Genomic DNA, 60948 nt, shown 5'->3' on the forward strand with positions numbered 1-60948 from the left:
GTTCCAGACTCTGCAAAAAAGTTAAGAGACTTCCTTACACAACATCAATTTAAACCTAACCCAAAACTTTTAACATCCACAAATCTCAAACGTCCATGGAACAGCTTATCATAAATTATAAAATTATAACCTGTACTGTAATTGTTGAACACATATCAATGGTCCAGCCCAGTATCCCAGGAATTACATTCATTTTAGATGATTCTGCACCTCACAATTTATGTCAGTCGCCAATGTGTACTGGTGTCGAGGTTACAGCGTGTGTAGTGGGAAAGCCCATGGGGATATGTGCAAATAAAGGTGTTATGAAAGGGTTAAAAGTGTTTAAAGGCACTTTGGGTTTTTCATACAATTCTGACTATCATGTGCGAAACTAGATTTGATTCTCTGTCACATTTTCAGTGTTCACCTCTGATCTTTTCTGAACCTTGAAAACTGTTTCAGTGGCCTAAGCTTAACCAAAATATATGCTTCATAACCACAATCTTTGCCTAACCATAAGCTCCCCATAGTTGCTTTGTGGTATTATTTGTACACACAAAAAACCCAAACTAAAAAACTTCGACTTTCAATATAATTGAGCATTTTGCAAAATCGTCCAGCATTGACATTGTGATTGGCTTACAGCACAACAGTCAAATGTTTTCCTCCGAGCAACTGAAAAAAGAAGTGTTTTTCACATTTTAATTTGTGTGCATTGATGTCTTACAGTGCAGTGTCTTGTTAGACTGTTTTCCAATTAGTTTTTCAGTAAATTATCTGTGTCTTTGATCTGTCTTGTTTGCATGTGAAGGTTTTTCCCTCTGAAGTGCGGCTGTGACCTTTTGAGTCTCATTATAAGGAAAAGTTTGTGCATTGGCACTCCCATCATCTGAAAAGGCTGTATTGGTGTGGTCTGACTTAGTATAATGCAGAAATCATTGATTTTATTCAAAAATATTAATACTCCTGTGAAAGCTATTTCTCAGAGTATCTCAGAAAGCAAATTTCTTTCTGGTTATTGTTCCCATTTCGCTATATGATATAGGCACAGCCAAGTCAATATAAATGATTTTCTCCCCAAATTACAAGGGTGATAAAAATTAGACTCCCTTTGAAGCCTGTTTTTGTGGACATGAAGTATCCACATCACCAGCAGATGTGCATAAACATTAGTTTTCTTCTAGTGTTGTACATACAATGCACATGCACAAATCATTCAACATATTAGAGAAACCATTTGTATCAGAAGTGAATATGGTGTGCAAATCAAAGATTGCAAAGACTGTTTTCTGCACCACAAGCAGGAACACAAATGTAACTTTGTTGTTATGCACGAGAACAAGTAGTTGCTCTTACTAGGTCCTATTTAAACACTGAGAATTTTATAGCTCAAATCCACCTTTTTCCCTTGGTCTGCCTTTAAACAGGAAATAGAATTTTATAAAGTATGTGTGCACCTTAAAGTGTTTCGCAGCAGTGAAAATGAAGGCAGAGCTGTTCCAAAATAGCACCTCTAACAAGTCCCGCAGAGAGAGGGAGAGAGACACCTTTGTGGGCCCATTGCTCCTGGGCTACAACATGTAGTGTGACGACTCAGTAACTCCAACAGGTCGACTTTAGACTATTTGGAGAGTTTTGAGAGACAGCCTGGCCAACTGTGAGGATGTGCTCTGACGCGCTGGGTGATTCTCTGTCTGCCATGCGTCTCAATCAAGCCTAATGCCCATTTCTTGGCTTCTCCATCTTTACCCTCCTCTCTCCTTCCTCGTGGTTTTTCTTTCCATCTCTCCTCTCATCAGGTGGAAGAAGGAAATTATGATGAGTCAGCCAAGCGATGTGCTTCCCACCTTTTTCAGAAATAACTGTCTGACTCAACCTACAAGCTGTACTTTTTCTTGACAATCCAGAGGGAGAATGCAGAGACAACCTCTTTGTTCACAGACTTGTAGCTGCACAGGACTGGTTGTGACTGAGTTTACAGTGTCCACAGGCTGTCAGGCTAACTGGGACTTTACGATGGTCAAGGCTCTTGGTTTCCCATTCACTGCAATATTTTGCAAGGGTTCCAAATTTCTGTTTTTGTGCCCTTTACTGGTGACATTTACCCACTTAAAATTACCTCAGCAGCAAAATACATAGATTTCAATGTAAAATGTAAAGATAAAGGATATATAATCTATAAATTCCAGTTCCAAATTAATTCTGCAAACTATGTGTCAGATGCTTATTTGGGGCTTTCATCTGCAAATACTTTTTGTATGTGTTAAATGTTGTTTTGTGACTATGTAGCACACATCACACAATGATCGTTAAGTGCTAAATGGAACAAGAGCTCAAGAGTCTAACTTTCTTGCATGAAAATCTCAATTCTAGAAATAGCACCATAAAAGAACATCCTTACCAGAAATTAAAACATTTCAAATAAAACCAGAGTTTACCACTTTGCCCTTTTTTGATTGGTATAAGATCCTTGAACACACATCATAATTTATTCTAAAAATATATGTGTGTATGACTTTTAATTGGTTTCATATGACAATTGGAAAAATACCCAACATCCCAGCAAGCCCAAGGAAAAGAAAAAAAAAATGTAAAATGTAACTTGGGAGACAGCAGCAGAAGTCAGTTTTTTCCTAGGTCTGGTCGAGGGGTGTTCAGGTTCGCCCCTGCATAAGTAGCGTGTGGGACTAGTACAGTGGCTGCGGCTGACTGACCTGCCTGCTCATTAAGGCACTAGCGAGCCCATTTGGCCTGCTCCTGTAATGGGAGCCTGTACTGTGTCAGAAACACTTATTTGCTCCACAGCCATCACAGAGCATTAACATTCACGACAGCCCGTCACATGGGGGAAGGTAAAGGGGGGGTCAGAAGGGTGTCTGAGAGGGTTTGCTCAACGCCCCAGCCCAGTCACACACACACACACACACACACACACCTCCATAAGGCTTCACAGTAGATATGCATTTTATTCTTGCACAGACACAAACATAAGTAAAGACACACATGTGCAGCATATGCTGAATCTTAGATAATAAGTATGAACACTTTCATTCACACACACATGAACTTATATATTTTCATTCTCTTAACATACACTTTCGGAGATCACATACACTCACACGTATACACACACACACACACAGATTTCAAAACCTTGCATTCTCACACACACTCTAGGAAACATGCAATCAGCCCTCTAAGTAAAGGTCACATTTGCAATGCAGGTGACTCAAGCAGAAGGCAGCAGGTAATTGGCTGACGGGACGCGGAGCGCTAATACCTCGTCTCGGAAAGATAATGTGATGGATGGGAAATGCTTGGCATTGGGGTAATTAGATGTGTTTTGAGGAGACTAGATCAGGCCAGGGCCTCCACTTATGGTGAGTGGAAGTAAAGAGGGGGGGTGCAGTCAAAGAGAGAGTCATAAGGTTGAGGACCGAGGGTCACACAAGGCCTCCACTACATTTAAGAGATCAGGAGACAGAGACAGAAATAGAGGCAGGACGATGAAGTTAGCTTAAACATCATGAAAATTTTAAGCGATAGTGATAGTGATAGTGATATTTAAGAGAATAAAGTGAACTGGATATTCATACGCTAACTAACCTTGGAACCAAGGATCTTCTGGGAATGAAATTAAGCACGGGGGACATGACACATATTTAATATTTTGCACAGCTGATCAAACAGGGATAAACCTGAAAATTCAGAGGGAGAGAGGAAAGGAAGGAGAGGAGGGGATGGGTCTTTGACAGAATGTTATTAGATGCGTGCATGTTCATGGATAGCTCATGCAGAGGAAATAAACTTTGTTTTGTTTGAAATTTTCTGTGCAAATGTTAGAAAAGCACACACTAGATGGAGAGGAAGAAAAGAAGAGAAAGAGGTGTGCAAAGCATTCTAATTGAAGTGGGCCAACTATGTTGGGTGAAACCCTTTAAGACACATGCATTATTTACACAGTGTGTTTAACTATGTAGGCCTGTGTATGTGTGTGTCTGTGTGAGACACCCTGTCTGTATCGCACCTCCTTTGGCGAAGGCATATATTCTATCACGGGGCATCCAAGTGGAAACAAAGACTCACCATTCTCCATACAGACTATGGAGACTGAGAGAGGTGGGCAGAAATGGAAATACTGTCACTGAAACTGTTCATGACCAGAGCTGGAGAGAAAGGAATTACAAATATTCCAATATTCTAAGAGGGAACTGCATGAGCAAACAGATACAAAAATAATACAGCTGAACTACATTATGGATTACAAATATAACCTCTCTATTATAAAGCTACATAAAGTAAGGATGTTTATATTCACAATTTTTTATTCTGGTATAAGCAATAAAATTAAAATATGAAAAGTATATAAATTCTAATGAAATAATGTTTATCAACTCAGTCTCTCCTGTAATTTCTCCTCTCCTCTCCTCTCCTCTCCTCTCCTCTCCTCTCACCCAGCAAGTTATTGCAGCTGATGTGTGCAAATAAGATTAGTAGGTTGTATTTTCTCAGGTCTCTGCATTGAAATAGTAAGCTTGGCTGTGTATATAATTAGAGAGAGATTATGGCAAGGCCACTGCCAGCAACCACGGCCAACTGAAATTTTGTGTGTGTGTGTGTGTGTGTGTGAGAACTGGCTGCTGTTGTTGTACTGTGGCCTCTGCGTAATCTCTGTGTAATTGTGAGCATGTGTGTGTGTGTGTGTGTGTGTGTGTACAGGACCACAGGTGATGTTTGAAATGCAGTACAGCCAGGAAAACTATAGTGCTGACAATTCTGTTGTCTCTGAAAATGTGTAAAATGTAAAAATTGATAAAAGCAGAAAGACTGATGCACTGTAAACACACTTTATTACAAAAATTAAAGGCTTATTAAGGGTTCCTTTCCATGGTATAAATTAGTTCATTTGCCTGTCAGTTGTCCTTTGGTACTCCAGGCTTCAACTCTCAGTGTAAACATGCACCTCTGTGAACTTGGCTGATGTCTGTAGCCAGTATCTATCCTCCTGATGGCCCCAGTGTTTGACTTTGACTCCATTGATAGCCTGTTTATTCAGTCTGCATAGGAATAATCACTTCAGTAAATGTGGGATATTTTGCAGGATTTATAGGTGTAGGTCAGAACTGTTTTCAAACACTGACCAGTGGGGTTTTGAATTTTAAACCACGTGATCCTGTGTCAAAAGTGTGCTGGAAAGGTAGAAAGCAGAAAGATGGAGAAGCTGAATCAGTAAAGAACCAAAGGCAAAGAAATGAATAGTTAATTTTACATTTTAAAAGTATTTTACCGCATTTTGTTGTCATTTATAATAGATGTGCTGGAGTTAATTTTTTATTATTTTATTTTTTTCTATTATTTTTATTTTTGTATGTTCTGAAAACTCAAAGACTGTATTATTTTGATTACAGCTCCATCTACATTGTGTTTTCATGAGTCATGGGTCACTCGCATGTCAACGCATGCAGGCAAAACAATAATGCAATTGAGGGTTACATTCCAAAAATAATGAGAAAAGTTAAAACCTTCTTTATTTCATCAAACACTCTGCAAAACCACCAACAGCAAAAATTCAGAGACAATGCCTTTCTCGTCCTACTTGCTTTCTATCTGCTTCCCATCACTCCATGTTGCCTGAAAGTTCCTAAATAATAGAAGAATTATGAGTATTTTATTCAGCCATTTTTCACGCACAGTTTCACACAAATTTGTGCTCAGAGCGCTTTTCTAACCGACTGAAGAATCTTCGTAGTGTTTTGCTGTTGCCTCCCCTAATAGACGCCTAACAGCTCTCCACTCTCACCTCTTGCAATTAGTTTTCATTGAATGCTATTGATTTCTACCCCCTTTCAATTACATACACAAAAGTCAACCACATAGATGTTTGTAGTCATTAGGAGCTACTCTTTGTGTCTTCTCCAATACTAATTATGTCTGGCTGCTGGTGTTTGTTATCCTCCCTGGATGAATGAAAAAAATAAAAACTCCAAGAGGAAAAAAAAAAAAAAAACACAGAATCACTACATGCACCAGTGGACATCTGGGGTCCTGTCACGTGTGTGCATGTGTGTGTGTGTGTGACTGAGTGTCTGAGCGCATGGCTATCCCGCCACCGTGAAGCCTATGGAGAATACACCTAATAAAATAAATATGACTCGGATAAAGAAAAAAGTAGAAAGTGTTTGTCCCTTGGCACGTCTCTCTCAGAGTGTGTAATGTATTGTGTTTTCTATGTGGCCTGGCATTTCTTCCGCATTGTTAAAGAAATGCTCCCAGAAAATGTTTTTGTTGTATTTAATTTTAAGTAAATCCTGACAATAAATTGCTTTTTCCTTTGAACACAATTGAGGATTTATATTGAAATCTGTCTGAAGATGAAACAGACAGGAAAGGAAAGCAAATCATTTTGACACTGAAATATAGAGAGCATTTATTCTGGTGGCATGATAGACAAATCTGTACCAATGTTTCTTTAGTGAATAAATAGTAGATGATGTTTTATTTTGTTATTTTTTATGGGCCTTAAATTATTGTTCTAATTGTGGAGTTTTCCGGTGCCCATGTAGTGCAAATGTTGCACAGTAGAGAGTAAAAGGTTGCACAGGTCTCTGTGTTTGAACTAACCTCTGTCCTATATTTGCACATCCTCTAAACAGGAATGCCATGTGTATGTACAGAACAGATTTGGCTAGCATCTCTGAGTTGAATCATCATGCCCTTTCCTCTGCATGGCAGCAGTTCAATGATAGACCTGAACCGTAAGAGGGAACGGACATATTATGGCGTCGAGATTTAGCATTTGATTCTGCAAAAATAATCTTTACTAGGTCATCATAGAAATGTTGTCTGGTCAGACCAGCTTTGGTCAGATTTTGGCATAAAATCACTTAATTTCTGTGAAAGGCTTGTATGACTAATTCTGTCTGTTTAACTGTTTTTGTCCTGTTCAACTTTAGTGAACTTGACATGGAAATTTGCACCATTTGACCAAAACAAACCTTCTTTCCTGACAGTGCTGACCTTTGAGGGACTAGAGTGCACTATTATGTTAAGCTTTAATGGTGTTATTTCATGTCTCATTATTTCATAAGAAAACACTCTTGTCCTTGGATTAATATTATCTAGAGAAACTTTCCTAACAGGACTGGTGTGAAAGTGTATTTCATATTCAAAAGCTCTTTTTTTTAATCATTCTGTCACTATATACACGAAAATAAATGTTTAACCACTTCTGGAGGATCAACTGTTGTACAAAAGAAGAATCCTTTGACAAAAAAGACAAGGGACACGGGTCAGCCAAACACCTTTTGAACAGACTGTATCAGCGGCAAAACAAACAAGTTTGCTAATTTGACTGTAAGCTTGCTCACTCAAAAAGATTTTTCCCACTTTAAAAATACATAACTGTGTCTTAAATTAAATGATGTACAATAATGAAAACAAAGCTCAGAGCACTTTTGTGACTGATCAGCACTAACTTGTTCTGGGCTGGCTATCGTGTTGATCTTTAGCTCCCTGACCAGCTAACCACAGACATTTGGATGAATGTACCTGACTGTCTAACAACGTGATGTGCTCGTGTTCCATACAAAGTGTTCACAAGTTTTCTTGCAAATAAAGCCAGTGAATGATGTACTGCAGAATACAAATCCCTGTGTGATAGACTATTTTTTAAACAATTTTGTACTAACTTGGAAGATTTTCTCTGATGGATTATCCCTCTCAAAACTTCATCTCTTTTTGATGGCTCCTGCATATCTGCTGTTGTTTGTGTGGAGATTATTGCAACACCTGATATAAATGAAACAGGGGTTGCAGATCATGACCCCACATACAGTGAGCAAACATTCACGATAGCTTAATCAATAAGTCTGACAACATTCGTATTTAAGGAGCTGCTTAAAGCCTGGACTTGGTTAATAGGCTCAAGACCGGTATTGCATGTAACTGTAATGAATTAATGGATTATGGATTGCCACCACTAAAACAATATATAGCCATACACAAAGCATTATTTATGCCGTTTTTTTTGTGCACACACTTTGACTTTGACACTTTGTTATCAGTAGCATTCAGTAGCTTCAGTAGCGAGGTTGGCATTTGGTACGTTCTCCCTTTGACAGCTAATTAGATTAGCTTGTTTGACAGGTGCATGGATGAGTCTCAGGTAGCCTATAAGTCTAAAACATCAACTTTAAAAAGGATTCATGAGAAAACTCTAATCTGCTGGATCAAAGTCAGAAAAATCCTCTAATTATGATGAGGTTCAGTCTGGGTGTCTCAGTCTTTCTTTTCCTCCCACTCCCTTGATCTCTCTGTCGTTGACTCTGCCATCTATCACAAAGTGTTCCTTTGATAATTACATGCCAAAATGACTTAAAACTCTCCTACTAGGTGTAAGGCATTACAGCCTGAATGACATGCCAGCTCACCTTAAGGACTTTTTAACAAGTAAGGAGTATGCCATGCAGTCACTCACTCTTTTGCACTATCATTCGGCAACACCTAATTGCGGCCTTTCATAATCCTTCGACTCGTTATTTTGACTAAACAAGTCCACAATGAAAGCCACTGTGGCAGTCTGCCATCTCTCTCCTACTAGCTCCCTCTCTATCACTCTGCTTCTCTTTGTGTGTGTGTGAGTGTGTGCGCATACGTGTGTGTAAACATGCGGGCAGAAAGTAAGGCAGAGACAGTCTGCCACTCAGTGAAACAGATAATTAACTGATGTACAGTGAAGTGGAGATTTATTTATTTATTTTAACAGATTCAGTAGGCAGGGAGGATCCCGCCTTTGTGTTTGTCAGGCAATGGAAATGAGACTTCAGGAGAGAGGGGCAGAGAGGAAATAGAATGTTGATGGGCCAAATACCAAGCCACAAAATCTCTTGTGAGTTGTTCCGTGTGTGTGTGTGTGTGTGTGTGTGTGTGTGTGTGAGCAAACCCCCAGAAAGAGCCAACAGAGCCTGAACAGCTGGCACTCGCAGTTCATGTGTTAAATGTGGGCATGGTTGTCAGCGTGTATAGAGGTGTGTTGAACTTGCTTAGCATGTCCCATGGACACTTGCACACTTTGTATACTTTTACACAGCATGTCTGGGTTACAGAGACCTCGCACACAGACACACAGTTGACTGTCTGTTGGTTTTAGTGTGCAAGGATATACTGTATGCAAACTGACTGGGTTGGAGATGGTTTTGTGGGATTTGTGTGTGTGTGTGTTTTAGACAAAAAAAGACAAGACAAGACAAAAAAAATCACATCATTGTTACATAGGATAGATTCAAATCAATGAAATCAATCAATGCAACTGAAATGTAAAAACTGTCGTAAAAAAATACAAATATGTACATGATCAGATTATTAATTATGTTTCATTCATGGTGAGTGCAAACATGCTCTTTTTCAAGAAGTACTCAGATTTGACAGGAGTCAAATCACAGTCTAAACTGAGCTGCTGTCAAGACATTAATAGCAAATTGTTTTTGGTCTTTAAATCACACGGATTATCTGGTTACAAGGCCGCTTTTGTACGCCTTGCTCTAAGATCTTCATACCTGTCGTCACATTTCAGGAACAGCTTGTTCACTTTCACTCAGATTAGATTGGATTTCTTTGCAGATTGATGTCTGATCCTGCTATCTTTGGTGCTAATTTTACATACAAAATAAACCATTGTTACTAATTTCAACTCTGTGGTGGAGGTAAACAGCTGTGACATCTGCAAAAGAAATGAGACTTTGGCTTTGACTTTGGGGATTCAGGGGTGCTTATGGATATATCACAAAGACCTTTGAATCTTTATGCACCCATACTAAGCATCAAAGGTCAGAACAATGGTGAACTAAGCCGTTTTATTTTGTTAGCCTGCTGTGGTAAGGCCTGTTAGTACTTAACTGCATTTAAAGATGCGATGCATTGTGATTGCATTTTTGCTTTAGACTTGTTTGAAAATTACCACTGATCTCTCTAAATTGTGTTAGAGTTTAAACTAGACAGAAGTAGGTGTTTATGGAGTGGTATGGTGGAAAAGATTTGTTTGTCATTTTACCTTCAATACTTTTATCTACTTATTTACTGCTAATACGCATGTACTTCATTGAAATACAATTAATTTTAGGATACTGAGTGGGGAGTGTAAGATGTTTTCCACCTTAACTTATGGGCACATACTTTTTAACAGTCACTTGTATGAGGCACTGACCTTAAATGTTGGGTTTTGTTAGACGAAACAGGTGTTGAACTTCAGGTTTCTATAATGTCAGCTAAAAACTTGAGGTATGTTCCTTGTAGTATGTTTAACCACATGAAGAGAGTCTTAAGTGCTCTGCAAAGTGTTTGAGGTTAGTTTGAGGTCAACTTTTAAGTGCTTATGCTCCCTTACAATTTAGATACTCTCATGAGTGCACCAGCCGGAATCAGAAAACCACATGTTGAAATCTACCTCTCTATACATCACAATGGCAGTTTGAACAACATTATTAATATATCATTATTAGGATATTAATCCTATCAATTGCTATCAGTTCTATATTAAACAAACAGTCTAATTTGAACTGAACTGGTACAGATTATCTGGTTAACTTTAAGGAAGGGAAAAACATTATATTATTTTCTAAATATTTTTAGAAAATAATATAATGTACACCATTTAATGAGAAAATAAGAAGAGTCTGTATAAGAAAAGTGCCTCAAAATAATCAAAATACATTAAGGATGAAGGGAGGTTTACGTCTAGCCAAACTGTTTTAAGTAGTATGTAAAGCAACAGTGACCTCTATGGTTTAAAAGGGGAACTACAGAAGTGCAGGATAACATGAAGTTTGATGACTTTAATTTAAGGCCAGCAAGCAATTCCAGTCCTGGTAAAAGTGTCAGAATTGTCATACATTTTTTTAGGGAGCTACTTTAATCAGATAACGTGAAAACCTTGTGTGTGGTGTGTATCAACACCCAAAACATGTGGGCAAACTAACTAGTGTAAAATTGGTATCACTTTAACGGTGGCAAGTAATCCTATGGAGCAGAACAAATATTTCTATCAAAATCTGTGCATTAAAAGTTCAAATGAAGGACTTTATTTCAGAGAGGGAATATTCAATGTATGATTGGGGAAATGTTTTTTGTGGCTCTGCATACGTTCAATGTACAGAATGTGTCTTTTTGTCTGTCCACCTCTCTGTCGATCATCATGCAAGTCTGTGTGTGTGTGTGTGAGTGAGAAAGAGAGACAGAGAAGAGAGAGAGAGAGGGAGTCTGACTGTCAGACTGTCTGTCTGTCACCACTGATACTAGCAGTTTGCTGGAGGGGAAACATTCAGATATTTCTGCTTGACCGTACAGCTTGCCCAGCCAGAGACAGCCTCTTTTCCTGCTTGGCCCCTCTGTGGACTGCTGGGTGTGTTTGTGTGTCTGTTTCTGTGTGTGTGTGTGCACGCGCGTGCGTGTGTTTGTGTGCAAGACAATGTGTGGCCGCTTGGACAGTGATTTTGGAATCTGTTTCACCCTCAGGTGACTGTCAAGCTGTCAGAAAAGCAGGTTTGTTCCAGCTCGAGATGTACCTCACCATGTTTATATTTGCAGTTATTTTCCCCTTTGAGTGCTAACATCTTGTTGACAACGCTGTACACAGAGAGGCTGGACAGGTAAATAAGTCGCACAAAGAGTTGTGCCAAACTGCAGGAATATTTCAAGAAGCAGGTTTAGCAAGAAGTCCAAATAAAAGGAATTATATGTCATTTTTTTTTTGGGGGGGGGGGGGGGGGGGGGGTTATTAATGTCTGAAGAAGAATGCACTGCTTATTTGTAATTGTCATCCAACAAACAATGAATCATCCAACCATGTTAATTCTTAAGAAGACTGGTTTTCAAGTGGCAAAGTGGCTGCTTGATGTGCTCTGAATTTAAGAAACAATCTGAAATAACTAAACAACAAACAGAAAAAGTAGTTTAATGGGATAACAAGAATTAAAACAATTTTTACTTCTGCCTCAACAGCAAAGTCAAAAGCAATCTGAAGCTGTAAGGATACCAACTGGCTGGACAAAATAGTTACACAGTGCCTCTGAAAACAGTGATTTCACCAAAAGTTCATGCTTTGATCCATGAAGCATGAGACCAAACCACACAGCAGCTGTATAAGCATTATATCTGAACCATCCATGTGGTTTATCACTGTACAGATAATAATGAGCCTCATAGTTTATCGTTGTACACAAGACAATCTACTCCGCTCATTGGCTCCTCCGCCTGGGTGAGTGCGCCCTGCTAATCATTCCCCTGGTCCCACCAGCAACAAGGACAAAGTGAGAAAAGGCCCCCTCTCACGACACCTGATTACCTATTATGCAGTCATAACTATGCAGTAGCTTTCATCTAACAAAACAGCAAATAACAATGACCGGACACACAATCTTGGCATGAAAAAAAGCAACAAAGAGTTTGGCTGGAGAACAATCCACAAATGTCCATTTTTATGATCCAGGATTGTAATGAATGAAAGCATGTGAGATTAGTTTTGGGTTTTGTTCAAGCCTGTTATCAAAGAGGAACAACAATGGTGGTGAAAGATGGAACAGGCTTGTGTGAAACAGAAAGTTTTTATTTTTCAAAGCCTTCCCTGAGAGTCGCTGGGGAAAACAATCACCCTGACACAGGTCCATTGTTTCTGGGAGGGTTTAAATACAAGAGTCCTAATGTGTCTGTTGTTTGCGGTATCTGGCTCTCAGGGCTCATCACTTCCCAGAAGATAAGTGATCAAAGATAGAGACAACAGGATGCCAAAGAGATATCACAGAGAATGTGAGGATTTACATCTGCACTCTTCACAAAACCAGAAGCTTTTACAATGGAGCTCTGAGGGCCCACAAGGACTGAGTATAACTGTGTGTGTGTGTGTGTTGGCTTACAATGAATTTCCAGCTCCAAATCAGTCTCATGTTATTATCTGCAGTGTGAGAAACACCTATGGGAACCTCAGAATTAAGGCAATATCAACAATTTCACTAAGGATCAGAATTATGCTTTCAAAAACCTCTGTCTCTGATGGTAACAGATGCACGTGCAAAATCCTCCATAAACACACATACACAAACTTAAACAAACACACAGCCAGACACAGGCATATGCACACATGCAATCACAGAGCACGGAAGGGATTACAATATTTCCCCCCTCAGCCAGATTAGACAAGATCAAATTATTTCCCTTCTCCAATGCCAGTTTTCTGCTGTCTAATGCCGGCTTTTCAAACAACACAAGGTTTATTGTGGGCAGCGCATAATGCAGCAGATTTCAAATTCCTGTCAAATGCGGTGTGACAGAATACAGTAGCTCTTCTTGCATTCAGCAGGAGGAGGCCCACGCTGGCCACTTACACTGGCTGCAGCTAAGCTGTTTATGTCCCCCATTCAGCACTTACACAGGCCAGCGAGTGTAAACACAACAGTATCTTTTTAATTGTGCTGTTTCAGCCTCGCTTCTCTGTTGAATTAGAGAATGGACCACTCTCTGTCTTTTCCCCCAGTCTGGCAGATTAGGGGCCTCGCTGTAAGGAAATGCCGGGGTGGCTTGGTTTGGGTTGTCACTGAATCAGCTTAAACTTTGCTCAGCAAGCATGGCAAAGAGCGATAACAACCAGATGCTTGTTTGCGGTGCAGAGATGCTGCAGCAGGGGCAGCTAGCTGGGCGAAGACGTGTGCGTGAGCGTCTGTGTATGTCCAGCAGACTTTTTCTGCTCCTTGCCGTCTTATTTGTTAGAAAGCCCGAGATAAGGAGCGACAGAGTGAGCAAAAGAGGCTGAGATAGGTCCTGCATATTCCTCCCTTTGTGATAGAAAGAGAGACACTGAATGGTGTACAATACGGTGTATACACATCGTATAAAGTGAGTTTAGTGATCATGTTAGAAATGGTGGTGACTACTTCTGATGAAACCCTTTGATTATTTTGATGGCACTTAATCTTTTTGAGTCTGGTGACAGTGAATAGGTGAATGGGAATGGAAATGGTGGCCATCTCATACAACAAAGTCTTAGACCTGACTCAGACAGAACATTGTAATACATACACTATAGACAAAAGTACCCAGACACACATCTGTGCTGTATTTTTTAGGAGTTGGGCTCAGCCCCATACTTCCAGTGAAGGGAAATGTTAATGCTTCAGCATACAAAGACATATTGGACAATACTGTGCCTCTAACTTTGTGCAACAAGTGGAAGCTGTTATAGCTGCAAAGCTGTCTATGTATTTAGAATGTGATGTCATTAAAGTCCCTGTTGATGTAATGGTCAGGTGCCTCAATACTTTTGTCGATATAGTGTAATTACTGCTCCAAAAGGATGTCTCAGAGTTCGGTGAATCAGTGTTGCTAACCATCAACTTGAAGCAGCGGCTTGACTACTTCACTCATAGTTTTTGAGTTGCTTGGTAAAATTGTTAAGATTGTTACCAGTTAAGGCCAATGAAAAAGGGATGAAGGTCAAATGGCAAAAGTCAATTTCATCCTTTTCTGCACTTCCAAAAGTCATAAAAGATGCCATTAATTGTCATATGAAAAGGAGCCATGTTGTTTTATGAACAATCCATATTTTTTGTAAGAAATACCATAATCTGTAATCGTAGATCATATAATACTCATTTGTGAGCATTTTGGGACTAATTTCTTTCAATACAATTTAACCTCCTCTCTCAAAGTGACTGCATATTAAGGAGTATTAGTATTATATATATGTCTCTCCCCATTCCTCCCACAAATGAATGGAAAGCTAAATCTGGGACACATAGGCAACATCTCTGTTTGAATCGAATCTCATGCTACTTTAAATTTGTTTGGACAGCCCTACCCATTCATGAAGACAACCCAGGTATATTACTTGACATCTTGGTTAAATCTGAAGTTTCCTCAGACCCCAAATTTGTAAGTCCACCTCATTATGAAAATGAGATGCATTTGTTTCTGTTTCTCCATCCCAGCCATTAAAAACTTTTCCAAGATTGGTTGTGATACATTTTTTATTGCACCATGTGCTTTTGTAGAATGATCAGCTGGAGTTAAATTGGTTAGGACGTGTAGGGTTTAAAAATTTAAATATTGTCTTTAAAAGGCGGGGGCACGGATGTAACCCTGGCAGTTGAAATGAGGTCTGCACACACAGAAGGAATTAACCTTTTCTGTATTTAAGAGCTGTGGAGAAGAGACAGGAAAGTCTCTGTCTGTCACCTCTGGCATTCAGGAGAGAAGACAGGGAGAAGGGCAGTTAAAGAGGAAAAGGAATGAGGAAAGGAGAGAATCAGAGAACAGAAAGGGGGGTGGGGGACATGAGTGCTCATGAATATTATAATGACAGGGGTTTTAGTTTTTATACCATATAGGCACTTCACAATACGGCCAGGCCTTGATAAGTTTCTTGGCATCAGAGTGGCATGATACTGTATTGTTCATCACATTTCTGCCTGCAAAGCAGAAAAAGAAGAAATCTTTCTGGGGCCCACGTACTAGGGGGTGCTCCTTGAAAGCCACAATAATCATGTTCATCCTTGATATAAGCAACAATTATTAAATATCATTTTGAAAGACTCACTTATTACTTGTTAAAACAACAAGGACCTGATCTGGGGAGGGCCCGTTCACTGGACTTTTTCTTTGTCTCGAAATGGTAACAAATGAATCTGGATTCACAGTGGCACATATGCGTCAATAAATAATAATTCTAAATAAAAAGTGTCCTAGTCCTCTCGCTGTAGTCAGCTGGGATGGCAAAAGTCAATTTGGGCCCTCCTGTGACCCTGATGGATAAGCTGTACAGAAAATGGATGGATGGATGGAAGGATGGATGGATTGGATGGATAAAAAGTGTACAAATGAACTTGAAGGTAAGTAGGCTATCCATGCTTTTGTGGATGATAGTTGACAAAGTGGTGAAGAAATAAACCTTCTTTAAATTCATATCAATTTTCAAATTGAGGCAGTTCAAATTACCTGGTTATGTTGATCTATGTTGGGGAAAGGACTTTCAGTTTTGGCTTCAGGGCCATTTGGGCCCAGAATGAAAACAAGATGAATAGTAAAAGAAAAACAATAGCTTCCTCTTGAACTCTGTATTCTGTGGGAGAAGTCTTTAGTTCTCACTCTGTTATTGTTTTACTTTTGTTCTGTATTTTACAAGACAACCATTTCAGCTATGTTGTATGTTCAGAAAAATTCTGGGAAACTCCAAACATTTTTTGTGACTCAAACTGGAAGGATAAACTGAAAACAGAGTTCTACTCAAAGAATCACTGCTTAGATTGAAAAAAAAAAAAAAAACATTTTCGTGAACATCTCCTGTGTAGCTCTTAGACAACGCCTTTCATGGCCTTGATTGTTAAATGTCACTGATATGCTCTCGGCCAGGAAAGATGTTTTAAAATACAAAATTCAGCAAAAAAGAAAAAAAGAATTGATATTAATATTTTCAAAGGAAAAGAAAAAATCAAGTCTGAAGAGCACTGAGGTGATGCCTATTAATCCCCTTCTATTCGACAGGAGTGTTGGAAAAGGTAGAATCGTGAAATGACAAGCCCCTAAAAAAAGTGAACGAGCACACTTGAACGATTTCGACTACAGCTCCCCTCAACCATGCCTGTGGTTTTGAAAAGGAGGCGAATATAGTGGATTCTGTCTGTAGAGTGACGCAAAGCCAAGTGGACAGGCAGGTAATAGGAGGGTGAGGCGGGGAAAGAGAGAGACAGGCATGGAGCAATCATGAAAATGAATGCAAATGGAGGCAAGGGCAGCCATGGGAGGTCCAGGAGCATGAAGAAGGATGTGCTGAAGAACTATGTGTTCAAAGAGCACAGGAGTCCTAACCCTTACTAAAATGAAAGGGGCTAAAATACTGGAGAACTTGGAGGAAGTAGAAAATCATAACAATTTCAAAGAGGGTGTTTTTGAAAATCTTGCTTGCTGATTTTGTTGCTTCACGTAGTGTGTGCCTGATCTTGACCTTTGAATAGTGATGCATAAAAAATCCTTTTATGTTTCTAAAAATCTCTGTCATATTTTATTTGTCCATTGTTATTTCCTTCTTTTCTTTGTATCTCTCTTCAAAATTAGCACAAATAAACTGTCAGAGAAACCCAAATTTTCATTTTTTTCCCAACCAAGCCCTGATCACCATTGTGAGCACAGGCACATATTTTTAAATAATGCTGTGATACACCTCTTACAGTTCTGTGGAACACACATCTGCTTTCTGCTAAGAACTAACTGTGAGAGCTTAACGACACCCGTTTTTAGAATGACTAAATTATTTGTCAGGATCAATTCATGTCAGTGGAGTCACTGCATACTGACTTTTGAGCCAAGAGTCCAAAATCATATTAGCTGTGTAAGACCACGAGCAAATAGTAGCGTGTTACACCAAGTTTCCTACAAAAAATATTTTGTTATCCCATTTTCTGATGGGATGGGGCAAACATACCTGAAACTTATCTCTACATTTGCCTCCTTTTCACCCTCAGGTTTGCCTTCCCTGGTTAGCCGTTTTTTCCTTCCCTTCTTCCATCTTTGCTCTCTTCCTTTTACTCGCTTTGCTCTCTGCACTCCCTTCGCCTACGTCCCACCATACAGTAACTGCAGGTTTTCCATTCTGTCTCCATCATTCCATCTCCGTTTTCCCTCTTGACTCTTCAGTTTCTTCTACCTCCTCCTACTTTCGTCTTTTGCATAGTGTGGATAAAGAAATCCTGTCAGTTTGAAATCAAGAGGCCCCTGTGACCTTGAGATGGCATCCCACTGCCAAACCATATAAATGAATGGAAATATACATCAAAGCTGTGAGTCTGTGTATGTATGAATGTATGTATGTATGTGGGTGAAAGGGTTGGTTTTCACTCATGTGAAAAAAAATGAACTGCATGAATGTATATGAATTGTGGACATTTCCATTGTGATGAAGCTGGATCCTGAAAATTCAAATCAATGGAAGTGCTATGCAGTATATTATGACAGATCCTTCACACTCTCTCTTCCTTTCATACACACACAAACACACACACCACATCCAGACTGCTAATAATGAGTTTGAACAGTGAATAAATAATTATCTGTCGTCCTGAGTTGCACTGCAGAGAGACAGAAAGGTACTCACAAATACATATTTGGACGAACAAAGCGCCTTATTCAGTTTTCGTGTCAAAACATTTGCCTTTGACTCTGACTGCTCTTGTGCTGAGTTGGCAGCTTTAATCGCCTTCTCTTATACCTTTGAAGATGAATCCAGTACTGATATTTGATACCGGTCCAATGGTGACTCAAAAAACTGGATTGGCTACAGGCATTTTAGAACTTAACACAGCTAACTTCACAAATTACTCAGTCCAGCGTGAGGCATGATGGATATTGAGGACCATCTCTATAAAACAATAATGCAAAACAAGGTATACACGCCTTTCCAGGGGATGCTGACCATGTCTCTGTGTAAATAACAATAATGGCCTACTGTAGTTTAACCTTTCCAACCTGCATGTTTCAATGGAAATGCAAATGAAAGGCAGCTTTTTCATGGTACAGTGCAATGAAGTTTGGTGACTTTCTGAATAACTTTGAAGATAGCCATGGCAGGGGCTCCTGATGAAGTGTTGGCAAACATGCATACATAATTCCTCTGTCTCTTCCCTCTCACTTATTTGCCCTCTTTCACTGCACCACAGGTTCTGGCTTTCCTGCAGCTTTGAACATCTCAGCTTGTGGTTCCAGATTAATAAAACAGGAAATTAATGAATTTTGGATGAAATCTTCCCTGTTGGGGGCAGGTTGCGCCTCATTAAGGCCTGTATTATTGATCAGATTGAAAACCTCCAGTTCCTCTGGAACCAAACTGTTAACCAGAGACCCACCTCCCCTCTCCTCCATAAAGAATGCTAATTGCACGGAGGCAAAGGATTAATAGCTAATTGAGCATATTTTCAGACAAATCATCGTCATCATGGGTTGACACGAAAACGAATGTCTTTAATATGCATGGGGCTTGTCACACACAGTTAGCATGGTAATATTAATGGCAAGATTGAGAGAGTTCAAGAAACGTAAAAGGGCTTTAACAATGGGCCTACATTCCACCTATTTCTATAATCTGCTGACTGATGGAAGACACTTTGACTGGGATGAGACATATCCTGCAACATTTTGAAATGTTAAATTAGGTGAAGAGTCATTCTTCACAAATTTGACATTCAAATCTTTGGATTCAGATTTTGGATGGTACAGTTTTCTATCAGATATTTTCATTTTTATCTCTAACATCTCATTTAAGGCACAGCTGCTTTGAGAATCAGTCATCCAAAATGAACTGTTTAAAAATGAATACAGTAAACTTGAATTGTGAAAATGTTAAATTTTATAATATGGTTCGGTAAAAATCGAATATGAATAAAATCAGCTGATTTAAAACTCAGAGTAAATACAGAATTCTTGTATTTTGTTGCCATTATGATACTAGGTTACAACTGTCTGTGACAACTATATGTCACTGAGGTTCCATTTTGTTGTTTTCTCTTTGGTGACTATGTTTTGTTTTTTTTTTCTCCAAAGCAGCTTGCCATGAAAATTTAAATGGATGCTAAGTGACTAATGCATTTTCTCAGTCGTGTGTTGAGACAATAAAAAATTAACAATAGAAATAATTAATTTTGATTGGTGCCTACAGAACTAAAAAAAACTTGTGTTGTGACCTTATAAGTAATTCATATCTCATGCAAATTCTCCTCCTCATGTACATGCAAAATAATGTTTCCTCCATGTTCTATAAATTCTAAAAGACTTTTAACTTATGTTCCAGCATGTTGTGATTACATTATGCCCCTGTGCACCTCAACCTGGCTTTGAAATTTTATTTGTTTTTATTTTGAAGTTCCACCAAGTCATCTAATATGAATATAACCAGAGGTAAACATGCATCCCAAGCAATTCCATTTTGTAACTATTAATTCTTACCTTTCTCCCTGGCATTGGCTCATTGTCACACCATTGTAAACATCTTTTCTTTTGTTTTGCTGTCTACTACTTGGCATATCGCTACCAGCACTGCATGCCTTAGATTTAACTGTCATTTGGCCTAATGCAGCATCCAGTTCTCCTTGTTTACATGATGTTAGCCTTACTACTACCACTGTGGTTACATTAGTATGTCTGTTTCCTAAAGTGATTCAACAAATTGATTCAGCGCTACCAGAATACCTACTGTACAAGTGTGAGTCAGCATTTTTACAAGAGGAACAATAGATATGTAAGAAGAAGTGATTGTTTTGTTATCAAGGTTGACTAAGTAATATGGTCATTTTTTAGGGATGTGGCATACAGTTAGTTGGTGTGCTCTTTCACAACTATAAGATTTACTATTTGTGCATTTATGACTTGTGTTTAATACACTGGATACTTTATCAAAACTAAATACTCAAATGTATTCGAAGGAGTCATTTGCTAAAACGGATATGTCTGCTTTTATTTATTTTTCTAAATTTTGGTGTGCAATCCTGAGTATATGACTCAAACTGGTATTTTGTGCATTGTAAGAATGTCATTTATTTGTTTGCACATAAATTCATTTCTTTTGTCTTCTGTGGCTCTGAGGAGTTCCCCAATGGAACAACAGGGTGTCAATTAGCACTTTGTGTTCTTTTATGCTGTGCATTCTGCTTTATTCAGACTGCACGATGCCGTTATTTGATGTGTGCACCCTGGATCCCAGGTCTTTCATCAGTCTGCCCTGATTTAAATGGTCTTCAGAACCATCGCAGTAGTTTGACTGCATTTATTTATGTGGATTTGTACAGGAATGATAAATACCAAACCTATATAAATAATGATGAACACATAAAAAGTATGAATAAAAGATTATTTGGTGCACCCTAGCAAATAGCCATACCAGAGAAGTGGGCATGAAAAAATATAACACAGTCAATCATATTTCATACATTTTCCCTCCACCCTGCTTCCAATTGGAAACATTCACACACTCACATGAAGTTCTCTTCACAAACCCTGGTGAGTACACACATACACACACAGACACACACACACACACTCCTCAGCCCCTTACGATCCCCTTGTTATCCCCGTATGGCATCTTGCTGAATGAGTGAATCCATCCTGACAATAAAAGGAATATAAGACAAAGAATATGTTTCCCTTCACTCCCCCGTATTACTAATAGATAGACTGTTGGGTTGCATGGCATAAATACTTTAACCACGTCGCCTCCATTTGTAACTGTGTGCCCCAAACAGATCCAAACAGGAACATATGAAATATAAATTGGCATTTTATAATGGCCCTTTGTGTGTGTGTGTGTGTGTGTGTGTGTGTCTATGTGTGTGTGCATGTGTATGTGTGTACTGCGTTGTAGTGATGTTCTGCAGGGACTTCCCAGCCCTTGTAGGCAAAGTGAACTGAGGAGGAAGAGATACTAAGCTTTTCTGAGGGGATTTGAGTTGTGATGGCAGGCAGCTGTTGCAAATTAGTAAAGGGAAAATATATGTAATCAAGCAACATTTCTGCCCCAATTGCCCACCAAATACACACACCTGCTTACATAAAAATCACAAATAAACTCAAGAAAGCACCTTTAAACTGTTTGTATGTATTTAAAGTACAGTGTTGTGCACTCCTTATATTAATTTAGGCATGGCACTAAAAACTGCATATTATCAGGAAACATGGCAGGAGTTAAATGTTGAAACTAAAGCGAAGCAATAAATAATGAAGGAAGGAAGGAAGGAAGGAAGGAAGGAAGGAAGTGGAAAGTGCTGGTTGCCTACCACAAGAGGAAATCTAGTTAGCTGAGCAAATGCACGGAACATGTTGACCAGAAGCAACATGGTTTCTTGGCGCTTGTACGACATTCCTGTTGGACATCATGTCAACCTAGGGCTGATCCATCACACTCAGGAACACACACACACACACACACTAATTGTGCATTTCCAACCGCAGATCTGTCATTGTAAAAGCAGTAGAACATCTTGTCTGTCTAGAGCTAAACTGCTGTACTACATCTTAAATCAAGGCTCCATCATTTTACTGGGTAAAGAACGTCTAGGCTGTCTTGTTGCAAACATAAGACTGCAAATTGAGGCAATTATGGTTTCATGGATTTTACACATAAACACACACACACACAGACACACATTCTCTCTCTCTCTCTCTCTCTCTCTCTCTCTCTCTCGCTCTCTCAGAAAATGTTATGTTGACTTAATTATATGGGCCTAACACATCTACACACATCATTACACTGTGACTTAATTACCAAGAAATCAATAACACAAATAAATAGATGCATATGCATATGTACTGCCTTTAAAGTACCTCACCATCTGTTTTCTGACCATATTAATAAGTCTGACTGACCAAAGTCCCTCGCTTGACCCTCATACAGAGAACCACATAAAAGAACTCTTCTTAATACAACATCATACACATAATTGCAAGCATACTCACAAGCAAGGTGATAGTCGGTCAAATTACAATACACTGAGCATGTTTTGCTCTAAAATGCAGTCCAGTAGGCTAATTAAAATATCACTCACTGTCTGTTAATTTAATACTGTCAGTGCCAGACTAGCAAATGTTTGTCAGAACACACTTCTAAAAAGTCTTAAAATATGAGCAAAAACCAAAGTCATCTATTACAACTAACTAAAGTCAAATTCATCAACCTGTGGCTTGACTTTGTTCAGTGCTTATAGTTGGTGGCTCGGAGGGAAATGTGTGTAGTTTGGTTAGGTTAAGACAGCAAAAATAAGACAGCAAAAATACTTGGTTATGATTTGAGTTATTATAACCAAATTGTACATGTCATACATGTTTTGGGCTACCTACATTACATAACTTAAGTAACTTATGGAAGTTAAAATTATTCACCAATAACTTTTGGTTCCGTACAGAACACAAACAGAGGTCTCCTGGGTGAATTGTTTGACCCCTCCAGGGGTTCCTCCAAGTTCCTCCCCCTGCAAATTTTGTTGCCCTTATACTGTGTGACCAGACTTCTTCTTTTCCGACAGTCATAATTACTTTGGTCACTAGAAGTCAACACCTGACAATAAATGTAAATATGAACTATTTTTCTGGTGGATGGGCTGTTAAATTTCATTTATTTGACAGAAAAGAAGAAGAAACCAACACTGACTCTCAGTCTGTACGTCCATTCTGCCCAGCCAGTGAATTGCACATAAATTATGTCCAGAATTAAAGTGTTGTCATTGTTCCTGTTGTACACAACTTTGATCATATAACTGATTTCCAATTAGCTTTGAAAAAAATATATATTTTTTTGTCTGGAGGTGAAATCAGAAAAACACAGAAAAAACATTCTTAAAAATGAATAACCCAACACCACTTTGAGTGATATTCCCTTGAGTGCACAATTAAGCATGATGATTTTGGAAAATAACTCAAAGCAGAGATATCTGTTTTGCAAATGAATGCTTGAAGTGTCTCAATGTTTTCAGCAGATTGCATTTTCTTTGTAAGAATGTAGTAGTTTATGAATTTATCAGCCCTAAGGCCTTCATACCATCTTAATCCTAAACTTTTCACCATCTTCCAGGTGGAACAACTTTGAACTTGACACATGCAAAACTGTGAAGGAGGAAACAGTCAACTCAGGATGAGACATCTGAACTGCAGCTCATTCCAAACACCCCAGAAAACACCCTGGAAAAGATTAGTGTTTAAAGATACAGACAGAAGGATAAAAAGAGAGAGACAAAAGTAATAAAGTGAGAGGAAGAGATAAAGAGACAAGGAGACAGAAAGACGTGAGCTAGGAGTAAAGAGAAAATTTGGCAGTGAGGAAGAGATAGAAAGGAAAAAACAAGAGACAGTTGAGTCAAGAAGACAAGCCTGTCCATCCAGCTCAGAGAAGTACCAGTTCAGATAGCCCTGGCAACCTTTGATTTAGAGATAATCTCCTTATCCTCTCCTTTGTGATAAGTGGACACTGGATCTATCTGGACTGACTCACTGGGGCTCCCCGTCTGTCTGCCTGATTGCCTTGTCTGACACACACACACACACACACACACACACACACACACACACACACACACACACACACACACGTTTCCATCACTCTAGGTTAACACATTGACTTACACTCATTTCCTAGAGGCTTACTCCAACCTGAACTACTACTTACTTTATCCTAACCTTAACTCCAGCCTAAACCCAACCTTGACCCAAGTCGTCACTCTAAAATTTAATGATTTACATGATGGAGACTTGAATTTTGTTCAGCACATAGTGTAAAGAGATTTCTGTCCTTAGATCATGACAAATACACACACACACACACACAGGCACACACAAATTAATGTGCCTCACCCCAAAAGACATGTTTTTGTATATTTGTTTTAGTAGAATTTATGTTTTGTAAACTATGACATTCCTGCCCATGCACTAAAAAAGACATATATATGAACTATATACAATAAAAAAAATAATAAAATGTCCCGGGAAAGACTGGGAGATATTGAAAAAAGTAATGATTCAGTACTCAGTAACTCATGTAGCATGATGCACCTCTTGGAAATTATTGCTACATATTCAAGCCAAATGCAAAGCAGCAATAGAAGATTAAATGTTGGATCTTTACTAGTCATCCTGCGATCCACCGCTGATGCAGGAGGTGAAGGGCTCCCTCACCATTCAGGCCACAGAGACACATAGGCCTACATATTCAGAAACATTGTCAGGGTCATTATCAGATCACACATACTATTTTTTAAGCACAGACACACACTTACACACGTTCTGTCTCTTGCTCTCTCACCACAGACACACACACAGTCTGAGGGTCTGCTGAGCACCCAGGGAACGGATAGCATCACATTTAAACACTTAACAGATCCACTGGCTGTCTTAATGTATCACAGAGCCCTCCTCTCCATCCTACAGCTGCTGTGAGAGATAGACAGATACTGCAGATGTTTCTGCTAATGGATCAAAAGACAAATGGGGCTTTAAAAGGGGATAGCTACCCCACAGCGGTGGTGTGTCTTCAGGAGATAATTATATAACATATTCTTTGGTCTGGTGATTTTATCATCTGCTATTCTTTATTAGCTCAGCTGAGAATGTATTCTGCAATGGCAACAATGTATCACATTGTATGCTACATGTTTTATGATTTTCTGTACCCAGTGATTTTGTCAAAGGCGACTGTCATCATGAACAGCTAAGAAAAATGACATCAATTATACAATGTTGCCAGTTTTTACATTAGTTCACAGACAAATACAAGTGCTTTGTAAAGGTTCATTTGTTAACTGAAGTGGGTTCACTTTGACAAAAAGTTGCATCTTTCTTTTCTCTTGGTCGAGATTTTAATTTTAGGAAGCAGCAAGTCTCTTGTTCCTGTCCCGTCACGGTGCTCACAAATGCACACACCAGTATGAATGATCATATTTACTGATATTATGGCCTGTTTTTACAAATTTTGCTGTCCTACACTGTACCAGAAACTTATTCAAAAGGATTTTAAAAAATGATGGTGATTCAGCCCCCAAAAATCAGATTAACAAAATATTGTTTTGTTGGATTCACACTCTAAAATGTTTTTTTAAAAAACAAGCACTCAAATTAAGTGCGCTTATTGAACTGACATCTGATTAAATGAATTAGCATTTACTGTATTCTGTGAATGAATTAGAATAGCCAATTAAAATGCAGTATAACAATGCTGGGGTTTTTTGTTTGTTTAGTTTTCTTTAGTCATTATACAAATATACGTAAGAAGTAATGTTGTTTCATCTGTTTTAGAGTGGGGAAATGAGGAAGAAGAAGAAGAAGAGAAAGAGAGAAAATTAAACCATTAGTCAAATGTTATTAATGACTCGCCCATATGCATGTGCTGGACAATTAACCATTCACAGGTGAATGTAACCGATAGGCGCCTTGTTTTCTCCGCACCAAATCGAATGAACTTCGATAACATCGATGGCATCCCTCTTTTTTCCTGCACTCATTCATTTTGCTTTTTTTTTTTTTGCGTTGTCCGCAGGATGCTGGTGTCCCTTTGGTTATCAAACTATCACCAAAATTTGCTCAGGAGGGCAGAAGAGAAGGACAGAGGGAAGAGCCTAATTACTTTAGCCTGTTCCACTGTCAGGTCATTAATAAAACCTAGTTATCTTCCAGTGACGCTGAGCCAGGATCCCCCCTCAGCCATATCTTTGCCTTATCTACTATAAAAAATTTGAGCTTTTTTTTCTTCTGAAAATAATTCAAGATTTTTGTCAGGCTTGGATATTTAGAAAAAAAAAAAAAAACATGCCAGCCATGCCAGAGATATTCATGGCTTAATGGAAAAGTGTGTGTGCGCTTGTGTCTGTGTGTTTCCATGTGCATGTCTACATGCATGTGTGTGTTCCAGCTGGATAAATGTGCTAGAATTACACCAGCCTTGGCTTCATAAACATTGATGGATCTGGGCAACCTGCAAATGCAGATAAGGACTGTGGAAAAATCAGGGGGGCAGCTTTTTACCTCTTGGCCAATGTATATTTAAAAGGGAGTATATATGCTATAGGTTACATATGCAATACTTATTCTTTTGCCGTCAGACAGTACATCAGTGATGAGCAGGGAAAAATTAATAGTCAATAATACTGTGGTGGCGTTTGCCTATGGAATCCAACCGCACATTTTTTACACCCGCTCCTATCAAATAGAAATAGTTGCATGATATTGACTTCATTTCCTGTAGTGTAACCTCTTGGCTTGTTTGCTCGGAAGCCTGATAGATAGAAAACATACCTCAGAGTTTGTAAATCAGGTTGGGAACATGGGACAACGCTGATTTTTTTTTTTTAGCTTTCGACTAAGTTTCTATTTTTTGTTTAGCCACAGCCAGCTGTATTGAATCAGACAAACAGGTCACTGCAGTTGCAATGTCTGACCATGGGCACTGTAGGAACAGTCAGTTATTCATTATTCACAGATATTATGTTCAATTCACCTTGGTGATTTGTCAATGCCTCTGTGTTAACAAAGTAAGACTTCACCAGGTCAGCTGTCTGGTTTTAGTTTCCAAACCCTTTTCTTCAGGTATTACACAGAATATGCATGCACATGTGTCAAGTGTGTATGATGCCCATAAGCTTTCAAATACAACCCATAATACCCATCCATTACCTTCACCCCCACCCCCGATGACAGGTGATTTCCAGCTGCGTTGAAACAGTAGCACTCTCAGCTGTGTACAGGCCTCTGATCACACAAGGGCTGCATTCAGCAGGAAACTGAGTCACTGGATAACTGAATATGGATTATAAATGATGTTGTTCACTCAGAATACCCCATCCAAAGCATTCCAGTGTAACTCAACTCAGCAGAGGAGGGAGGAGCTGTGGAGAGTTCAAACAAAATGTCAGGAGAAAACATGAACAGGTGTCTGCTCCTGTTCACTGGGACAAAGATAAAGAAAAACTGTATTCAGTCTGCTTCAAGCTGTTTATGTAATGTTTAGAGGTGGCAAAACGTTCAATTTATAGCAAAGTTGACTCGATGAAGAACTCAGTGTCATACCCAGCAGCAATGTCTTAATAATAGGGTTTCAGTAATATTATTACATTTACTATGTCAACTCACTAATAGGATTTCAGTGCTATTATTACATTTACTATGTCATCCAACAATCCCTTGACCCCTTGACCTCATCGTCTGGTGTCAACTATGTTGGATCCAGCATCAACATATGTTGTATTTGACATACTGAATATAGATGAATGTTAGTAAGAGGGAAATCCTTGTGTCAGTGAGGGCTCATACAACATGCTAGAAAGTTAGTGAACTGGTCTCTAAATATCTTTAGACGATTAACAGTTAACTAACGGTTAACAGTATTTCTGCTATTTTTGTATTTAGAATTTAAATCTGGGTCACATAGTAAAACAACTTTATTCTAAAGCAGGGTTTGGAACTGGTTCAACAAGAATGTATCATGATATGTGTACATTGGTACCCCACCACATGCAGCTGCTTCCCTTTTAGTTTTTTTTGTCCCTGCCCTTCAGACAGCCACAGACCCCAGCATTATAATAATAAAGTATCTTGATCACCAATCAAAGTTGAATATATCTTTAACAAAATCCAGAGGCAACATACATTCAATACTCCCCTCGACTGCCCTCTTACCCCTCTGTCAAAAACCTTTCAGTGTTGAGTGTCTGGGCATGACCAAAAAACATGTTTTATAAATAAAGATTGAATATATGCTCTTTGTTTGTCTTCAATAGCCAGATAAAGTTAACGTCACAGCTGGCGCACTGAGTTTGATTCAATCACACTGCTTTCATCTAATATCCCCCATCCCTAACCCAGCCCCCAATGATTCAGGGTCAGCCATGCCCATCTCCTCTGCTCTGCATTTAGGACTCATGAATAAGTAATGACATCTCTCATCACCTCAGAGCACTGACAGTCAGGCCGAGAGCTTTCATCTGCTCCAGCCCATGTTCAATGTTAATGTTTTTCTTCCTTCCTGATCATGTGACAGACAAGCAGCTGACCCGAAACCACCATAAACAGTAGCAACCTGTAAGTGCATGACGGTGAGGAAATGGGAATATCGTGCTCGATTATTTGATTTAAAATAAATTTAGAGACATTACAAAGACAGGGTCAACGTTTAAGTCAGCAAAGTTTCTCAAACCTCAACACTAAAATGTAAGTAAATTAATTTTTGAAATATCTTGGAACAAAGAACGTGGATTGCTGTTTTAGCTCAACTTGTTTAAAGTGACACATAGTTTGGGTACGTAAATAGAGATTGTTTTTGCTGTAGGAAGTAGAATGAAAAGACGGTCAGTAAAGAAAAATGTCTTTAAGTGAGATCTCACAAAAACGGGGCTGCTCGCAAGGTTGCTCTCAGGCCAGCGAAAACAAAGAGACTCGGTTCATTCAATGAAAACACAAAAAGCAATGACACTTTACTTCAGTGTTCATTGACTTTTTCAAGACAGCAGTAGTTTGTTTTGGGTTTTTTTTTTCTGGGTCCCGGTAAGGTGGATTTGATAATCAGATTGTCAAATCCACTGAAGTGTCTACAGAGAATGAAAAAAAAGTCCTTGAAGTAACTAAAATATTTATTTCATTATAAACATGATTAATCTGATTTAACAGTTTCAGAATGATGCAGGAAGTATGAAATAAAATTATTTATCGATTATGAATAATTGCCAGCTTAGACTTTGTGGTAAAGCGGAGGTCCTAAAGGTTATGTGGAAAGATTTGTGATTTGTGTTTGTTCAAAGATGCTATTGTGCTAATTTCACAAACTGATTGATGCTTTTTGTTCAAGGATAAATCTTGAAGTCTCTCTCTCTCTCTCTCTCTCTCTCTCTCTCTCTATCCCTTTCTGTGACACACATACAGCATAAAAACACATCAAAGCACCTTCAATATACCACAACAGTTTCTAAACAGGATTTTATTGGGCTAATCAGACAGCTCTGAATAATTAAGATTGTAATCAATATTCTTTCCTCTCAGCTCACAACCAGAAATATCACTGTCGATCAATGTAGCTGTGACTTATTTATAACATTATAACCACAAATCTCTGACAATTGTTATTCTACAACCTGGTGTCAGGGTGGTCTTTTACAAAGTCTTCTGCATTTCAGTGCTGCAGTGGTTTCTTTGGAATACATCATCAGTTTTATTTAACTTTTACAGAAAGCAATGACCATCACCCAACCAAACAGTGGGGCAATATAGCTCAGCATAACATAACAGTTTTGTGATAAAGGCACCAATATCGAGCCATCACAAATTTATACCCTGGTGAATATAGCAGCCACTTTTTAAAATGTCTCACATTCAATAACAGACAGACAGACATAATGCAGATCGTAATAACCTTAGGAACCAAAATGAAATATTCACTCACAACTCTATGATCATATGCCTCGTTCTCATGAACATGATGTCCCAAGAAAGCCTTGAGGGAATTTCTTCAAATCTGGCACATAAGTCTACTTGGACTCAAAGATGAATTGGTTAAATTTTAGTGGTCAAAGGCCAAGGTCACTGTGACTTCACATTCTCATGTCCAAAGGTTTAGTTGTGTTTTTAGACATTTTATTGAGGAAATTCTACAATCTTTTACCAACATATCTACCAACAGACCCTGAGGCAGCAGACCCTGAGGTAATCCTACGTATACATACAAGGCAATGAGGGTGCTGATTCTTCTTAAACGACGTTATGATGGTGATGTATTTTCATCACTACATTTATTTGTGTGTGCAACAATGAATTATGATTGTGATTTGGCTCTGGTGCATCTTATTTATCATTTTGAAATATGGTGAAACCCAAAACATGTCATCTTTGTCTTGAAGATGAGAGTATGGTTTCTGGAGGTGGTAACAAATAATATCAATCCCATCCCCATTCGTTATGTCTCTCCTTCTACACCACCCCTCTCTCTCTTTCTCTGTCCTTTTCATTCATTTGTCCTCCTATTTTGCCATTGTTGAAGAGGTTGGCTGTTGTCCCCCCTTGTCCCCCCTCACTTTTGCATATTCATTTCATGTTAAATTGATGGATTAAGTTATCCCTGGCTCAAAATCAATTGTGGCTTGCTTTTCCTTATTCCTTTACACTGGACCACAATCCCAGAGAGAGAGAGAGAGAGAGGAGGAAAGAGAGGGACTGGGAGAGAGAGAGAATGCATTGAGACACTGATAAGGCTCGGTCCCATTATATGTCATTTTAAACAAAGCAGCAAAGCAGTCTGTGGAGACTCCCTATCAGCTATTAAACAGAGACGTAGCAAGCAGCCTGAGATTGATGATTAGCATTTTCTCCTGGTAGAATAAAGATGCCGGCCTGGACTAGCGATAACCGGGGAGCGTTAAAAGAAATGCTTCCCTTTGTCTCTGTTCTTTTGCTCCTTTTTCTTTTTCTAGTATTTTTTCTGTCTCTGTTCTCAAGTCAATAAATATCCATATCCATAAATAATTATTTCTTCTCTTTTTTTCTTCCACTTTCTCTTTTGTTGCCCTTTACTCTCCTTTTTGTTCTCCCTCTCCTGTCACCCCGTTGATGCCCCTACACTCATCCCTCTCTCTTTACCAAGGCAAATAAATGCACAGGCCACGACGCTCTTCTTTTGTCTTGTGTTCTTGTGTAATCTGTTAGGAGTGGACAACATGGAATCCCTTATGTCACAGCCGGAGACTTGTAAGTCCTGGCCAGATACAAGGCAGAATGACACAAAATGAAAGTGGGGTAAAAGAGGGGATTTAAGTAAGAGTTTGATAGGAGCTTGTAGGGCCATTGTTTTCTTTGCTGCAAGACCAATGTCAACCATTGTGCTGGGACAGTTTTAACACCACTGCAAGACAGCTGGCTTTTAGATGTAGAGAAAGGATGTTTCTGCTTGATAATCTGTCTGCTGTTGAATAACATTGTATGAAGGGGAAAATTATATTTACAACCCAAAGCTACATAGAAATCCCCCATAAATTGTGTTTTCAGTTACAAAACATTTGTAAAATGTTTGCAAGATATTTCTTTTTCTTTGGCAGAATATCATCCCAAATCACCAGGGTTTAATGCACTTTGATCAGCATGTCTTTAATTTAATCTGTTCTCTCTAAGGATTAACATTAAAATTACAGTCTAATGTTGGTAGTGTTTTATGGTTTATTTGTACAGATTAGATCAGGTTTGGTATGCTTGTGATGTCTCTCCAATTCTAAATGTCCCTGATGTTCTTCTTCATCTTCATTATTATCAAGATACTCTCATGCAAAAAGACCAACATGTCATACTTGTGAATATCTCTACTTCTCAAGCAATATAAATGACGTTCAGTGGTGATTCCATCACAACCACTCTTACTAACTAACCAATACCTTAACTATTTTTTCGATCCCAGTGTGATCGCTATTAAAAAGATTTCTTGTGTAAATTTTGGAAAGTTCCCCAATCTGTCAAGCTACCTCCACATTTGGTGTGCATGCTTGCTTGATGACCCATTTTACTAAACACTCCATGTTTCAAATCTGACACTTCACACAATGTTGTTTCTGTGTATTTCTTTTTCTTTTTTTCCTTCCTTACTTTTTGTGAACTCAGCACCAAATGCAAGTTCTTTAAGTCATGAGACAAATTTTACCAATATATTTTACCACAGTTCTCAAAGAATCCAGGATCCCCATGGTTCTTTAAATGTGGCTATTTATGTATGTCATTTTTACCTGTAAGTGATCATTTCTTGCCCTACAGAAAACAACTTCAATTAAAGGCAGTCAATCACACAGAACAGTCAGTGGGAATAGTTTATCATATAATTCTGCAAAAGTAACCAAATTGCATGGCATATTGTTTTTAGCTGATGTACCAGAATACACATACTAAAACAACACCAAAATGTATACAAATTCATGTATATATTGTGCAGGGATATACATGCACATAGTACAAACACTACACATACAGTAGGGAGGCTTACACACACTCATTCAGATGTAGGTGTTCACACACACAGACGACACACACAATGTTTGTCTTATGGTCCTCCCAGTGGTCTTCCCAAGTGGTCAAAAGAGCATCACTAGAGCTCCTCCAGTTGCTCACAGGTAGTACTGCAACAAAAAAAAATCCTGTATGATATATGCAGCTACCAACAATACACATTTGCACCTGTGAGAAATATGTAAATATAAAATATATAATCACACATCACGACAAATGAGCAGTTGGATTATGGAAATTATTATATTTTTTGCTGATATCCTATAACATTTTAGTTCTTTATTTTCTTATGGTATATAATAGTCTTGTAACATACACCTAGATGTGTACCATGTGTTGACTGTGTGTGTTGCCTATTTTGTACTACTATGTACATATTGTGTAGTTTACAAAAATAAACTATCTTTAGATGACGCCTTAAATCAATTAAAGCTGAAGTTGAGCATTAAAATCAACATGTAAAGATTAGAGGTCTTCATATGCTGGCTGATTTTTCAGTATCATAATGAAGGTCAGTGCTGTAACACTGTAATACTTCCCAAAATCTTATGCTTTTTCAAGGCCATATTGCCAGTTATATTATACTGAGCAGCTCCGTTGAGTTAATTGGTGGCTATTTGTCAGTGACATTACGCCAGTCAGCAGTAAGGGAGAGGGGATTCCTCTAACTTGTTCACATTCTGCAGTCTGAGGATTAAAACTGGCAACCCTTCCATCATAATCTCCAACCTCTGGGCTGTTGCCAGTGCCGTAGAGATTTGAACTGGATGCCCTGGAGAAGGAACCGAGGGAAAGAGACAGGAAAAAGTCCAAAAGAAAAAAGAGAGCGTGAAATCAAAATCTCATTGCTTTGTCATCACCATAGATGGTCAATTAGACTAAACATTATCTGCTTTACAGAAAAGGGCAAAACATGACACAGCTGGAGCAAAAGGAAGAGAGGGAAAGGGATGCATTTGTTGCAGCACTGACAGATGTGCAGACATGGGAGGTGAGTCCCCCCCCTGCCACCCAGAAAGTTTCACCCTTTCACCAATAAGGCTGTGAATTCATTCTTCCATACCCCCCATGTTTCTTCCATTCCTGTCTTCCCTGACCACTTGTTGGGTGGGTTGTTGTTTTTTTTTTCCTTGTCAAGAAAAGAATTCACCCTCTGTTTCTCTCTCTCCCTCTCTGCCCAGCCTTGTCTACTTAACATTTGCCCTTATCTGCTCATATAATGTTTGTGTTGATCCTCCACTTTGTCAGGAAATGGATCCAAAGCTCTCTTTTGATAGGCTGATTATGTTGCCTGTGTTGCTGCTTTTGAATGAGGAGTGATGTATGTGACTCTCAAAGAGTCCCGCACAGAAGGAGAGAGCAGCTCAAGTGTCCTTGAGAAAGACGCTGTTTGCTCAAGGACACGTTGGTAAGACATTGAACCCAAAATTGCTCCCGACGGATAAGCCAGCGCCTTGCATGGCAACTCCACCATCAGCAGAGTGTGAGTGTTTGTGTGAATGGGTAAATGACAACAAAGTGCGAAGCGCTTTGTCCACTAAAGCCGGTGATATACATGCTTTTTATCATGCATTTGTGTAGACAACTGGCTGTGTTGTGAATGTAATTGTTCATATACTTGCCTATGTACCACATGTGTTACTGGATAATATCACTATAGAGGGCACAGCCGAAAACTCAGCCTGCATATAATTTCCAAATGTGCACAATGTAAGAAATAAACAAGGCAACGCTCAAAGAAGTCACTATTTTATTCATTCTGAGAACACAGCAGAAAAAGGGACAATGACGCCATCATAGATGTTTGAGTGTGTTTCTCTTGTTCTGCCAGTGTAAGAAATTTATCAGTAAATATTGTCCAGTGCCCAGTGTTTTCCGCATAGAGAAATTTTTGGTGGCCTCAAAGAGGTTTTAACCAGCTGTAAAGGAAAATAACTCTTAGGTTATCAGTAGGTCATTCAAAGTTATCAATAATTTTCAGTATCAACATAAATGAAACCATTTATTATGATTCATTTTTCTTCTATAGCCATCACCTTGTCTTAATGTAGACCAGTTGTGCTTACTGTCGTGGGTTGTCTGCTTCAGATTTATCTTGAGCATGGTATCAGTTTACTCACCTAACTCTTGGCAAGAAAGCAAACCTTTTTCATACATTTCATCAACATTTCAGACATTTCAAACTCTTCTTTATCTCTGTGCATGTGACACCACGGCTTCACCGACCATGAATTAAAGAAGTGACTTTGTGGACACATAAAATAAACCTGTGTTTTAGCCTTCAAAATCTTCTTCTGTGCACCGCAGCACATCTGTCTGCTTCAGTTTACCAAAAATATCAAGTCAGTTTTCCATCTTAAACACTGGGGCTTCTACTCTTCTATGTTTTCACTGGCAAATGAGAGAGAAATTTATATTTGGCCAAAACAAGCAAAATATGAGTCATATTATGACAAATTTCAAAGTGAAATTTCATGTTCATCTCCAAGTACCTCTTGCAGAACAGATGTAGACCACTGAAGTGATGGGTGTGCCTTTTAGTGGCATCATTTAGGCCAAATCATATACATAATGAATTATTCCTCCTAAATTATGAAGCATAACACCTGCCACACTGTGGTGTTAGTGGTGTTGATTTATACTTTGAATAACAAAATGATGCTTATTGGAGGATCTGCTTTTGATCAGTGTATCATCATAAAAATAATAATAATTATTAGTAATAGTAGAACATTGCAATCAAAGTAGAAATCACCAATGAGATGAAAAAAAATAATGAAAGAAAAATCTGAGTGATATCATATCACTTTGCATTGCATCTGTCTTTCACTCTCTCTCTCTCTCTCTCTCTCTCACACACACACACACACACACACACACACACACACACACACAGACAAATGCGTGCACAGACAGGGGTCACCGATGTCCTCATGCCTTATCACGATTTTAGCACTGTGACAGATCAGTGGTTTCTGTCAACTGACACTTGACCCTTGATGATAGCACAAGTGTGTGTGTGTGTGTGTGTGTGTGTTTGCATGTGTGTGGGAGGAAAGCATGCAAAACTTTATCTGTTTCCCCTTTCCTGCTCTCTATCATTCAGTCACATTCCAAAGCCATGGCCTCCATCTTCATTTCTTTTGCTGCCTTTCAAGGATCTTCAGAAACACCACTGAAAGTGAAACTTGGATGAAGAAGATGTTGAAAATTCCAAACACTCAGTCATTCAGCAACTCTGTGCTTGCACAGGTCAGAGCCAAGCTTTCTCTCAAGGTCAAAGACCATCTCTTGAATATTCAGGGAACATTTTTCCAAGTGTCAAATGTCACATTCATGTGTTCAGTGCATCAGTCTCACCTCCTGAAGGGCTGACTGTTTTGAGATGGAGGGTGATGATTTTCCCCATCAAACATTACCCTTCAGAAGAGGGCACTCAACACCACTTACTGAATTCTTCACAAAGAAAACACACACACATACACACGCCTGAATAATCCCTCTTTACATGCCCCCTTGTAGCATGTCTTTGTTTTTGCCTGTGTAAAATTACAGTTGTACAGGTGTCCAGCCGGCAAAGCGATACTGACAGACAGGCATGCAAGAGGACAGCCAAGCACTTGTGTTCGCCTCAAAGATCTTTCTTGTCTTACAACTGGCTGTCCTGCCCAGCATGTGGCTTTGGTTACAAAACCCGCTCTTCTAGCAGGAGCCGCCTTCATCTCCCTCAGGAACACAGAGAACGATGGAAGGTGCTTTCCAAGATGAGCGGCAAAGTGGCTTCCTCTTTCAAAGGGCCGTGGATGTACATGGCTCATGGATTCCTGTGTTAGCTGTGAGATAGCATGGCACCTGGAGAGGCCAGACAGGAAGAAAGGACAAGAGACCAGAGGAGAGAGATGAGAAGACAAAAAGAAACCAGAGAGAAGCTGCTTAGATTTGATGCCAGAGAAGAGACCGACTTCTCTCTCAGATTTCAAATGTCCGTTGTGTGAAATTGGGGTTTCAAACACGGACAATCTGACAGCCTACCCTTGTCTAACTCCCTCATCCTGCACTCATCAGCATATCATGAAATGTGTAGATTAGCGCTTTCACAAAGGCATGCTTCACAGAGCTGAGTGTTGTGAATTCCACCTTTACCTGTTGGACATAAATCCCCTCTGTAGGATACACCTATAGTATTTTGTTTTTTTATCTCTGAAAAAAAATGTTTTTCCAATAGCCAAATGTAAAAAAGAAAATGAATGTGTTTATGGCACATACAAAGACAAATCAAACAAAAAGAAACGTCTTTGTTCTCAAAGTCTGGGATGGGGCAAAACAAAAGGCTTTTAGTGACTGACACATCCAGAGAGTCCCCTGCCAATCTTGTGCAGAATCCATTTCCTCAAGCCAAAGTGTTCTCTTTGTGTGTTGAATATGTTTTGGAACATGCCGGCCATTGATTGACATGGGCGCAGGGGCTGGTAAAACATTACTGTGGTGTGAAGCAAACAAAGGTCCGTCTGTCACTCTGCCTCAGATGTTTGGCCTGAGGGGTTATACTGATATAATAATGGTACAAAAGCCTGTACACTCTCTCTCTTGTTCTCATTCTGTCCCCCTCATTCTCTTTCATTTGGTTTTGCTGCACTAAAACATTCTTATTTGTTTTTGTTTTTTTTCTCTTAAATTATCTTTTAACTCTCTGGTGGATGCTCTGCACTAATCTACTGTATGTCTTTCTTTGATGCTCTGCCTCTACTTTTGCTAGCTTCAGCAAGATACATTTAGTCCTCAAAATTCCTTTATTGCCAGGTTTTCATGAGATGATTTTGCCAAGTGCAAAATCACTTTTGGTTACAAAATTAAAGGGACATTGATAGCAATGATGCCCCCCAAGACCTCCATAATACACGTCATGTGAGAGGTGGAAGTACAACAGATTGTCGTCTGAATTTTCCCAACACAATAAACCTAGGCCTCTTCCAGTGATGATCACCACAGTAATGTTGACAAAGTCACATAATAATTGTCCCATTTTAGGCTTTACGTTGCACTGTTCATGTGACTTTTGAGAAAACACTGTTTACAGCAATGATAGTGAGATGTTTAGGTCTATAGATGTGTAGGATGTTGAAACGTACCTTTTTTTCCTCTTCAAACAGTTTGAAGGCATAGCAGTGACACCCAGTGCGAGTCACCACCTTGTACCTTTCTGTTTCCAAATGAAAACAACTGAAAAAATGCTGTATATATAAAATGTCCCAATACTTGTGTATTTCCAAAATGTCATATGGATTGATTCAATACTGGCATTACAATTTTAATCAGCGGTGTAGAACCAGGTGTTAAAACGCATGCGGCAGCCCTCCAGGCCATAAGAAATTGGACAAGGCACCAGGAAATTGTGTCTCCTCCAGAAACAAGTGTTTTGTGATTGTTTACCCCTTGTCTTTAAATTGCATTTCTTCCTTTTTAATTTAAGTACCTCAGCTATGGGATTGAAGGAGGGAAAGAGAGAGGGAAGGGGATGTGGGAGGAATGGGGGAACCTTTTCAACTATTTTTTTTTCTTTTTCTATCCCTCCATCTTCTCCAGTATTAACCCTGTCTGATTTGATTCCTGTCAAATGCAAATGTCACGACCTGGAATGGTCAGCCCACAGGGCACTTTGACTACATGTTCACCACCCAAATTACAATATGAAGTTGAACGGTGTGTGTGTGTGTGTGTGTGTGTGTGTGTGTGTGTGTATGTGTGTGTGTGTGTGCATGCCACATATTTTAGCACATGTATATGTTTGACTGGCTGATCTTGACATACTTGCAATTACAAAAAAATGCAAGCAAAAACTGAGAAAAAAAGGAGAAATCAAGTGTGATAAATACAGCACAGTTTCCAAAATACAGCAGGTTTGTTCACACCACATGCCTGAGTACCTTTAGGAACATGTTGTCCAATAAATAGGTTTGCGAGTTGGGGACTCCATCTCACAAGAGACTTCAGAAACAACTGTACATGCGCAATTCAGCTTAGAAATAGTTTAAAGCACTGTTGTAAATGTGAGTGCTTCTTTTAGTTTTCTATACAGTACCTCTCATTCGTATCAATTTTATCGGATTTCTGAAAAGTTAGGCTAAGCTTTTCTATTTCATCAGATAATGGACAAATTTAAGTGAAATAAAATGAGATATACTCCTCTGGTGACAACTTTCGTGGTCTGTTTGAAATTGACCTATATACGACTTTACATATTGCCATCAGTTTCAATGGCATCGTATGTAAACACAGAACATTTCATTCTTTCTTACTTAAACCTTGTGACAGTTACACCTAAAAAACTTCTTTCACTTTCACTGTCACACTAGAATTGGTATTCAAGCGCTGCATGTAATAGGTAAAAATGTCCACAAGGGTTTCTGTAAGTCTGCCTGTGTGTTAGTGAGAGCACACAGTATATGAATCAGTGCGTGTTGTGTCCCAGTACTTTTTCCCCTGAAATACAGGCCCCTGAGTGCACTGTGAGATTTTCACCACTAGAGGGAGGTATATAATCAGTTATGAAGATGTAGCGAATCGAAAACACAACTTTAAATATCAGTAATATGCCAAAAGGTATCGGGCCTTTGTATGAAATGAATGAAAATAAATTGTTAAATGTCCTGTGATGTACTGATAAATTAATCTTCATAGATTCAAAACAATATTACTGAATGTGTCAATATTTTTAAAAGATACAGCATACACTACTTAGGCATAATCCACCAGTTCTTTATCGTATTTTGCTGTGAAACAGTCGAGCAGTAATTCAAAGTCAAATGCTCTCACGTTTGACTCGGCTATTTAGCTCTTACAAGTTTAAGTAAACTGAGAGCTTTGTTTTTTTTTTTTGTTTTTTTCTCAGGAACGCCCCGATCACAATCACACGGCTACTCACAATGATGATAGGGGAGGGGCAGGTGATGCCTTTCAGATTTATCTTGCAGGCTAAATCAGGCAGAATGAAACTGACGACCTTACAGCCACACCCGCCCCATGTTGCGTTGAGTAAGCCTGCTTATACTTTAAAATAAGAGTTTTCCATAAAGGCTTAAACTTCAACACTTGTAATAATTCACCCATGATGCTGTAAAAATATAATTATTAAATAGATAAATAAAATAATCAAAACATTCAGATTTTAGGAACTACTGCTATTCTTTATGCATACTGTATATTGGCTTTTGTGGCCAATACCATACAGCTGTTAAGTTGTAGCATCAGTAGGCTATGCACGTTACAGCTCCCTGCAGTAATGCAGTGATGACATGTAAACCATAAAAGTATTTCATCTAAAAAATGTGTTTTGTCTTTTTTTTTTATCTGGCTGTTGTGAGTCATTCACAGAACCAGTGACTGCATTACACCCACTCAGTTACTTATGTGTACACATACATTCAAACGTTTAAGGCAGATCTACAGCTCTTGTGGACCATAGAAGCCACTTTACATTATATTTTCACCACTCAAGCTCTTCTGTTACATCAGGAGCTAGACACCTGTAACCTTTCCTTTTGTACTCAGCAAAGCAAGCAGTAGATAGATAGATAGATAGATAGATAGATAGATAGATAGATAGATAGATAGATAGATAGATAGATCATGCTGTGTTCTGAATGTTAACTTAGTCCATGACTTCTGCCAGTAGTAGAAAAGTGTTGAACATCTATGTTGTTTATAGAATTACGATATTTTGGAGAGTTTTGAAGGCAGCATCACATCGTGCAGGGCACAATGACAGGTTGTGTGATGCGCATGCGTTCCGTTAGACGAGAGAAATCGTGGCTCTGTTAGCATGTAGAGCTAGCAGACTGGTTGGGGAACACGGTGTAAAGGAAGGCGTCCTGCGCACTGTAGGCAGAAAGATATCGGCGACTTCAAATATCCCCAGCTAATCCATGAGCTAAGCATTATCCCTCCATGCTGTCCGGCAAAGAAAGATAACAGTAATAACCCTGCACTGCCACCTCAATTAGCCACCGTACAAGATAGATAACGGGAACTGCGTTTTGCGTTAAGAGTTTTCCTTTCGTTTTTCTGGTTTGAACAGTAATTACATAGTTGCAACCTCGACTAACGTTACTTCTTGTGAGAATGAGGCTGCCGAGTAACAGACAATGTACGATGGAGGCAGATGGAAAGAAGATGGACCAAGCTCCTCCATTCAGAAACCCTTTTGTGCACGTCTTGAAATTCACCCCTCTGGAAAAGGCAAAGGTAAATTCATGTTTGCAGGCAAATGATTTACTCTTGTAAAGATGCGTTCAATTTGTTGTTTCAGTGGTTAGTAGAACATAAACGCCTCAATGCGACAACAGTGGAGAGGTTGTCACCATCACTTAACTTGGCATTTTTTTCCTGATTCCATGCAGTCAGCTGAGCTAGTGTCAGCTAGCCAGCTAACATTGGCTAACAGGGTTACATACATCCTTTATCCCTTCTCGCTTCTTACTTTGTATGGTTTTTTTTTAGCTGCAGCGACGGCATAGCTTTCATATACGAGTATATAAAACATGAAAAGCAATCTTTCTCGCACAGGAATCCGCTAACAATCCACTTAAGTCGAATCTAACTATTGGAGCATGGCTGCCTTTCCAGGATGGGCCTAGCTTGTTGCTCTTTTACTGTTGTCACAGCTATTACAAACGAACATGTTGTTTGTTAGCTTTTACCCATATTCTTGGAACAGTTAAATTAAATATGACCTTTTTCCAGACTCCTTTGCATTTTTTTTTTTAATTTGCTTTGTTAGTCATTTACAGTGCGTCTCACTCAGTCAGGAGCCAACACGTGTGGCTGTGGATGGTGGAGAATGGGATGCAGAACTGACTGTCATGTTAATTGTTAGCTCAGTTGTTAAAGTGCACTCGTTATAGCCAGTCCTGTCGACTGAATAAGTATTAGAATTTTGCAGCATTGAGTGCCCTCAGTATTCAGCAGGGCCAACCGTCATTGCTGTTGATAATCAGATTTAGAGCTTTCAAGCCTCTGTGGAAAAGGTGTTAACTTGCAGGCTACTTAAAGCTTCCAGCCACTGGGTTTTATATTTGTAAGATTAGTTGTCCAAAATCTATGAAAATGCATCATTGGGTTACAGCTTGCAGAGGCATTGCAAAAGAGCTATTTAAAAGGATTTTTATCTGTTTGATATCACTCGCAACAGCTAAAATTATCTTTTGTGAAAAAGAAAAAAAAAATGTGGCTTTATGTACAGATGAAGGAAACCTCCATTTGTCACATATATGAGGTGAGCACTGGATTGTCTTGTTCTTTCAAACTAGGACTGCTTTTAAATTTGGAGGCACATATGATCTCCCTGAACAGCGTGAATAGTAGGGGAAGTGTATAAGTGTCTGCACCCTGAGCCATTTCTTAGTACATTGAGTAAAGAAATCCTGGTTCACTGAAATATACATTTGTACAGCGACAGGGGTGCAGATTAGATTTGAGGGACATTTTTTATTTTGTTTCCATGTGCTTAAGAAGTAGTACATTCATGCTTGAAAAAAATTACCAAGAAACAAGAAAGTATAATGAAAAATGTCAGCGTACCTTCTAAAATTCCTTGAATAAGTGCACAGTTGGTGGGCTATTATCATCCACAACTCTCAGATTAACAAGTAAATAAATAAATATGTTTAAATCTGGGGGGGCATTTTGCCTTCTCTCTGAAAAATATCCAAATTTGAAAGTGGTAGTTAATTGATAGCTAGCAGCAGATATCTTGTATTACGGTATTTCCTGTAAGTATGAAATAGAAAAGCACATTAGTTTCTCCTGCATTAACTACCAAAATGGTCACCATAAAGATTAATACGTAGGTGGTATACTGTATTAGTAAAAAGTGTGGAATTGAGACACAGCTGCTAGGCATTTTCGGGAACAGATTTCAGTCTAATGGGAGAGCATCAGTATGAATGGCACTACTCTTGTTTAGCTCGTAAAAGTATATTTTGTTACAAGTAAGAATACTGACTGCACATTTCTTTCCATCTGCCAGTTTTGACAGAGACTGGAGGGGGAATAAAACATATAGCGTCAGGTGGACAAAAACCAAAGAAGTTGAAAGTTTTGATGCTTTCTCTGATGAATCCAATGTTGATATTAATTAACATTGGCTTTATAATATTTAAATGCAGGTTTAAAATGTCAGAGAGGCTAATTCCTGGTGCAAAAATGAATTTATTTGTGTCTGAGAACGACATCAGTTGTGCTGGTATTTCTTTTGCATCCACAGCCACATGAGAAAGATGCAATCTGAACTGAACCCAACTCTTGAGATTAGGACGACCTAGCAAGTGACTAGCCGGCAGACAGGTGATTCCGCACAATCTATGTGTGAGTTCAAAGTGATTGCATAATCTGCCCCACGTCTGCTGTAACAAGTGTGGTGTGACAGACTTGAAAAGACATGTGATAACTCAGAATTGTTTCACCAGTGTAACAATTACTGAAATGAAACCACAAATGTATGCATAGATGTTCTGTGTGTGTGTGTTGCAATCGTTAGCCAGAATTATAATTTTCTGCTGTGTTAGTTAGGCTATTCTTGTCGTTAGACCATAAAATGACATGACTGCTTGTTGTTACTGTGAGCTTAAGGCCAAGAAACCGAGGCTGTATATGAATTAAAAACTATCCTGTCTTTATCATGCCAAATGGAATTTTTGCTCACAGTGCAGTAGACTATACAGATTAGTGGAACAGGAGATCTTTCACTTCTGCTTTCACATTAAGTTTGTTTTTTGTGACGTTTGAGGTCCAGGAAAGGCGGATAATGTGAGTATGTCTGACTAGTGGCCACATTAGTCAGTTGCCCCAAATCTTCCAGGAACTTTGGAGACTTGAATGTCGGCATTAGTAAGATACACTGTAATTCAGCAGCCTTAACGTTAAGTCCATGTAAAGATTCCCTAACAGTTTTGTGCCTTGATGATGAATTGATCTAACTTAATGTTTTTTACCACTGATTTAGGTGCATCAGCAAACATTCCAGTCCTAATCACACCATAAACTCTAAAAGTTGGTTTGGTTTCAGATCTGAAGCTACTGATGTTTAAGTTAATTTAGTTCCCAGCAGAGCTTTTACAAGCCTAATTTACATTCCTTGTGTGATTTTACTGGGGCACCCCACAAAGACCTAAATCTGTTTTGATCCTGCCAAAGCAGCAATGAGTCAATAGCTTAGTCCCACAACACATAGATTGGTATTGCTGTGGATTGGTAGCAGAACTGAGCAAATTATGTATTCATCACAAGAGTAGTCATATATATATATTCATCAGACAGAATTTAAGGTACTGTTTACTCAGATTAAGTCCCAGAGTTGTAAAGGTTCATTAATGCATGGCATAGTGTCAGTAACCAGGTTACAGTTCTACTTTTCTTTGAGACCTGAAAGTGTGGTTAAAGCAAAAGCTAAATGGTCTTCTACTTTGCTGTAGTATTTTGCTCATTCATTTCCTCATCCTAGTGAGCAAATCTGTCACAGCACAAGACTTAAATACATATCATGACAATGCTTATCAAGATAATGCACTAATAATTCTTGACATATTCATTTTTTTTCCTATGCCCCATTACCACACAATACAGCCCTAGTTGTACCAATGAATCTTAGAAACTGAGAGCTTCCTACTCTAAACACAACTCTAAAACAAAACTGTTCAGACATGTAAGAGTGAAGCATTTTAAGAACAGGAAGTTCAAACATGTCTCTGCGAATGCTAAAATGGTTAGAGTTCAAGCTCTCTGTCATTTTTAATTTATTTGCATTTTCCTGTTCAGTGTGGATTTAGTCAAGAAAAGTCAATGAAACCAGATAGGAAGTGTAGTTTGTAACCATTACGCTGTCAAAAGAAAAACAGAAAGCACAGTGAATTCACTCTAATTCCTAAATAACTTCTCTGTGTTTGTAACATTACCTTTCTTTTAATTCTAAGTGACATTAATGCATTCTCATGTTTTGTGTTCAAATGAATTTTTAAACAAATGCATTATACAGTGGCTCTAAAGTATGCCTGGTAAGGCCCCATTTATTGTGAAAAGTACCAGTACTAACTCTATTGTTTGTTCCTTTGTGTACATAACTATATACTTCATATTTATATAAAAAAGAGAACTTTGTGTTGAGAATATATATAATTAATTCATGACTCTTAAGAGGATCGTGGTAAAGTAACCAGTATGGAGACCTATGAAAATGGGCAGAAACCAGCGTTGTGTTTCTGTGCCATTACAGTTATAGGATTAGCGTGTATTGTAGAGCTTTTATGTATAGTGAATCAAAAGAAAATGAATCCACTAACTATTTTGATAATCATTTCAGTCATTTTTTGAGCCAAAATGTCAAACATTTTCTGCCCCCTGCTTTTTAAATGTAAGAATGTAAGTTTGCTGCTTTTCTTTGTAATTTTTGTTTGCAAACGAAGAGTCTTTGGTTTATGACGGTTGGTCAGACCAAAGAAGCAATTTGTAGATGTTTTGAGTTCTGGGAAACTGTAATGAGCATTTATTTTCACATTTTCTTGCCTTTTATTGACTAAATATTTAATGGCAGCCGAGATATATGGTCGTTCTGGTGACTCCCTCACCACAAACTTAAAAACGTCTGTAATGAAGATTATGCTGTTAGAATGCAGACATTTCTGAGAGAGAAGGTATGTTTTGGGCAAAGAAAAAAATTATAAAACTAGTGATTGTAAGACTTAGAACTGTTTAACTCCTTTTCAAAATGCGTTTGCAGCTTGTTGGTCAGGAATTTTGCAAGAAAGCTTTAAATTAATTGATTTTTAATTGACGATACTATCAGACAAAGATAGTATTGGTTAAGTACCAGATAAGATCAGTGCAGATAGACTTCATGCTCCCCAGTAGTGGTTGCTATCAAGACAAATATTTTCACAAGATAAATGCTGCTATCAGGGGGTCATAATAAGCTGTAAAGTAAACAGTCACCACTGAACTCAAACACTGAAGAGCCAAAGCCTTCAACAATGAAAAACATATGGTGTATATTACTTTCTCATGATTATGTTAGTTAAGTATATACACACACATACATATATATACAGATATAGATATACATACAGATATATATATATATCCGGTGTTCAGATGTCATGCTGCAGGCCTGCAGCTCTCCTTGTGGTGTAGGAAAGGTACATAAGAGAAAAACCCCTTTCTCTGCATCATGACATGTTTGAAATTAAACTACATATGCTTTTGTTTGTTTGTTTGTTTCTTTAAACCAGTTGCCAGTATAGTTCATAGCTTTTCGTATGACAAAGTGTTCACCATTTTCTGATGTCTGTTGTTATGCTTTTTTAAAGTCATGTTCTGACATCTTTGCTTCAGACAAAAAGTGTCATAGCAGTATATTTAAAACATTTTGATCGGCTTCACATTTAAGATTTCACAATAAATGCGTTGGTAATGAAAGAATTGTTGTTGTCAACTGCTCAATACTGCATACAACAAAGTCAAACTAGGACTGTAATTGGGTCCAAGATGACAAAACACAAGTAATGTTGGATCTGTTTCATTAACCCTTTTCCTTTTTTCTTCGATCTTACAGATTGCATTAATGACAGTCACACTGTTCCCCATACGTCTGCTCATAGCTGCATTCATGATGCTGCTGGCTTGGCCTTTTGCCTTCCTGGCCTCAGTAGGGCGCTCAGAGACCACCGTTGAGCCCCAGTGCCTCTGGAGGAGGTAGGTGCTTTGCTGTGCTTGTGTGTGTTTTTGGTTGTTCAAATGTGAAATTTTTATTTCAGAACCATAATTCTTCATAATTGCCTTGCAAAGTCTAGTGTAGCAACTACAGAATGCTGTGGAATCAACAACCCTACCTCCTTTCAGTCAAAAAATAGTGCTTCATGTGAAGGTTTTCCAACTTCAAACAGTAAAACTATGTTGTAGGATTTTTGTGCAATGGTTTTCTAACTGTTAAGTTTATTAGTATATTAATTGTAACAACCTGTTTTGCAGTGATTTTGCAACTATGACAAGGGAGATGAAAGATTGAACATATCTTACATTTCCTGTTTTAGGTTAAAAAAAAAAAGCACAATGACAATGTGATGTGGTTTTAACCTTTTAACCTTACTATATTCTGAGTCATTCTTGAGGTTTGTTAGTGCAATTGTTTAAACCTCTGTCTGAGTCTTGTGCTCTGCACACTCTGATAGTCTACCCAAATAACTCCCACAGTTCCCTGTTGTTGAACACTTGTCTGAAGCAAAAAATTAGAAATAAAACCTAAAAGGTTAATGAACAAGCAGATGAATTATGTCCTGTTTTATAGGAGAATTGGGTATAGATGATACTATCTCTCTTCCCCCCCACCCATGCATGCACGCATATTGTTTCCAGACTGGTGGACATAATTCTGAAGATCATCATGCGAGTCATGTGGTTTGCGGGAGGTTTCCATTGGATGACTGTGAAAGGGCGAAGGGCACTGCCTACAGAAGCACCCATCCTCACACTGGCACCCCACTCTTCCTACTTTGATGCCATCCCAGTCACAATGACTATGGCCTCGATTGTCATGAAGGCCGAGAGCAAGGATATACCTCTCTGGGGCAGTAAGTAACAAACAAGAATATATTGCTATTTCTGACTATGACACACAGAGAGAGAGAGAGACAGAGAACAACTGATCTAAGATTTCTAATGTGAAAATAATGATCTGATTCCACAAGCCAGCATTACAGAATCTGTTTGATCAAACGACAGAATTTCTGTGCCTAGGCAGATCAACCAAACTTGTTCAGTATGGGCCTTGTGATGTGAGACAGCCACTTCGTAAATGTCAGTACAGAACAGTCTCTATCATTTGGTGCCCTATCAGTGAAGAGAGGGGATTGCCTTATCTATTTTGGCAGATTTTTTATTGATTTATTTTTTACCTGAGCCTGGGCCAGTTTTCTCAGTGGTGGTATACTAGGAAATGTGTAAACACACTCACAAATTGCTCATGTCTTGCTGTAGTGGAAGCAGTAGTTTTTTATTTTTGTCCAAAAATAAAACCTTCAGTCTGTCAGCACTGACTCACCAAGTTCTGTATCAAGTTAATTATGTAGTGCATTCAGATTTTTCTGTTTTAGTTCTGCAATGTTGTGACATCCTGTTGATGTTGCCAAACTCATAAAACTATATGTAATAGAGAACACACACAACATTGTTGATCTTGCAGAATATCATCAAAATATTGTGAATGCATATGTAACCAGTGAAAATAACTCCCAACATTCTTAAAATATTGGCCCATCAGCCTCAATTTTGAACCTGAACCAAAAATGTCAGTATGTTAGGAAGGTGGAGGACATGGGGACTGAAATCCCACTTAAACTTCACAGTCTCTGTATAATATACATACCGTATATGGTCGCATCTCTGACTGAGTTTCTATCAGTCGGTTTATTAATGTCAAAGAAAATGGTATAGCAATTGAAATCATCCACCCGCCATTGTTGTTGATAAACTGTTTTATGAAGACTTGATGGCGAGTTTATCAATTGTTGCACTGTTACTGCTGCCAGTGATGAATCCCTGCAAGCACCAGGACCATTTAAATAGCTTTCTGGAGCTATTGTCTGTACACCACCCAAGGCTACATGCAAAGGTCAAGTAGGCAGTTACGGTCACTACACACGCTAGTATAACAGCAGATCCTATTAACTGGCTTGCATGTTACGTTGCCTTTCTAGTTGCCAGTTAAGGCATTTGTTCTACCCTTGGCAACAGGACATACAGTAAAAGGTCTAGTTGTGTGTTATTTTAGTCCCCTTTTTTCCTCCTCCTGCTCTGCCTACCAAGTCATTAATTAGCAACTTTTTTACATCCAGACTGGATGGTGCCTGCCAAGATACTGTAGCCTTTGCACATTTGCTCATTGGCATATTTTCCTTATTGTCAATCAAAGGAGCATAAACAGTCCTTGTACACTAGGATGTCCTGAAAATGTTTCAGCAGTTATCCATTAATATGTATGGGCCTTGCCATGCTGTAGGAGCCAGGCAGTGCCTGGCCAAGCAAGTAGAATCCAGAATAAGAATTAAGACCCGATCAGCCACAGTGACGTATGTAGAGTGTCCATCAGGGTACTAGCTAGTGCCCTAATCCCTTCCTGTCTGAAGCAACTTACAGTTGGAATCATTTTTTTCTTCAAATGGTCTCACTGTCCTTAACTTCTTGTGTCTTTCTTTTTGACTGCCAGTCTTAGGGCTGCCAGAAACTTTAACTTTTAGTATTTGATTGTACTGATAACGATGGGATGAACTGGAAAATGCCTCCAGCATCTGCAAAAGCTCTGCAAATCTAACCTAAAATACTTAAAGCCTGTCTTTGTTTGATCTGTTCCTTTTCATTTCCTGGGAATTTTTGCCTTTGTAGTTTTGCTATGCTTAACCGGCCTCAAATGCTAGAAACAGAGCAATGTTTCAGTACAGCCACATTTTTCCACTCTTCACCACTGTGCAGCTCTGTTGTGATGTGATTATGACTGAAGTGCTTTGTTTAAGGACATCATTAGAGCAGTGATTGATGTAAAGAGGAGCTTTGCTGTCTTCATCAACTGGCATTTCTCAGCAGGGACAATGAAGTGACGCTCAAATGAGGACCATAATTTCATAATTTATTGATTGAGGCAGTATTACCAATAATAATAAATAAAAAAGAAGAGTTATTCAATTCCTCTTTGATTTTTTTTTTTTTTCTGTGCTTTATTCTAGCTTTGATCAAGTATATCAGGCCAGTGTTTGTATCACGGTCAGACCAGGACTCCAGGAAAAAGACTGTAGAGGAGATCAAGCGCAGAGCCCACTCTGGAGGGGAGTGGCCTCAGGTAAATGGATGGATGTTATTGCGGTGTAAAGTCTGTGGGTGTAAAAACTACAAATGTACTGTATTCATCTATACAAAACATCCTTAAGGTTACAACTGTAACCCCAGTTCTCTGATGGCATGAATGAGGTATGGTGCAAATGCTTGAGAACTGGATATCCCTGAAAATGACAAAGCTACAGACAAATTTAAATTTACATTTTTGTCATAAAGTTCAGCGTTGCAGGAAATGTCAATGAACTACAAATTTCACTTAGCAATACCATACAATCTAATGCACATTGACACTTTGTATTATTTTCAGCTGCTGTGTTTTTGTTTTGTTTTTGTGTAATGTGAATCATTCTTTCTTCCCTACAGATTATGATTTTTCCAGAGGGAACATGCACCAATAGATCCTGCTTAATCACCTTTAAGCCAGGTAAAGCTTTATCTATCATAATTTTTCTTCTCTTTCAAATTTCCTTTCTTTTACTTCCTTTGGAGCCATGCTGCCACTTGCTTACTCACAAATCTAGCTTGAGATGTGGTGGTGTGTGTGGTCTTAATTGATGAGGAGTTAGAACTTAAATTGTCGTTGGGATAGATTTAACCTGACTGTGAAACAAACATCTCTGATATACAAATAGATATGAAATAGAATTGTGCGGCTGTGTCCTTGGCTGAAGACTTCATTTGGCAGTTGTTTAAATCAATAGGTGCATTTATATTTCTGAATTTCTGAAACGTTTTTAGCGGATAGTAAAATTTCATTATCTTGTGTAGTTTTTCAAATATGAAATTAATATTTCAATTTGTATGCTCTCAACTCAGTCTCTTGTTTATGTAGATATGTCAAATTAAAATACATAACCAGTGTGTTCTTTACTCTTGCAGGGGCTTTCATCCCAGCTGTACCGGTGCAGCCTGTAGTGATTCGTTACCCTAATAAACTGGTAAGATTGTTTATGAATATATTAGTAACACAGCTTAAGAGCACAATTATATGTAGAAAAACCACAATCATGTTTTTCTATCAATTTTTTTTATTTTCATTTATCAAAAGTAGCTTATTATACAAACTGAAGCTTTAACAGTAGTACAAGAGGTGCATGCGCATTATTAAGTCAAAGCTTTGGCAGTGAAAGGAGGAATGCGATACTAAAATGTTAGTACTCTGTCTCAGGTCTAGGTGGCAATTTTATGGGCTTCATTGGGTGTGTCTATATGTATACTAAGCATGTCCTGTACTGTAGCCTGCTTGGCATTTCACCAGAGCCTCACTCAGTGGGTAGGTAAAGAGCTTGCCGGTCACATGGTGAGAAGAAAGATATTGCATATATATATATAGTATTCATGAAGGAGAAAATGTTCTGGTTAATGCAGAAACATTCGGCAAACTCAGCAGAATCCCAGGCCGTAGTGTGACAACCTCCTGAAAGTCAACACTAAATATCATGTTTGTATAGTAGAATTTTGAAAGGTTTTAGGGTGGGGTTATAATTTATACTGAGACAGATCTATATCATACGATGTGTTGTCTGACCTTATTGGAAATCAAGTGTTTGTTGCTATACTTGGCAGTAGCAGATAGTCATGGAGTATTTTTGTTGAGTGTTGTTTAAATCAGAAAAGTGTGTGTGTGTGTTGGGGGGTGATAACTATATTCGTTTAAGCAACAATTCACAAAACTGATTTTACTGAAGGAAGATTATCAGAGGTTTTAATGTTTGGGTGTTTTTAACACCAAAATTCTGCACAGTGTGCATAATGTTAGAAACAATGTTCTGAGCCTGTGGTTTTCTGTATGCAGGGAATGGTGCAATAAATGGTTTTAGTACCTGTGGCATAGTGATGAAAACTGGCAGTTGCTGAGTGACTTATAATGATGGGTCAGGATTTTTTTAATACCTGCACTCACCCAATTGACAGCGAATGTGCACTGACTGACCTGTAAAAGTGTGCAATAATTAACCAACCAAACCCGTCATGCAGCTTTATGTGTTATATTAGCACAACTGTCAGCACTGAGGACTGAGCAAAGGACAGAGACAAGGTGCAGGGTTCTCTGGTGGGAGCAGTGGGGTCTTTCTTTTTTCACACAAGCAGTGCAGATTAAGGGTTTCTATTTTCTGCTTCCCGTATGCGGTTATTAGATTGAAAATGATATGTGGATAATCATAATGATGTAATACCACTGTATTTATATCTTGGTCATTATCAAAGCAAGTTACACGTAGAATAGTAGAGCTGGCTGTAGCAATGCCAACAGTTCGGTGATACAGCCATCACACTCTGCTCACAAAGCCTGTATGTCCTGGTTGAAAAATGAACAGGCTTTTGAATAGCAGCAGCAATAGCATAGCAACAAGTGAACCCTCATTAAACACATACTCTGACTCACTCTGTGACTCACAAACATACATTGTTTGTTTGAGAAACAGAGAAAGTGACAGAGAAGTTGGAAGGTGGACTGTTGCACGCAAATTTTCTGTAAATCACTCACAATCGGAAGTTGCACTTGAACTGGCTCCTTGGTGCTTTTGAGACGAGTGCCTGCTGAAAGTGCAGCAGTCTGCAAATATCTTGTGGGTCTGTATTCTGTTTAAAGACTTTGTAGGTGGCTTGAGAAGGGCAACTATGTAGATACAACATGCTGTGAGCATACAGGACCCATGTGGCAATTTTGAGTAACTGTCATATTGTTTTATTTATGAATCAATCATTTACATCTGTAAATAATTTGTGAGTCAAATTTACATCCTGTTGTGGTTCAAAAACAGCTCATTGCAATAATTGTATGAAGGCAAAGCTTTTCTTTATGTTTGTCCCTGATTTTCTGAGTAGAATGATCAACTCGTGACTCAGGAGACACCTGCCAGGACAAAGAGACTGATTCAGCTGAAACTGTTTAAGTTTGGTTATGAGAAGAATTCAGTGAAGTGCACAGAGCAACTTTCTGATGCCCTGACTTGGAATCTGGATGATCAAGACATGACTCAGAAGGCACATCCGAGACACTGCTCAGGCTTGTCAGCGAGGCTGTACAAAACCAGATTTAACTGAGGAGTTCATGCTTAAATGTTCTGCCATATTTGAGATCACTTGCAGAAATCACTATTGTTAAATCCGCTTTGCTTCCTATATTCACATTGTTTTTGCAATGACCTGAATTCAGAGCCATCCATTGAAGCAGGAATACAGTTTTTTTGTTAAGTTTAAATGATTAAGAATAACAGAAGCAATTGTCTGTTTAGATATCCCGGGTACTTGGCCTGTCAGTTTTAATGTCCACATTTAAAATAACATGCAGATTTCAGTACCATTAGGAATGTTCCAAAACTGGCAACAAAATTTTACAGAAGATGTCTGTGTATTACAAATTGCCTTTTAAACTAGTGTTTTTGAATACCCAGTCTAAGTGCAGGGCAGAGGAACTGATTTCACAGCAGTGTGATTTTTAGTGCTTAAATAAGCATAGCACAAGCTATTTAGTTCAAGGACAGATTCAGGCAAGAAGTTGCACCAATTGCACCCTGTAAATATTTCAATACTTTGTTTTGTTTTTTTTTCTTTTCTCTTCCAGTCTCTCTAATATTTTGTCCTCTTACAGGACACAATCACATGGACGTGGCAAGGGCCTGGAGCGTAAGTTAAAATTTCTTTATTTTGTATATATGTTGAGCTTGACTTTCTACATGCTGTTAAGAAACATTCAGAAACTTTTTGACTTCAACTATACTGACTAACATGCGTAATGAATATAAATTGATGGGTTTCTGTCAAGTTTGTGGAAAAAGTGCATGTGTGTATGTATGTTCTCAGTGTTAACTCATTTGTTCCATGGACATGGATCCCAATCATGACTCATTGTGTCCATATTAGTTTATAGTTGTTGATGATGTCCCGTCATTATCCAGGTTTGAAATCTTGTGGCTGACGCTCTGCCAGCTGCACAATGAGTTTGTGATTGAGGTAAGTGTGCCTGTATACTGCATCCCCTCTGTACCCGTGATGGTCACTGCACTTACAGTATTCCAATTTATTAAATCAAATGTTTGCTGCCTTTTATTAAAAATGCACATACACTTGTAGAAAACGTGCATATAAAAACATTTCTTGTGATGTGTGAAATTTGGCTAATTAAACATTTTGGTTCTCCCTGCAGTTCCTTCCAATCTACACACCCTCAGAGGAGGAGAAAAGGAACCCAGCTCTTTTTGCTATCAATGTGAGGCGTGTCATGGCAAAGTGAGTTCAAATGTTTTGCCCATATGTCCCTTTGAGTGCACAAAAAGTAACATTGACTTATTCATTATTTTGCTTGCTATTAACTTACGAACAACGAATGCAACATACATTGCCTTTGTTTTGTCTGCCTCAGCAATTAAGGGTGCACATAGAACTCATCACTTACATAGACTATTCAGTATCCTTTGACATTAAGCAACAAGTAAGGGGATAGCTGTGTTTGCTGATCAAAGTCAGATCTTATTATTTGGCCATGGTTTTCCACAAGTCCACTACTATATGCCCCTTGAACTTTAAGAAACATTTACTTTTTTTTATGTTTCTCTACATGAGTATTAATCATGTGTAAGAACATAAATGTCACCCCCACTTTGAGGTTGACACCTGAACCGTTATTCAAATTGTGTACCACATGGTGTTGCTATGCTATACAGTGCTCAGTTACACAGGCTATACTTAGTACCCATGTTCTCATGCACTCCCACACTTTGTGCTACACTTCACCACTTAAAGACTGGGATGGGAAACTTAAGATCTGCAGATAGACAAAACAAACTGTACACATTGTTCTCAACATCGAAGTGACTGGATTGGCTCCAACATTTGCCTTATAAGCTTCAAGCAAAGTTTGTATTGATTTATTCATACTGTTGTCCTGTCTCTCCTGTGCTTCGCTAAGAGCCTTGGGGGTACCCATCACAGACTATTCATTTGAAGACTGCCAGCTGGCCATGGCAGAAGGCCAGCTGAGACTGCCAGTCGACACCTGTCTGCTGGAGTATGCCAAGCTCGTCAGGAGACTTGGGTGAGTCACTCAAACCTTCCAATTCAGTGTTTTATTACAGAAAACCAAGGAGGGGGCAGAAGGGTGAGACAGAGGGGAAAATGCTCACCAAATACCACAGGGACTGGGATTCGGTTTCTGGCAGTAGCACCTTCGGCATGGTGCATTCCGTGAAACACAACTGGTCGTGTTCAGGGCAGTTGTGTTCTTGTTGTTGGACTGCACAGGAGTGGATCTGGAGTGTGATAGTGTGATCTCCATGCACAGCACTGTTTCTTGGTGAAACTCCTCCTTGGCAGGTGAAAAGAAGCAACTGGCAACATCTTGTATATTGAAGGAGGCACATGACTGTGTACTCCCTCCCACTGTTGGCGGTGACAAGGATCACTGAGAGTGAACTTTCAGCACTGTCTATATCACTTTAATTCTTTTTACTTAAGCTTTTCTACTTTTTATTGTTGACTCTATGGCCAAATTTGATTAACAATCAAGTCTGTCCCCCTTGCTGTCTCAGGCTGAAACCCAAGAACACTGAGAAGGTTCTGCAGGAGTATGGGAACAGAGCCAGGAAGCTTGAGGGGCAGAAGCTGGACTTGGACGACTTTGCTCAGTTCCTCGATGTGCCAGTTTCAGACATGCTGCGAGACATGTTTGCTCTGTTTGATGAGGTAAAGACCATGGAGATTTTTCACTTGCAACCAGCTCCACAGTCCTCCTCGATGGCCGTTACTAGATAATTTAGATCGTCTCTTGCTTCATGATGGTTTACCTTATGTCATACTTCCATTCAGTGCAAATATCAAACTGTAAAACATTAATATCGCTGCAGTGGTGTGGTCTGTGTGTAATTAGCAATATGTGCTTCAGTTTACCTTCATCGTGAATAAACTCCATGGAGTCAGTTGACAAAGTCCTTCTATAAAAATGTCCTCACGACCAGAAACAACATTGAATACCAGATGCTTTTTTGGGGGATTTTAAACTCATCACAACACCTTGTTTTTCATTCAGTACATTTACACCATAGTACCCAAACAAACAATAAAGGTGTCATTGCACCACTGTCTTCATGATCTAAAAAGAACATCACCTGCAGCTACTTGTGTGAAATAAATAAGTAGCCTAGCTCACATCCTCTGTCTTTATCTTTCAACATTTTGTTTTCTCTTGTTTTTTCCCAGCATGAAGATAACTGCATGGATATCAGAGAATACGTGATAGCCTTATCTGTCGTATGCAGACCTGCCAAAACTCTGGAAACGATGAAATTGGCCTTCAAGGTATGTTCTGTTTTATCTAAGCGCCAGACAGAAAAGACTTTTCTGTGCTTGCTTAGGATCAGCTTGACATTTGCTGTGTTAAAATGCCATTCCCTGTAGGTTGTCTTGTTTTTTTGGCTTGCAGGATAATGAAGTAGTTCTTCTATCTGTATTGCATAGCATAGTGACACATTTTTTACACTGTTCACACAAACCGTTTCCCCACGTCCATGCTCCGATCTGCATTTCCTAGCATCCATAGGTTATCATTGCAACCAATCTGTCTTTCTGGTTAGATGAAGACCAAAAGTTTAAATCTTCGTCAAGTTTTCACTTGAACAGCTTTCCATAATCCTTAAAATTGAGCAAGTTCTGTGGCCTTTGGACTCACGTCACCCGTTGAGTTAAGATTTATGGTACCAACACTTTCCTGTTGTATCTTCTACAGATGTTCGAAGCAGAGGAGGACGGTGCCATCACAGAAATGGAGTTGTCAGTTATCCTGAAGACGGCTTTAGGAGTGACTCACCTCAGTGTGTCACATTTGTTTGCTGTCATCGACGCTGAAGACACAGGGAAGATCACATTCGGTAAGACGCTAAATAAAATAGTCCAGCCCTGGTCACTGGTTGGCCTACTTATTTCTTAATCAAATTTTTGTTTTGAACTTTGTTTTATCATCAAAATAGTAGTCCTCTTTCCTGGCCTTTCTCACCCTCCCATGAGGAGCAGTAGACTCAACAACCAGTCCACTTCAGTTTGGACTGCAGTCAGTCTCTGGGCATTTTTTGATGTTGTCTTTGTCTCTGGCGCCCTCCTGTGGTCTTTCCACAGACAAGTTCAGAAGCTTTGTGGAGCATCATCCAGACTTTGCTGAGGATTATCTGTACACAGAAAATGCAGGCCTCCACAGCTGTCCCTGCCACCATCACCACCAAACAAATCCCAGCTCATCTTCCCTGAACCTGCAAGGCACTGCCACCAACAAAACGGCAAACGGTATCTGCCCCGACTTCAGCCCTAATGACCACGGCACAATAGATGGACACCTCAAGAAACACAACTAAAAGGGTTTTAAAATGTAGTTGGAGAAAACTGACACCTCTCCTGGTGAGAGGGTGTTGAGTGTGGGGGGGTGGAGGGTAGTTAGATACTTGTTCGACTAGTAAGGGACTATGTTTCAGTAACCACATCCACAAAAATGCAGAAGTTTACCTTATCTTTTTTTATTAGGACTTACTGAGGTTATTTTTAGCCTAGCAGTAGTTTATTTTGTTATGAATTCTTATTTTTTTCTTTTCATAGCAAGGATCGTCAAAATGCCAAACATTGGCTGTTTCAGATATAATACTTGAAGGGCAAGCACTTATAAAAATTCCTGGGGCAAATGTTTTTATTTTCTTTTTTTTCCTTTTTCCCTTCTACATAGTGCTGTTTGTGCATGTTTCTAACATGAGGGAAGAAAGGAAAAACACAAGCCCGGGACAATGAAGTTGAATTTTTAGTGAAATCAGTGTTCAGTTCGTTTTTTATTTGTAATATTTATCTCTTTCCTCTCTTTAATGGTAGCTGCCTTTTTAACTGAAAATGCAGAATGCATGGGCTCATATTACTTTGAGCAGCATTGAGGGTTTTTTCATCTATAAAAGGAAGACCTGAGGGTACTGGTGACAATTGTTTGACTACTTGAGTTACAGTAGCCATATTTGAGGTGAACTCGGGTCTTTGTGAGTTGATGGTCGTATTTGCTATGAGCCTGTTATATATACAATGACATATTTGATTTAGCTCAGGGTTCAGTGAGAAAAATGAAAAATTTAACTTGTATGATGTCATCATTTTTGACGCTTGCTGGATTATGCGCATGTCTTCATTTTCCTAAGACATCAGTACTCTTCAGCCCAGTCGTTCCTCATTCATAACTTCACCAACGGCATTTCTTTCAGGTTGGCAAATTCAAGTGTCTTTTTTTTTTATTGTTGAAATTACACAACATGGACCAAAAAATACATCAGGTCCCCTGTCATGTTTCTAATGTCATTTTCAGTCAATGTTGTAATGGCTGTAAGAGGCTGGGATTCACAGTGTGTGGCTATTCAAAGCATACTCAGTTAGGCTTCTTTTTTGGGCATTTTAGGGGCAAGGTCAAACTACTCCCCTTTCTTCCTTACACTGCTACATTTTTAATCATTCCTACCCTTTTTATGACTTTTCCAACATGTGTTGAAGGATGTAGTAATTAATCACTGTTCTCTTTAGTCATCTGCAAATTTGACATTTATGCTTCACTGTTAGTGCTTGTCATGAGATCCAAGCACCCTTGCATCAGATCTCATTTGGGGGACCAGGCTTGAATTGGAAAAAATCCTTCTGTCTTAATATATGCCTTGTTTTTACGTTTTTGCTAATGATGATCTAATTGGCACAAAATTTGTTTCCATTTGTCATTGAATGTGATATAATTACTTCTTGGCACCTTGAAGTGCAGCCAACGGCCATGAAATGCATTTATAATCACTGGCTGAATGGACCTATGCATTCCAACTTGGAGTAAAATGAAGGAATGTTCAAGATTACTAATTATTATATCAAGTAGTGAATCTGTTCATTTGTATTTAGTGACCTTTAAATGATGGATTTTTAAGACACAGTATTCTTGAATTAAAATCAAAGAACAGAGTGCTGAATAAATTACAAAATAACTTATCTAAAATTACAATCACCTTTTTAGATGCGTTGACAAAAAATTCCAGCGCAGTGATGTTTATTTCATTTGTTTGTCCATTAATTGGGTGTATTTCATCTTCTTTCTTTCTAGAAGCACACAAAATAACATGATACTTAAAGAAAAACAAAAACAAGAAAAAAAACACACCCATAAAATGAAAGATAGATTATGCTGCAATGTCTTTCAAAATGTGCAGTGCATCATGTCATTTTACAGGATGACCAGCTGTCAAAGGGAATACCTCTGAAATGTGTTAGTATCTGTTTGTAGCCAGTCATACTTGGGATCTGTGCGTTCACGGTTTGATTCTGTTGACTTTTTATTTAGAGATATCACACAAGGATTAACAATTTTTTTTAAATGCCATGTTTATCGAGTTGGTGAACATTCCTAACACATTGAAGACAAGCATACTGTACATGTATCTCCCATTATGGCTTTCAGTGAAGCAATATTTCACATCTAAGCCTTTTCAAAATATATGCTTTTGCGGAGTTCTGATATGTATTTTGAATATTCCAAATGCAGGACATTTTGTGAATTTTTGATATACGTATATGAATGATTTTTATTTTCACTGCCATGACAAAGATCTGTGATCTTCTCCGCAGATTGTATTGATGGTTAAAAATGAGCCACATTTTTTTCCCTTTTGTATGATACTGCAATTGTTTTGTGCTGTATTCCTCCTACACAGTTTAAAGTTTTATTGTTATATTATTGTTATTATCGCTGAGTTGACTGCTTAGAAACAAAATGCAGATTTCTTATGGAAACCAATAGCCTTGAATCTATAGAACTTTTATGATTAAAAAAAAAAAGAGAATGTATAGACAATCTTGTCACAATCAGAAGAAACTCAAAGCGCTGATCCCCAGTGGACATTTTCCGAAGAAATAATGGTTTTCAAATGTACACTTTTTATCACATTTAAACGCTCTCGCTATTGACTTTTTTTACTTTTTAGGCGTGCAAGTGTACATGAAGTGTTTTTGTGTCAGGCCTTGAGGTGTTGTCTGCCACCACATGACGGGCCGCATTGCACAAACACTCCCGACTGTACACACACATTAACTAACATTATATGTTAAATCACAATCTTCTAGTATTTCCTCCTTACTACTTTTTAAATTATATAAGTATTTGTGCTTGCACTTTAGATTATTTCCTTTATTTTTTTAAAAAATATATCACATCGGTGTAAGGCCGGTTTAGGATTGCTGTATCTGCAATACTGTATCTTAAGTTTGTACAATACAGTAATTTGGGTCAATTTTATTCAGTAAAAACTTTATGTTCACATATTTGCTATAGTAATGAGAGGAACACAGAGGAAATTAGGGATTACACAATAAATGGAGGTCTCCCATGCCCTACATTTGTTTTTGTACTGTAAGAACAAGTTTGGTTAGTTTAAACCCACATTTTTAGACTTAGTTTTCTGCTTTGTCTCAGGATTGTGGAAATTTTGTAGCTTGAAATGACTTTGTAAAACTAGTAGGACTTGGCAACAGTCCATGGATTTGAATGACGAAAAACTGTTTGCATTGTGGAATGAATGAGTATTAATTGTACCCCTAAGTGATGTGATTTTACAACAAGTAGTTAATTATACGATTCACTCTATATTTATGAGGGAAACCACACTGCTTTTGAGGATAGTTAGGGAATCTGATTGAGAATTACAACTGAAACAAAGAATTGATATTCAGAACTTGACCCCAAATGAAATGTGTTGAGCACGGTAACCTCTGTGCTCAGTTTGGTTTATTTATTTTAAATAGAAATTCCATTTGAACATCTGAAGGATGATATTTTCACCAAGTCAATTTTAGATATTTATATATTCCATATTCACATTTAGAACTATTTCTGATTGGGGATGTATTAAATTACTGGGTCCATTTCTTTTTTTTTTTTTTTTCTTACAATTTTTTTTCTCTTCCATTTATCCCAAATACCTCAGCAGAGGTCATTTTTCTACTTACTGTCAATATGAGAAAATTTAAACTTGCAAGAGATAAACTTGTATTTATGCTAATGCTGCCTGCTTACCACAGTTTGTCCAGCAGTGAGCCTAAGACGAAAGACTTGTGTACTCTGATAGAGCGATAGTGTCTTTCTGATGGCTTACTGTCTGCAGACCAAGAAACTGAACAGTTTTCTCTGTAGCTTTACTTCCTGTCTTTTTCTATACTCAACAGGTTTTATTTTATTAATGCATTTTGATGATGAAGAGTCATTACTGCAAGCTACTTTGAATTTGTCTGTTCAGGACTGCTATGATATAACTTGTTAATGTGACTCTTGAATTGAATTAAAAAAAATTATTAACACAGTGTTGTGTTACTGTCACATCAAAATAATTGTCAAGTTATGTCAATTTATGTTTAATTTAGTAAGTGATAGCTTGTGTGTGTGTGTGTGTTTGGTAACATATCTAGAGCTAGAATGTGTTGTATGAGATTTTTACCGAAACACTGCAAGAAAATGATTGATGAATGAATCGGTTATTCTCTATAGCATAATCAAAGTGTAATGTGTTGTACTTGATGTAGACA

At 38.5% G+C, this 60948-nt stretch overlaps 1 protein-coding gene across 1 annotated transcript; it reads left to right on the plus strand.

Moving 5' to 3' along the window:
• The first annotated feature begins 40284 nt into the window (after window positions 1-40284).
• On the plus strand, window positions 40285-60725 carry LOC124064910 (lysophosphatidylcholine acyltransferase 1). The gene is made up of 14 exons (XM_046399773.1): window positions 40285-40752; window positions 46112-46251; window positions 46912-47126; window positions 49275-49387; window positions 49747-49807; window positions 50263-50321; window positions 52979-53013; window positions 53286-53340; window positions 53534-53616; window positions 54296-54421; window positions 54915-55068; window positions 55582-55680; window positions 56108-56249; window positions 56494-60725. The coding sequence occupies exons 1-14, from the start codon at window positions 40630-40632 to the stop codon at window positions 56724-56726; spliced, it is 1638 nt and encodes a 545-aa protein (XP_046255729.1). The 5' UTR covers window positions 40285-40629; the 3' UTR covers window positions 56727-60725.
• The last annotated feature ends 223 nt before the right edge of the window (window positions 60726-60948 follow it).

The sequence above is a fragment of the Scatophagus argus genome, chromosome 9 (genome assembly GCF_020382885.2).
Source record: "Scatophagus argus isolate fScaArg1 chromosome 9, fScaArg1.pri, whole genome shotgun sequence".
NCBI lineage: Eukaryota > Metazoa > Chordata > Actinopteri > Scatophagidae > Scatophagus > Scatophagus argus.

Excerpts from the sequence above, each read along its gene's own strand:
- LOC124064910 (XM_046399773.1), top strand. The coding sequence starts at position 40,630 with ATGAGGCTGCCGAGTAACAGACAATGTACGATGGAGGCAGATGGAAAG. Across the intron at positions 46,252-46,911 it reads CCCCAGTGCCTCTGGAGGAG|ACTGGTGGACATAATTCTGA; the intron begins GTAGGTGCTTTG and ends TATTGTTTCCAG. Across the intron at positions 53,014-53,285 it reads ACGTGGCAAGGGCCTGGAGC|GTTTGAAATCTTGTGGCTGA; the intron begins GTAAGTTAAAAT and ends GTCATTATCCAG.